The 72,089-nt window shown below is 40.6% G+C and overlaps 2 protein-coding genes and 1 pseudogene across 2 annotated transcripts; 1 reads left to right on the top strand and 2 right to left on the bottom strand.

Annotated features, from left to right (window-relative positions):
• Positions 1–38,678: 38,678 nt before the first annotated feature.
• Positions 38,679–39,044, bottom strand: LOC137298613 (caspase-2-like). Its single transcript, XM_067830906.1, has one exon. It carries the CDS (start codon positions 39,042–39,044, stop codon positions 38,679–38,681), a length of 366 nt encoding a protein of 121 aa, XP_067687007.1.
• Positions 39,045–39,135: 91 nt separating this feature from the next.
• On the top strand, positions 39,136–40,672 carry LOC137298612 (uncharacterized; annotated as a pseudogene).
• Positions 40,673–64,369: 23,697 nt separating this feature from the next.
• On the bottom strand, positions 64,370–70,051 carry LOC137298611 (uncharacterized). The gene is made up of 6 exons (XM_067830905.1): positions 69,833–70,051; positions 68,743–68,911; positions 68,334–68,480; positions 67,456–67,746; positions 65,753–65,839; positions 64,370–65,052 (listed from the first exon to the last, which is right to left on the bottom strand). The coding sequence occupies exons 1-6, from the start codon at positions 70,049–70,051 to the stop codon at positions 64,370–64,372; spliced, it is 1,596 nt and encodes a 531-aa protein (XP_067687006.1).
• Positions 70,052–72,089: the final 2,038 nt, after the last annotated feature.

Genomic DNA, 72,089 nt, shown 5'->3' with positions numbered 1-72,089 from the left:
TCGTATCTAGCGTACAGCTTATCGATTTCTTCGGCTGACATTTTGTGAATTTTATCCGGAGTGTAGTCTCCAAAGTAATGTTTGGCTTTGCCGCCAACAGCCAACGCCACCAGTTTCTCTCGCTTGTCATCAGTGGGGCCTGCCGGCGGCGTGGGGGAACCCTCCACAGACAATTGTTCGAGCAATTCCTCACACTCCATCTTATAATATAACAAGTAAGATTTAGTTTTAACTATATAATACCCGATGCAGACAAAACACAGAGAAATGAAGGTTAAGTTGCACACGACAAATACTTCAAATATCATAGCTATGCTTAGCATTTGCTTAGCTTTAGCTTAGCTTTGCTTAACTTTGCTTAGCTTTGCTTAGCTTTGCTTAGCATACTATATATGCTACTGGTTGGTCGGTCTTGAGCACGAGCTTAGCGTGTTTAGTTTCAGCGAGCTGTTTCTTCACCCGTTCCCGTTCTAATTTGCTCATCACATCGTTCTCTCTCAAACACTCCTCAAACGAATCCCTGTCCTTGCAGTGAAATAAGGCCACCCATCGCGTCTGCTCCCTGAGGTCTTTCAACACCGAGTTGAACTTCTGCGTTAGCACCCAGACGCTGTGATTTGCATGCCGGCCGGAGAAGGCCAGGTACGATAGCATGTCTCTCTTTTTTGTTATCTCGCGATTAGCGCTGCAGTCGTCCAGTATGAACAGCTTCGGTTCCCCCTTAAATTTCTCGTGGAGAGCTTTCAACCAGTCCTGCAGGCGTGTTCCAGGGTCGATTTTGTGTACGTCCGGGTCCGTCATCACCCAAGGTCGCGCGTACGTTTTATTCATGCTCAGAGTAGGGCACATGATAACGATGTTATCGAACACATCCTTGTAGTAACCCTCCAACATATCCAACACGAAAACGGTCTTCCCACAGCCAGTCTGCCCGCACACTATGGCGCAGTGTGGGTCAGTGGGTAGTTGTGGGTACCCCTGGGGGGTGTGGGGGTCTCCCCCACTAGTAGATGGCTTGCACGAATCTCCCATTGTCTATATTAAGTTGCGCGTCCATAATAACGTACAGATATAATTTCAACTTACCAGCGGATTGAGCCTTCTTAGTAATCTGGATGGTTATCCCTTCGCTGCCGTTATCTATACGGCGCCCGCTACCCCGTGCAGTTTATCATCATCCGTGGATCGCATGTCCAACCATAGGGCGTACTTGGTGGTTAGGTATTCACCGATCTGCACGGAGCCTAGGTCCAGGTCCTTTGTTATGTAGTCCCCCACTGGTAGCTTTTTTATCTCATCCCACTGCTGGTGTGGTCTCATACCATGACTGAACAGCTGGTTGGGCACGCCCTCGATGGTCACTTCCACCTTTTCAATCTCGGGGTTGAAAAACTTCTCGCTGTCCCTCCGGAATGGATCGTAATACTCCACGGGGACGACCAGGATACCTTTCATCGATCGCGCCGGCACGTTCAGGTTGATATTCCACACAGTGTCGCTCTTATCTCGCACGACTGATCTATGCCTCAGTACGCGATCGTACAGGATAGCCATCTTCCCAGAGTACTGGCTTCGAACCTGCCTGGCCAGCTCCGGGCTAGTGACCATGTCGAACTCCAGAGAGATGTTGTCTATGGCATAACTGGCCTCATCACCGTTCGGCGTACGCACTACTTTGCTATAGTCGTTAAACGTGAGCTCGTATTCGAGCCTATCACCCAGCGCGGCCTGGTAAAACGGCGCGTGTCCCGTGAGCAACTCGAAGTCGAGCGGCACGCAGAATCGATTCCCGTATGCTCGAGCGATGGCCTTTTCACCGTCCGATAGCTTGTCTTGCTGGTCTTGCGTGAAGACATACCCTATGCTCGCCCGGGTTGATTTGCTGATGCCCTGGTACACATCATTGACTCGTTCTCCCTCGCTTTTCCAGAGATCCCTGTAGCAGTGAAACACGTCGCTGTCGTCGATACTCAGCACCTCGTTACCGCTGATCTTGACGGTCGTTTTCTTAATGATAGCTCGACCCACGTTCCGCACTAGCTCGCGTTTGTCGTTGTTGGAGGTCAACGTGATATTGAACGCCAGTCGAACAGTGCCTGGTACAATGAGGTCATTCTCACCAAGGTTTGGAAATCTAACCAGCAGAGTTTGATTCTGGTCTATCTTGCTGGGATTGTTGGTGATGGTCACCGACTGGCGCACGGCTCTGGCTCCTAATGGCTCTCTCAATCTTCTGAAAGGATCTATTTTTCTGCCGTACATTGTTATATAAAAGAAATATATTTTTAATACTAATGGATGAAGACATAGATATGACGGAGATGCCGGGCGCTAGTGCCCAGGCATTCGATGATGAGCAGGAGACCTCATTTACTAGTTCACCATTGAACCAAGAACTCTTGGAAACAACGGTAAATGATTATTACGAAAGTTTAAGAAGAGATAAAAACTACGTTGAACCACAGGGTCGATACCATAAGAATTTTTTTATTGATACAAAGGGTGTTCTACGCCTTAAGTCTGACCCAGGGGTTGACCTCTTTAACAAGAGCAATAAAAAACCACTGGCCTTGTCAACTCTAGCCAGCCGCCATGGTGTCGAATTTATCCGTAAAAATCTAAACATGAATGATTACAGTGGTGCAATACCTAAGGCCGTTAAAGAAGATCTGCAAGCTACCAGATCCCACCTCACCATTAGAGATGAAATGACACCACAGCGTGCTACAGAAGCCTCGGACAGCATAGAAAAACTGTTGAGCACCTACTGGGACAAACCGTTACCGGGGTTTGACTTTCCGGTAAGGGAACTGCGCGGCTTAGACGAAGCCGTGAAACGCGTGCGTGGAGAACTCGTGAACAACATGGGGAAACTGAACGAAATCAACGAGCACATCGCTAGGGAAAAAACCAAACTCAACGAAACTGAAAACGATGATATGAAGCGTCGTATCAATGAACGACTATGTGATTTAGAAGACGAGAGACGTACACGATTGGAATCCGCTTCCTCGAATCGTGAACAGCTTCGATCCCAGATCAGTCGTATTCGGGAAACAATCGATAGAATACTGAACGAGGATACAACTTTAGCCAACAGGATTCGGATATTGTTCCGGGAGCAAGGGATCACCATCGCCAGCATTCTGACTGCATTGGGTTTCATTATATCAACCCTGGTGGTGTCACTGGTGGGGGGAACCCCCACACCTGCCGGCGGGGGAACTCCCACTCCCACAGGCGGTGGTGTTAAAGACTGGATAAAAAAACTCGGGGAAGGCCTAGCTAAACTGGCTGGTAAAGCCGCCGAAGCCCTTCCCGGCATCCTGGGTAGCATCGTCTCGTGGTTGTTGAGCACTCTGTCTAAAACTGCCATGTGGCTCAGTCAAAACCTGTGGGCAGCCATCGTCGCCGTGGCGGGTCTGGTGTACGTAGCGGCTAAGAAATCTTTAACCAAATAAGTCCCAAAGTTACCCCACCAACCACCAGGGCCGTTTTATTATCAATATGCTGCTGATAGGGGGGTACCCCCACATGTATATGGGTGTGTGTGGGGGGCACATGAATTTTAGGCTCCGGAGGTGGCGCCACTATACCCTTTTCACGTGGTGGGATGTGTGGGATACAGGGGGTGTTAATATCGGGGTTGATACCCAACTTTTGGTCCGCCGTGGCTATGACTATTTTGTTGTTATAACCCACCACTTTTTTTATTCTCAGTTGCATATCACTCGGAGCCATGTACAACCCCACGCCGAATACGTAATTGACTTTCGATCTGGCGTATTCTAACACGTTTTGGTAACGGTCGATGGCCCTCGGGAGATCAACTGGAGAATTGATAGCATCCTCAACGTTGGAAACGAACTGTTTCTGAGCGTCGTAAGCAGTTCCCTTACCGAGGATGTTGGAACGCGTCATAGACTGCGCACCCAACAGCGCCCACACGTACGTTCGAATCGAGTCGTTCAAGCGTATTGTACCAGCACGAGTGAATTCTTTCAATGTTTTTGAAATCATTTTAGTCCAGGCTGTGGCTGCATCAGGATTGGTTTGTTTTATACAGCTGACATGGATCTTTTCATTCGTTGTGGGACCTGTAAATGTATGACGGTTTGGGTTGTATGAACCATCTTTAGAACCGGCCTGATATGTTCCGGACCTGTAGAAGTACACGAGAACTATACCGAGACCATGGTTCACACCAGGAAGGCGAAAGTCTTTATTCGTTGGAATCTCAAACTCCCCACAAATACGTTCATAAGCGCGTCTATCATAGGGGTTATTCGTCATACTCCACGCTTTATCTTGGGGAAGAGGAGCACTTATTTCCTTCAATATTCGTCTCGTTTGATAATAAATATGAAACAAAATAACCGCCTTACTCAGTTCATCTATACCGTAGTCTGGTGTCACACCCGACCCTGTCGTCGCACACCACACAGCAAAGTTGAGTTGGTTCTGCCAAAACTGCATTGGGTTTTGATTCCAGTTTACCACCGCCTGCGCGTTATTAACGGACACGATATAGTTTTCAAAGATATTAATAAAGGTTGTTTTAAACCCCGTACCATCTGCATTCACCACGATTTTCAAGTGTGCTAAATCCATATTATAATATATAAATTATATATTATAATATGTACATAACACTTCCAGGGATAACGAGCGGTGAGGCCGTTCAGCTGACGCACGCGATCGATAACACGTCAGGTCAACTCGAAGTCGCACTCTGCGATATCACCTACCTACCGCAATGGACTAACATCAACGCCAGCAACAATAAGCTGTTCGTCAGTGGAACTCGCAGTCAGATAACTGACGGCTACTACAGCGTGTGCTCTCTAAACGACGAGGTCTTCAAACCCCTGGGAGCCGAACTCAAGATGAACGACTCAAACGGTACAGTGGTGTTAATCAACAACGGAAGAAACCCCTTGAGGCTCGGCCGACCATTAGCGAGGATACTCGGTATGTCTCCTGACGAGATAAAACCAACAACAACCGTCACAGGCACGAAGTTACCCGACCTAGTTACGTACCGAGAGCTGTACATTCATCTCGATCAGGTGAGCACAACGTATAACATTCAAGGAGGTCACCCTTCCACTATACTGAGAGCAGTGCCGGTAAAAACTGAGAAATACAACGACGGTAGAACCGAGTCGTTTTCACCACGGCAGTATAAGAGATTAACCCAGGGCAACATACCTGAGCTGACAATATCGGTGTTAGATATAAATCATAATCCTGTAAATATAGGATACCTCAGCTTAACGCTTCATGTAAAATGACCAGCGCACAAGGGCCCGGAGTGAAAAAATGCGTCAATATCGGGATCTCCGACCTCGGAGACACGCGCGGTTTCGACGCTCCCGGAGTAGATGGTAAATCGTACGCCTTGCAACTGAAAAACAACATTTACAAACGCGTTGAAATCCCCTCCGGTGGAACCCTAAGTGATATGATAGATACCACAAGAGCAACAGTCAACACTAAGTACGCCCTTGTCAACACCGGTGATAATAATTGGATAATATACCCATCGTTCGGGGGTAAACTGTTCGACTTAGACGATGTTGAGAGCACTACCGTCGTCCAAAACAAACCATATATGCTCGTCTTCACCGAAGATAACAAGTGGGTGTTGTTACCCGATAACGACGACTGGTTTCTCAATATTAGACTCGTCTCCCCTTACGTGTTTACGGATAACAAAGACAACCACCTAAACAAAGTCGTGAACAATGGAGCCCTGCTCGTGGCTTACGTCCCAACTCAGAGACATAGCGTAGTCGTCAGCCCAGTCAACACTATGGCAGCCCACATGCTATCGAGTAAACCAGCCATACAAAACGTGAAATTGCAGTTGGTGTCTGAATTCGAAGGTGTGGTCACTATACTAGAGAGTCTACCGGCAAACTCAACACTGATCATCAAAGTCTACCTACAGGAACCATCGGGGAATGATGTCGAGATCGTGAAGGGGATCAAACTCGGGTGGGTGAAACGACACCAGTATCAAGTTTGCAACGTTTACGTGCGGGTGGGTGTCGGCTCCAACACCAGTCTGCAGGGGGTCAACGTGATCGTGGAAAACAAGATATCACTAATCAATATCTTCCTGCCTGACAACATACACTTCATGGGTATGAAGTTAACCCCTGAATTATTATCAGAAAACCAGTTGGAAATTATATCGTAATAGTATAATAATGACCAGTCATCGTCCCAACACTACGCTTAACGACCTAGGAGATACGGAGGGATTCGATCAGCCTGGTGAGGAAGATGAATTATACATCCTGCACTTCAAAGACAACGTGTACAGACGGGTGTCGTTATCAGATTTAAAAGAGCCTAAATGGCTGATCAACTTAACAATCACCTCACCTTATATCACATTAAAAGAAGAAAAGGGGGGGTACATCTCTAAGATTAGGAATAACGGTATCTTGCCCGGGGATTTCATTACGGAGAATAACGCAACAGTCTCGATAGATTCTTATATTGGAGAAAAAAGTAGGTTAAGTTCTGACACAGAAAGTAAATTAACATTTAGCAGTAAGTTTTTTTTACCCAAGGAGCATCTTGATCAAATAAACTACCTCTACACAATCATCATAGAAGTCGTCTTTACGTATTTTAACCAGGAAAACTCCTCGAAAGGACGCCAAATTTTACCCGGGTTGACAATACACTGGTATAACGAACACGTAGGTCAATATTGCCGTATTGTTATACAACGGGATACCCCCATGGGTCCTATAAACCGCTTAATAAGCCTCCCTGGGGTTTTTATTACAACAGAAAAGTCTATTGGCTTCACACCTATTATCCTTAATTATGATCTATCCCTTGTAGGCTTCAAATTCATTCGTGAAATATTAACTGAAACCCAATTAAAATATTTTTCAAAATATATATTATAGATGGGTCTGTACCCAGTCGTAGAGGAAGTAGCGAAGACGCTGGAAACCGTAGATGGGTTCCGCTTGAGACAGTTATGTGATGTGAAACGTCAACTAGAACAAGACCGTGACACGCGGAAAGCATTATGTAAAAAGTACAATAGAGCTTTCAATATCGTGGACGGGGTTGACACTACCCTTATGGCAACCAGCATGGGACTAGGGGCGGCAGGCGTTGGGTTGTTGGCTACCATCGTGGCTGCACCTATAGTGCTAGGTATTGAAATAACGGCTGGGGTGGCAGGGTTGGCAGGGTTGGCGCTTAAGTTAGTATCACGCAGACTTAATCGTAAGGCATTGAAACACGACGAGATCAGGGTTCTGGCCGAAGCAAAGCTGAACACAGTGAGTGAGCGAACTTCCACGGCACTCTCTGACAGTAAGATCTCAGAAGAGGAGTTTCGTTCAATCCTATCTGAACTCAAAAAATATAACGGAATGAAACAAGATATTCGGTCCAAGTCTCGTAAGTCTGCTATCAGCGAGGACGAGAAAAAAAAGTACATAGAACAGGGGATACAAAAAGCCCAGCAAGCCTTTATTATGAACACCAAAGAGATCGTAGGCGGTTCACGTTAAACTGTTTCATCGATATAAACATAACATAGGGGAACACGAGGGCGATAGCCGTAAGCGGGCCACCGATCCTATATGGTCAGTCAAAACTTACAACATAGATAAAGTGGATATGAAAGCCGACGAACCTAACTTGTACTACTTGAGGGATGGGCCGGGTAGGGGTTTTGTAAGAGAAGAATTATTGATCGTACCGTACGGCACAGTGTTACCTCCTACCAACACACGGTAAACTGTTTCATAGACACCCAACCTTTTTGTAGTAGGGGTAATAGTAGCAAGAGCTAATGACCCAACCAAAGCCTTATTTAGTAAATAAGGCTTTGTAGAGACATTTCTTGAAAGTGGTCCAGAACTGTCATTCCCTATACTACTTTTAACATTGAACAGATGACATTCCGACTGGAAAACAAGACTGATCTGGAAATGTTTAGGCATATTCCGGAATATTCATGACTTGTATATTCTGACCTTGGTTCTGGAAGCTGTTTTCATATAATCAGGGGAGACAATCTCGCATTATATCTCACAGGACTATGTGAGCATGCCTTGCTGCATCATGCAAATACTAGATAAAGCAAATATATGTATTGCTTTTGAAGTGGTTTTTTTCAGTTTGTTTTTCTGCTTACTTATTGAACGAGCATCATGTGTGTGTGTGTGTGTGTGTGTGTGTGTGTGTGTGTGTGTGTGTGTGTGTGTGGTTTGCTATCAAATGACACTCGCTCCTGTGCAAACATTGCTGTTATTATTTAAAAAAAGGATTTTTCAACACATTTTTAAACATAATATTAGAAGAACCGTGAGAAGAATTATTCCCGTTGTTATTTCTGTGTTGATGTTAATGATGTAATACTTATTACTTAGAAGAGATTTGATGACATAGATGAATGAGTCAACGTCATGGAAAAATGATATTGGTTAAATCTCTCTCTCTTTCTTTCTTTCTTTCTTTCTTTCTTTCTCCCTCCCTCTTCAAGCGTCAAGCCGGAGACACTCGGGTTCGATTCTCCGTATGGGTACAATGTATACATCAGTATGGTATGGCCTGGTGTCCCAAGCCGTGATCTTGCTGGAATATTGGTAAAAGGGGTGTAAACCCCCTTAATCACTCATGTGGGAGGTAAACCCGAAATTATTGCTGCTAAAATGGGATACAATTCTTTTAAATATCCTGTCTGGTAACGGCATATAACCATCCGCAGGATTAATTTCAGCAATACGAGGCTGTGAATTAATTGAATGTAAACTATCCCATGGTTAATTTCAGCAATACGAGGCTGTGAACTGATTAAATGTAAACTATCCCAGGGTTAATTTCAGCAATATGAGGCTGTGAAACAGACTGAATGTAAACTATCCCAGAGTTCATTTCAGCAACATGAGGCAGTGAATTGATCGAATGTAAATTATCCCCGAGTTAATTTCAGCAATATGAGGCTGTGAATTGACTGAATATAAACTATCTGAGACTTAATTTCAGCAATATCAGGCAGTGAATTGATCGAATGTAAATTATTCCCGAGGTAATTTCAGCAATACGAGGCTGTGAATTGATTGAATGTAAACTATCCCCGAGTTAATTTCAGAAATATGAGGCAGTGACCTGATTCTAAGTAATCATCTGTAGGGTTTATTTCAGCAAAGCGTTCGCAGCCATCATCTTCTTCTCATTTATTTTCCTCAACCTCCTTGCGAAGTGTAATAGTTTTGTAAATGTATAAAGAGATATCGATTTGTAGTTGCCATTCTTTTCTGATTCTCTACACAGATTAGAGGTTCGCTTGACCAAATGACTTGGCAGCGCCGCTGTATTCCATTGTTTTGTTTCTTTCTTTTCAAACGCTTCACCTAGCAATACCCCAGCTATGTGACGACGGTTGGTACATAATCGAGTCTGGACCAGACAATCCAGTGACTGGCATCTGTAGACTTGATCTTCTCAATTGGGATACGACAAGGACACGATACGACAGTCACGTCAGCTTGCCTGACACCCCGATACCGTTTGTCGCCTCATATGACAAACATGGGTAGCTGAAGACCAGTTCTAACCCAGGTGATCACAGGTACTATAACCCTTGTGGCAAATGACGGATATTGCATTCAGTCATTACCACATAATCTGATTTGTATGTATAAAGTAAAACCATCCAGTTATCTCCCTTGTACTATTGTTTTCGATATTTCATCCAAAACATTTAATGACCTATTTTAAAAGCTCACGCATATAGGTATATAGCATAACACGGTATTTACTGAATTAACCAATGTTACAGCTATGTTTTTTGCTATTGGCAATAACGTTTTCAACACGTAACCGATTTCCTGGACATATCTATTTTCAAACACAAACACACAGAGGAATCAATCTATTTATTATTGAGGGTGATTTGTTCAGGAACAGCGAGTATAAAATCCAACAAATGTTAAAACTCAATGCAAAAGAATAACCCTTCTTGATTATCCTCAGAAAAAAGATTCCATTTTGTGAAAAATAATTTGCTTGGATCTCTAAAAGTTTGTGACGACACTGGGTGTTTATGAAATGGGTAAAACTAGTGAAGATCAGAGTTAAAATTGATCTTCAGTAAACTATGCTTTACGTAAGAGTCGACTAGCGGGATCAAGTGGTTAGACTCGCTGACACTATTAGAAACTGAAAATGATGTATGCCGTACAGGATAACATCGATTTTGATAACACACTAGTCCACTGAAATACTTTTTATGAACACAATACAAAAACTTCGAGATACTTCCTCTGTTTATAATTTCAACTTACTTCAGAAAGTTTTCGGCAGACATGTTTATCACTTCTATCACTGCCAGAAAGTTCAAAGCTGCCCCATAATAACTTGTATAGAAAGACATATTCTAAAATAAGAGGCAGCATTGCTATTTTTCACAATTTTGCCTTACGTTGAATGTTTATTACCTCTGACCAGTTTGTAGTAATAACAGATTTAGAAGGAGTCTAGTCTCCACCAGTAGGTGCTCACTGACCCTTTGAAAAAAATCAGAAAAAATCATGGAACAATTGTGCAGACAAAAAGTGAGAGACAATGAGAAAGAAAGAAATCCTCCTTGGATATAGGAAAGCTATTTCCAGCGTTCTGCCGTGTACCATCCTAAGTCTGTACAGACCTATCAGTTGCAAGAGTCCTCAGCCTCGACCACGACGTGGTTGTCGACATGGTCCTGGACATGGTCTTCGACATGGACCTCGACATGGTCCTGGACATGGTCTTCGACATGGACCTCGAAATGATCCTCTCTCTCACCATCACCAGGGTGATCTCCCTCCCGACGGATGATGTCTTCTGCAGGCACATGGCTAGGACGGGACCCGCGTCTTACCAACAACACCCATGCAATGATGGCTCCAACTCCGGCAACGATCAGGGACACTCCACCGAAATACATGCCACCACTTACTGACGATGTTTCCCTCAGGATTTTGTCTAAAATCACAATGACAGATGCTGTTGTAAGCATAAATCATTATGAGACAGTTACTATAATGATATCTCCATAGATAAGTATCTATAATCGATAATTATCAACAACGGAATGTATTAATTGCGTACTTGAAACTAAATACCGAAAAGCTTGGATTACTGATTATTATGTGTATCACCATGAAATAGTAACCTGTGATAATAACTTACTAAAGATAATAAGAAACTTAATGAAACAAACGCGTACAAAAAGACAACATGTTAAATAGATCATGTTATATGTTTTCTTGAATTGATATATCCTCCTCTTCAGCCACATGATTGTATGGTTGATCTTTACAGATTGCAGCCATATAGCCGGAATATTGCTGAGTGCGGCGTTATGCAACAGCACAAACAAAACTTCACTCAATCTAAAGAAACACCGGACCCTACTCACCCGCAATCTTAGCACCAATACTTCCTCCCGTTAACTGGCAACAGCACAAGAGAGGGAGGGCCAACACCAGGCTACTTCTTTCAGTAGTGCTGACCAGAGCTACTGGCAACATCAGATGGGAGAGCACTGGAACAAAAATTGAAGTATTTACAGGTTGTTCAGCTTGACCTGATCAAGTGAATACTAATGCATTGCGTGGTCGTGTCACAACGGATTTGGTCTATTATTGTGAAGGGGCGTGACTTTGTCAGGTGATTATCAACATGTCCTAAACAACCGAGACAAGGTCGGCGTTTGACATCTCAGTGTCGAGAAATCGTCAGTAAAGTGCTAACTTTCTTTAAACAGTTAGTCGCAGATGGTTTAATGTTTCCTGTTCGGGCTTTTCGACAGCGAGCTCCCCTATTTAACGAAGTTAACTCGACCAGTGCCGGTTGACCTCCCGGGTCATGCACATGTGGAGTAACTCAGGTGAAGCTGAACAACCTGTAAGCATTCAGTTGTCTCTATCGGACAAAACAGACAACCTCATAACATTCCCAGCACAGATCTATATAAACCTTCATTGCGAATGTATGTGTGTTTGGTGTTTAAGGCCACACTCAGCAATTTTCCTGCTGAAAATAATGTCTGGGCCAGACAATCCAATGATTGGCACTATGAGCGTCGATCAACGTTTAACATGTGTTCATTGAGAATGAGAAGTTAGGGTGTACAAAGCGTTGAGTGAGTGAGTGGTTTTACGCCGCTTTTAACAATTTTCCAGCACCAGAAAAGGGTTTGACACATAGTACCCATGTGGGGTATCTGGGTCTTCGGTGTGACGAGCTAACGCTTTAACCACCAGGCCACCATACGGTCCCATACAAAGCGTTGAGCAGAAGCATCTGCTCAATGTGGATGCAAACGAAGAAATGATGTGGGTTCCGACCCACAAAGCGTTCGTAAATTTACGACATGTCGTAACCAATAGCTACCACAGGCTTGGGAATGCCGTAGCACTGCGAACGCTGTGGGAATCGGACCCCAGTCTTTATTAGAAGTGTATTAGAAGCTGTTGAATGCTGCTAGCGAGGGCATAGTGTTGATAAAACTTGAAATCCAGCTTTTTCCAACCAAGTACGGCCGCGTTCACCATTTTAATATTATACAATTATTTTCATGTTTTATTCAAAACACTAAATGCGTCAGAGAACGTTACTGCTTTTCAACAGTCTGAGTCATAATATATATTGCAACTACCCTCCCACTCCAATGTGATCAAATAGTCAATCTCCAGATTTTCTATGGATGTGCAGTGGAGTGAGTAAAGTAGATTTAATTTACTCACGAAAGGCAAATCCAGTACTGAAAACCCCCAAATCATTAGGGATCACCTTGTGGGCAGTGACAACGACACCAGCACCTACGACCGATAGTCCCATGGATAAAAGGGCTGACCTTTTCAGCCATTCTGTCAGGAATCTGATTTTGTTTCGGATGACCAACAGAACAACCAGCACGATGATGGGGATGATGCAGACAGTGATCACCATAATAATCGTCCACGTTTTAGACGCCATGGCGAGGAATGGATTGCTTGCAAACCCTGTCAGACATTATTACATCTATGAGGCTTATAATCTGACATGGAAAACCACATACATTTAGCAAAAAACTGGGAAAACAAGACCAACACATGTATTGGCGAATACGACATTGGAATGGATTGCTTCTGACCAGTTTGTTGTGAGTGAGTGAGTAAGTATCACCCCTCCCTTTTAGCAATATCTCAGCATTATCACGGCGGGGGATACCAGAAATGGCCTTCACACATTTATCCCATGTGAGGAATCAAAAGTTTGGGGTGATGGGAGAACGCTTTATCCACTAGGCTACACCACCGCCCCTGACCTGTTTGTTTCAAAAGATTGGAAAGTGATCCCAAAGATCTCCTTTAAAAAGAATACAAAAACATTTTTTCTTGTATCAGTCATAGTTGTTTTCCAATGTCAAGAGCAGACCATTAGAAGATATGGGGCATAAACCTTCATGTCGAGTCAAGGTTCCCGAGACTGTTGGATCATCACAGACCTATGATTCACGCTCTCCATCATCTTCAATTAACAACATCTAAAATACCTACCCATAGAACAGACAGCTGCTATCGATACGAGGGCATAAAACGGTGGATGTTTGAAGAGCATGGTCACATTTTGATGGGTCTGTGAGTTCTTTTGTAGAAACAATGTCGCCCCCAATATTGCAAGTATCTCAAGCCCCATTTCGGAGCGAATGCGGGCGAATAGGGAACTAGCTGCTCCAATGATGAAGCTATGGTAGCTGATGATAACTGCGACAGCTGGGCGAGTCTTGAGGTGGTCCACTGTAGCTACCACTCCAGTAGAATGAAGAAGACCAACAGGAAAACCTAGCGAGGAAATCGAAAGGCGTTTATCAAGGTCGAGCCCTGGGTATACAGAGACTTAATATCAATATGTAACTCTTAATAATTGATTTGTTGGAGAAGGCTGGTGGGAATGGAAATGAATAGATGCATGCTGAGTACATCCTTTAGTCTCATTTAAAAGCTGCATAATGAAGAAGTTGGTTGGTTGGTTGGTTTCTTGTTTAACGCCATGCTCAGCAATATTCCTGCTGTATCTCGATGGTCTATAAATAATCGAGTCTGAACCATACAATCCAGTGATCATCAGCATGAACACCGTTCTATTCAATCGTGATACGATAACATGTGTCAACATTAGCCAAATGAGTGAGTCATGTAACTGTCCTTTTTCAATCTTGAAAAGGATCTTGTCTAGAAACTAACGCAATACCTCCTAGGTTTCACTGGAAAATCGATTAAAAACAGACCTTCCATGACGCTGAGTGTGATGAATATCTCCATTTCATCTATGGTTGCCAATGACGACGAGATACAGGAAAAGAGGAGTAAAACACTTCCGAAAAAAGCAACTTTGCGGAAACCGTATCTGATCATAAGCGGACCAGAAGAGGCAGCTGAAATCAACAACATATGAGAAACATGTTCCTCCTCGTAAGTGAATGCAAAATATGACAATATTTAGTTTCTGAGGGGAAACATTTTGACAATTAATGAAACAATAGACCGACAATTTATGACGTTTGTGGCCATGATGCCTTTAGGGTGGGCGGATCAATCCAGTTACAGACGCAGTGTTAAAGCGGTGACTTGTCTGTCCCATGTTTTATTCGCCCGCCGATCTGATGATGAACGATAGTTATTAATAAAGAAACACAAACTATAATTATGTGTCTTCAACATATCATACCTGCCACTGCGTTAACTACCAAGTATGTGACAAAAGTATCGAAGACCATCCGTCTAACTTCAACGATCTGCAGTAGAAAGGTCACAAAGAAGAAGCCAACCATGGTGTTCACTACCACGCCAGCAAATATGGGTGCGAGAAAAACAATACCCCTTCTCGAAAACTGAAACAAGGAAAAACAGTTTATATTTTTATATCGTCAGGACGTTATGATTCAGTTGCATTTCAGTTTTATAACTGGTATCATGAAAATTAGACTCCTTTTTAGCTATGCGTAACGTATTAGTACGTTAATTTTGGTTCAGAAAAGTGAACTTCAGAATGAAACACCTTTTACGATACTTCATAGAGAACCCGTTAGTATTGTAGCCCAAAATGGCTAGCGTGACTACTGATCTCGAGTGGTCGTTGTTTTAATACAAAGTGATGTTTTGTCAAAACTAATATTGTTATAAAACATGAATCTTTTCCTCAATAGTTTGATTTTGATTTCCGGGGCATGTAAATATGACCTTACAAAACTACGTTACATGTGTAGTCCACTGAATTATTCCGTGTTGATATACATGCTAACCCAGCCCTTGTGGAAATGTCCGTGGAAAGTCTTATCAGTACTTCCTTGAGTGTCAATGTATACTGGACAGACATATACTGGATAGAGAACTGTCATGATGTCTAATTTCCGCAATGTTGTGAACATAAATTTTGAGTAACTATTATAGCAATGCAGATGAGACTGTTGGAATAAATTAAAACATATATGTATTTAAAAATGTTCAAACATATATTTGTCATTCAAAACGATTATTTTAACTTTTGCAATATTGTTGTTCTACTGTTCCTGATTCTATCTGTCCGTCTTGTATAAAGAAAGGCAAACAATATTTATGTTAATACTACAGAGTGAGTGCTCCAAGTTGTATCCAATTACCCCGTCTGTTTCTTATAAATAAAATATTTTTTTTTTAAATTTAAGGATCTTAGTGGTTTGGTATTCATAATATTGCTGTGCATAAAGAGTAATGTTGAGACCTATTGACCTAGAAACAACACTTCAAATCTTACCGTACGAGGATCGTTTATTGGTTCAATGTAGTCATAACCAGGATTGGTTTCAGCAATGAATTCATAATCATTTTCGGCTTCCGGTTGGTTTTCCTCCGTTGCCTGTTGATAGACGGAGTCTTGGACGTTGTCAATGTAGTGGTATTCCGCCGACGCTGCAGTGTTGTAGTCAGTTCGGGCATGAGTATTAGACACGATTTCGACGTTGGGTGTTTTCATAGTGGACTTGTTTTCTTGCAGAGTCTTTCAAAATTAATTGAAAAAACGTGTTTTAGTCCGACGATTCCCTTTTTAAAAAGAAATTTGCATTCTCTAATTGACCAAGTAATCACCTGATCGTTTTCAGATCATGTTTTAGTTCACGTTTTGCAATCGGTAATTTAAGTATGACACTAGATGTCTGGATATCACACATTTAAAAGTGCAGTGTATTTCCGTTGTATGTGTACTCAGATCTCTTTCGTATTACAGCCGGTTAGGCTGTATTCATGTAATTCACTACGACGGTTAACTGATGCAGTGCGCGAAACGTGAAATTCTTCTTGTGTGAATTTCGCCGAGTTGTGCATTAAGGGATTGGGATTTGGAAAACGTAATTATTTAACGGGTACCGGAAGAAGTGAGAAACAATGACCAAGTAACTGTAAAATAACAGTACCGAATGAATTGTGTCAGTCATCACTTAGATGTAGCAACGTTCAAATACGATAAACATGGGCATGACTGAAATCAGGGAGACAAATACATCCCTGCTGAAATCTATTCTTTCTATGCCTGTAACAGATTGTGATGCATGAAATATAAATTCACTGAAAGGATAAATGGTGCATAAAAATATTGCAAATATTTACAATGACTGCATTTTAATTTCCTGAATTAAGGGTACACATTAAACAGTATATATATTCTCTATATTACATATATATATATATTCACTATAATATTTGAGACACAGAAAAAGCAACACTACTACATGTACTAAGATTAGTACATTTTCAAGGGCACATATTCGTATATGGTATGTGGTCTGTTATGGGAAATATTTCGTCAACATAATGCTACCTAAACAGGAAGCACATATGTACATGTAATTCTAACATACACATCTTCTTGGGACAAATATCTGTGAATGACTAATTGCTTGAAAGCTTTAGTGAGTGAGTAAGTTTAGTTTTACGCCGCTTTTAGCAATATTCCAGCAATATCACGGCGGGGGACACCAGAAAATGGGCTTCACACGCTGTAATTAAGAGCTTTAGTAAGAAATGAATCAATAAATTCACATATATAAAATGACTCACAACACTGACTGATGGGCATATTATATAATGGGTAAATATTTTATTTCAAGCTATGATGACTGGTATTTCTGCTGCAACCGACTACCTATCTACGATAATAGGTGCACTGATATGAGTGTACATAAAATATAGTGTCCATAGGATTTAATACCGAAATGGATTCAGATGCGTGAGAAACTGATGCTCAAAGCGTAATTTATATATTAATAACTAAATGCTACATTCTACATATATCTTTTTCAAATGTGATAATCACATATTGGCGATAAAGACCTCCTCGGCGATATTTAATGGTTAGATTATATATTATAGATTATATAAAGAATTTTCAAAGAAACCTTCAGTGGGATCATATGCTATTTCCAAAAAGGGGGTGGGGGTGGGGGTAGGTTAAGGGTCCATGCCCCCTGAACCCCACCTCTGCATCCGCCAATGCTAGGACACTTGCACTTGTCTCGTGTTCTGACGTAGGAAATGCCATGACGATATACCGACTTTTCATGGCGTTTTCCCCGTTATCTTTTATCGTGTCAGTTTGTACTACACTTGAAAATTAAACAAACGATGCTTTTCTAAACTGAAAATCAGAGCAAAACATGTCTCAGTTAGTCAGCTAAAAACTTTTCGTCATAAACGATTTTCGTTCGTCAAGACAAAAGAAAATGAGGTGGAATAAGAAAAGCGATAGGCCTCACGATGAGGCGAGGAAGAAATGACGAAACCATACTTCACGAAACCTCCGTCTGCTCGAGAGTGAGAATTTCCAAAACTTTCATACATCTGCAAAATCAGTTATGGCCTGGGAACGCGAAATTTGAGATAATTATCCCTAAAATCAGTATCGCGATCCCGGTACTTTGTGGAGTCACTTGCACTCTTACTGCACTCATCACAGAAAATCATACAAAGACACAAGAAAACAAAACTCGGATAAGCCTAATTTTAATGTAATGATATATCTATGTTCACTCAATGTTACTGATTATAATCCACTGTAGGGTTTCATTGCCTCAATCTTTACTCCAAATGCCGCAGATCAGACTCAGAGTCAGTATACTGCAGGACACCCAACCTGCTGTTGCGAAGATCCTCCTTCAAACTTCGAATTCTGTTGTCCACCTTTCTGCACTTCTCCTTCTTGGCTGGATCCTTTCAGTGATGCTCTAGGCCGAGAATGTTGACTTCTGTGTTGAGTTGTTCCCTCCGAGATAGCTGGACGACCTCATGAATGTTCGAATGGCACTTCCTCGCAAGCTTGTTTAGTTTGGAATTCCAACCCTCGACGTTGTTGTTAGGTGACGTGCCGTCTCACAATGGTTCCAAACTGCTGTCGGGAACTGGGTCCCTTCCACCCAGGTAGTTGTGATGTAATCCATGAAGGCTGCTACCTAAAACAAATTCAGCATTGATCGGTTATAAAACTTATTACTACACATTACAAAAAGTTGTATTTACAAAAAGAAATACTTGTAGATTCCATGATGCATGCTTACCTTAGCACCCTCTGGACTCTTAGCTATGGTGTTCAGCCTTAAATTTTCCATCTGGTGTCTGGGTACCAGGGGCAGAGCAGCAGCTCGTCGAACAACCCTCCGTCTTTGTATTCTTGCGACAGACCTTCTTTCTGAGTCCTTCTCCAGATGCTCTTGGTGTCATAAAAAAAGCACCCACAAATTCCTGTTGCCGGAAAGACACGTCGCACTGCGTTGTGGGCTGCCAATTCAAAGTCTATCTGCACTGTGGTCGGGTTCAGGTCAATGTTCCCCCCTGTGCTTTGTCTTTCAGGTACAGGAACATCCGCGCGTATGTTTCCTCTCTCATGTCCGGAAGCAGGCACTACACGAACTTGAACTTCGGCATGAACTGTGTATATCTGATGAAAGAGCTTGTGTCATTTCTTGTTTTCCTACATCTGAATCGAAATCCGTCGTAAAATAAATGTTTCTCTCCTCTGTGTGTGTCAACCAAGGTAACTCGAACCTGTACATTTGCCCTGTCGATAATGAACATGAGCCAAGTGGATCAGTCGCTACGGGGTGCGGTAATGTCGGATTACGGTAATGACTTCTTGTTATCCAATAACAAATGTCCCGGTCCCTGGACTTTGGATTTCATGTACTCCCGGGGATATTAAAATTCCAAATTTCGCGCTCCCGGGCCGACAACGCAAAAGCATTACCAATGAGTGAGTGAGTTTTGTTTTACGCCGCACTCAGCAATATTGCAGCCATATAGCGTCGGTCTGTAAATAATCGAATCTGGAACAGACAGTCCAGTGATCAACAACATAAGCATCGATCTGCGCAATTGGGAACCGACGACGTGTGTCAACAAAGTCAGTGAGCCTGACCACCCGATCCGGTTAGTCGCCTCTTACGACAAGCATAGTCGCCTTTTATGACATGCATGGGTTGCTGAAATCCTATTCTACCCCGGACCTTTACGGGTCATTGCCAATGAGATGACAAACAGGCAATGTAATAAACACTTATAATTCTTGTAACTGCAATACTGATTTTGCTTAACGGTTTTAATCAACTTAGGCATAAAGCTGAGATGAGACGGGCGAAAAAGCAGTTACACATTGACGGCGATCTGATTTCAGTTACTGTCTGCCAAAATAGCTAAACGTGTTACATTAGGGGAAAATGACGTGGATATTGTTGCCTTCGCTCGTAGATATTCGTAAAGTTGTCACTTGTTTCAGAACGTTTTCACGTTTAGAAAGCTCAATCTGAAGGCCTACTCTGCTGTACAGTATCTGTGATTTAGTGCAAAATATTTGAGGAGTAACAATACCTTTTTATTCAAAGGAAAGTGTCAGCAGATGCCAATATCCAAAATGTCGAAATTATTTCAAACGAGTGTTTATAAAACCATGACTTAAATATTTCTGAATTTCTTTGAAGACTTGGGACCTTGTTGAACTGAATTACCGTGCTCTGTATGGATCGAGACGAAAACTATGCGACAACAATATTGACTCTCTGGAATATTGGATGGAATGACATAAGATTGGTTTTCTTAACTAAAAGAACATTATTTGTTTTGAACTTTTGTTATAACATATTTTTTACAAGAATGGGAGGTAGACTAGTGTATTATAACAGTATTACAGTATTTAAAACTGCCATTATAATTTATTCATTGGGAATTATAGCAAGGTATGTGTTTTCTAAGAATCTTGCCTTCTTGCATTCTTTGGTAAACGTAGAAAGGTTATACAATGAATAATAAACTTATCAGTTATAAATAATTATGCTCACTTGACTGACATAATAGAATCGTGTGGTTTTAAAGCTAGACATTCAAATACTATAATACATATCACAGCAGAGTAATCACTCGGTACTGACTTAGATTCTTGGCTCCCGCTTTCCTGCTGTGAGATATCTGTGATTTACTAAAACTCATTCTGAAATTGAGCATTACTAGTATCATAACGCATAAGTTATTTCAACATCCAGAGAATTCGAAAAAAACAAATGGTGCCCTGGTCACACCCTGGTACGGCATTATTCAGTCTTGGAACATAATAATTTACAAACTTCTCAGTTGACTATTCATCTCACTGGGATGAATATTGAAACATATAGTTAACCCATATTTGATGTAATACTTCTTAGAAATCACCACCACTTGGGTAGGTGACCAATGTTTGAGGACTGCGCCAAAGTAGTGTTTATCAAGATGTTGGTTTTGAGACAAATTGTTTAAGGTTTGTTGATTATTAGTTGATTATTATTATGTTTTACAGATTAGAATTGAAATGCAGCAGAGAGGGTTTGGATTTACTGAAAATCCTTTTTATATACAAGTAACTGAAAATGCTTCCTCAAATGACGTCATACTAGCGACAGATACGTAACCTGACTATGATTTCGTTGTCGGTATTAACGCTCGGTATTAATTAATCACGCGTTAAGATTTGATGTTTCGCTTAAGACTAACCATAATTCTTTTATATGTAATGGTTGAAAGAGTACAAAAATGTGAGTGTATTTGTTCTTTAACGCGTTTATTAGAAATGATATTACACGGTATTAATATCCTCTATGCAAAGCTCTGCCACAATTATCACAATGCAATGAGAAGCAGCATACTTCACAATTGTATGAATCCTAACATCATAATCAGTTATGGCATTAAAGATTTATATTCATGTCACCAATCGTTATAGGATATCATGATAGGAGATCCTTGCAACTTGCATTTGGCATGTTGATATATTACACTTGACTACCGTATCAAGGTCACTGGACCGAGCTAGGTAAAACGGAATAGATACCAGGTCAGTTGTGTGAAAGGCACGTAGTCATTTCAAAAAGATGTGATTATTTATGGTATGTAGTACTATACAGAATCGAAAAGGACGAAATGTTTCCAAATGTATTGTTATTTCTTTATGGGAAATGTTAAGATTTCCCTTTACAAAAGAATCACTCTAAGATTATGAATCGGTGTTTTTCGGTTATTTCTCAACAAACTGAACCGAAACTCCCGCAGAAGATTGTCATCTTTCGCCAAAGTGTGATTGGCGGCGTTAGTACTATCAAACATTCAAACAAAACACTTGAACGATCTGAATGATCTCTTTCCGCAGCCTAAAGCACAAAGATCACTCACCGATGTTTTCTCTTCTGCGTCTATCTCTTTGATGGAGTAAGTTTCAGCACTTGTTTCATCTTCACCTGACTGGCCAGACGTGGTAACACAGAGTTCATTTACAGAATCATGAGTTGGGGCAGCAGATGGTTCCCCATCAGATTCAACTGGATTGGTTTCTTCTACGGATGTGCGGCAAGGCGGATAAGGCATGTCCCCATCTTGGGGTTCACGGTGGCTCGAACCTGTGACGAAGCCTTCCATGGATTTATCATGAGAAGTACCAGAGCTTTCCTCTTCGAGACACAAGAGCTCAACACCAGACTCAAGAAGTGAAGATTGTAGGATGATGTCCGCAGACATGTCAACTTCTGTCAAATTTGTCGAAAACACAGACGCAATGACCACACGGTATTGTGTGCACACTTAATGACGCTGGTGATGTATAAACGTAAACGATTTTGTCCAAGAAAAATAATTCCGTCTGAAAAGGAAGTATTGCTATTCTGTTTTCAGGTAATTTGCATATGAAAGCAATGCCGGTTTCATAACAGTGCATGCAAATGTCAGAAAATTATACTGGAAGGCAAGAAAACCGCTGTAGTATTTTAAATGACATTTAAGTATTAATTGAGTATTTGAACCTGTTATTTATATATACACATGAATCATAGTCGTGTAGTCTGATTTGTCCAACAAAAGTTTGTTTAAGATCAAGGTTCGAGATGGAAATGTTTTTGCTTGAGGAAAGTGAAGAGTGCCACAAACACAACATTGAAATCGATATGTACGCCCATTATACATGCTTTCAAGCATAAACTGCCGGGTTAGACGGCAATCGTTCTCTTGTTATCTGAATACAGCAGCTATGGCTACTCACTGACATTTTCACATCTCAACCGTTGTGACTGGGTTTACAGGGTTGAAAGGGTTGAGTGGGTTGAGTGGATGGATTGAGTCATACTCTCCTGCTGACATGTTGCTGTCCTATGCAAGACATACTGTTGGTGACCAATGCTTTCGTTACTCATTTTCGGTGTCATTCAATCCATACAAACTCCCTTAGCACTGTCGCTATGTCACATTGTATCACATTGAGCAATAGTTTCTCAGTCAGTCAAAAAGCGACAATATAAGTTGTTCACTAGTCCCTCGGGGTTCACGGACTTATGTTCCTTCGATGTTTGTTTGTTCCCTGTCTCCTCGTGACCAGTGAACAACATAACATACACCCAAATACACTCATTCATCGTCAGAGCCGTAACCATCACAATCAACGCCATCATAATACTCTCAACATCACTATTACTGTCATAGATTTATCATCATCATCATCATCATCATCATCATCACCGTCATCTGTACTAAATACTCTTGAAACTATCTTCAAAAGACATTCGTCATTTAGCAGTTTATCATAGATGCCCGACATAGATATTCAAGCACTCTATATATGCTCTTAAAATGTAAGGAATAGTTGGGATAGGAAGTATAAAAACTGTTCAAGGATAGAAATCGCATGAAAACTCCACGATTTACACTAAGCATGGGATGCATGTGCACAACGCCGTAGCCTCATACACGTGCATGGGGTGTCATTCTTGATTTTGTCGGTTTTCAAGAAGGTCGATCAATCACTTAGACCATTAATTTTGACATTCATCTTGCATCACACAGTTTTAGTGTTTGTTTCCAGCATTTCTGGTTTGAAACTGAAAATCATACACATGCAATGCAAATTTGACCTCATACATCAATCATCTTTCAAGATCGATTACTGTACAATGAAGTGCAGGTGGTGATGCACTCTCAAAAATTATCATCATATCAAAATTGACCATGATATACGTCCCAATTTCTAAATCGTAAGTTAAAAAATGGAGTTCCCCTATTTATCTAATATATCAATCGACTCATGCAACAAATGATTATTGGACCCCAGTTGTGTCTCCACTGCCGAGGTCGTCGTCAAGGGCTTCACCGGTGTTGTCGGCGTTGTCCTCCCCGCCCATCACAAAAGCCTGGGCTACGTATACAGGTTCATCACTGAGAGGTGGCCAACGTTTTATTAACACTCATGCAATGATGGCTCCAACTCCTGCAACAATCAGGGACACGCCAGCAAAATACAAGGCTCCATTCACTGAGGACGTTTCTTTCAAGATTTTAGATTTCAGAATGAAATGGCAACAACAAACAATGCATTATGGACATGACAGTGAAATTATATGGCATTACTTTAATATTTAAAACCTGTGTGATCATGGGTAACTGAAACTGAAACTGATTACCGAACATTACCGAATTACTCTCAAAACGTAGGGGACCTGAACTTTCAATTTGAATAGGAAGTACAAGTGTTAAAAACTTTTTAAGATAGAAATGTTATAAACACACCACCATTTCTCTTTTTTACAACTATTAAATATATCGCATAAGATGCATGTGCATGCCATTCTTGATTTTGACGGTTTTCACAATTTTCACTTTTGACAATCACCTTGTATCAGTCACTTGTTAGTGGTTTTTATTTGTTTGTTATTTTTTGTTATTTTGTTTTTGTTTTTGTTTCTGTTATTTTTTGAAAATGAAAATTGAACACACGCAACATTAATCTACTTGGAAAAAATGAAGTTCCCCATTTTGTAAAGAGTATATCTATCACAGGTTGTTCTTAACAGTCTGGAGCTCACACCAGTGATTGACGTTAGGCGCATGTTAAACCCCTTAAGTAGATAGTAGCCTCTTACGACAAGCATAGGTTGGCAGAATGAATTCAAAAGTCCGCTTTCAGTTGGTGATAGTATTTTGTCACCAGAACGAAATACCATACAGTGTTGTTGTGTGTTTGCTGTCTAACTCTACAATTACCACACAATCAAGTCGGCAATCCAGTGATCTACGCATTTACGAGATGACATGTGTCAACCATGACAGCAAGTTTGACCCCGCGATCTTACTACAAGCATGGGCAGTTGAAGACCAATTCTTACCCTGATCAACAGTGAGTGAGGTAGGTTTACATCGCACTCAGCAATATTCCAGATATATGGTGGCGGTCTGTAAATAATCGAGTCTCGACCAGACAATCCAGTGGTCAACAACATGAGCATCGATCTGTGCAACTGGGAACCAGTGACATGTGTCAACCAAGTCAGCGAGCCTGACCACCCGATCCCGTTAGTCGCCTCTTACCACAAGCATAGTCACCTTTTATGGCAAGCATGGGTTGCTGGACGACGACTTTACCCGGGGACCTTCTCGGGTCCTGTCATTCCAAGAACTCCAGCTACCAGGAATCTTGTTTCCTGCACAAGATGTGGGTTCCTCAGTTACCCTGCACTACAGGTTTCATGCAGTGGCATCTTAAATTATCAGAATATCCTTATTGTATAGATAGACAAGCAGCATTATTATGGCTGTGCTAAACTGGCATGTGATGTATATATCCATAGTCATAACGTTATTCGAAATTCATCGTCCACGAAATCCATTCGGACTTCGGATTTGTGAAAACGAGTTTACGCACAGGTGGAAAAATATGCAGCAAAGTGAAAAAATAGAACTATGTCAGCCACGTGCGACTTACAACAATCGAAATTCAACGCATCAGTACAAACATGATAAATATAATAATTGTAACAACGACTTTTAACTGTACGCAATCAGACCATTAGTCAATTCCAGGAAAAAAATGTTGAACATATGGAAAAGGACTGCAGTAGTATTTTTCTTAATCACGATTCATGTGAAACGTTTTACCGCCGTTGCCATGATCATTCCTCTTCATCCAATCGGGATTGTTTTGGTTTACAAATTCTTAAACCCAAAAGTGTTAATTTTCAGAAAAGAGAACAAAGGTATCAATATTTTTCAAAGTATAAATAATGGTTACATTAAGGAGAAAGTATGTAAATGAGTTGGCTACCACGCGACGTGAAGGGGTTGAGGCCAGCGGTGGCCGTTGATAAAGTTTATATATTTAGGAAGCTGTGCATTTATGCATTCATCCATAATTAAAATGGCACGGAAATCCTACTGGGTAAATGGTTTTTGTCCGTTTTATAAGAATTGGTCATTTTGTTATTCTTCTGTCGAAATGGTGGATCAATGGAGAGAATGCACAGTTATAACCGTTCTTATTAATACATGATAACTAGTAGTTCTGGAACTATTCGAAATATCTGCTAGTCAGGTTTTAGTTGCTATAACATTTAACCTTGGGGAGGCACCCAACATTTGATGTAAAGCCCGCGATTGGCATACCTGGCTACCACGTGCCCCAAAAAGTTAGTAAGTATGGCTTTACGCCGTTTTGATACACTCCCAGAAGTATCAAGGTAGGCTCATTAGGTAGTAGAACCCGTGACCCGTGAACCTTGACCTGTGACGAGCGACGGCTGCATCTTCCACGTTACCTCACCGTCCCTAATGAAATAATGAGTGAGTGAGTGAGTGAGTGAGTGAGTTTAGGTTTACGCCGCACTCAGCAATATTCCAGATATATGGTGGCGGTCTGTAAATAATCGAGTCTGGACCAGACCGTGCAATGATCAACAACATGAACATCGATCTGCGCATTGGAAACTGATGTCAAGTGTCAACCAAGTCAGCGAGCCTGACCACCCGCCCCCGTTAGTCGCCTCTTACGACAAGCATAGTCACCTTTAATGGCAAACATGGGATTGCACATGACATGTGTTTTCGATTCTTTACATGAACAAAATGCTTTTGATTTTCTGGAATGTTATTTTATGCCATTGTACGCAATACTTCAGGTAAATATGGGCGATCGGTATACCATCGAGTCCCGCAAACCTTAGACAAAATTGACACAATCATTGCAAAAAGATTTATTGTCCGCTGTTAGTAGTATAGGGGCCTATATACTCCCACATTTGACCTAGTTTTTTTAGAGTCAACATCTATTTTTAGACCATGAGTCACTCCTCTCTATTGTATATGGAGATCCATTGTGTCAACACCTGGTGAGTCTATTTTTAGAGTATGAGTCACTCCTCTCTATTGTATATGGAAATCTATTATGTGAACACCTGGTGTGTCTATATTTAGGGTATGACTCATGTTGTACATGGGATTCCCCACATCTTATTTTTAGACCCTAGGGGATTATATAAAGCCCCCAAGACAGTCCCTGACAGTCTCAGAAGTCACTAGTGGCTATACCTTCAAGTGATTTCACACATTGTGGATACCAAAATATCCTTGGATTATACTGTGTACAATTCACTGGATCTAACCTTCTCTGGATTATACTGTGTACAATTCACTGGATCTAACCTTCTCTGGATTATACTGTGTACAATTCACTGGATCTAACCTTCTCTGGATTATACTGTGTACAATTCACTGGATCTAACCTTCTCTGGATTATACTGTGTACAATTCACTGGATCTAACCTTCTCTGGATTATACTGTGTACAATTCACTGGATCTAACCTTCTCTGGATTATACTGTGTGCAATTCACTGGATCTAACCTTCTCTGGATTATACTGTGTACAATTCACTGGATCTAACCTTCTCTGGATTATACTGTGTACAATTCACTGGATCTAACCTTCTCTGGATTATACTGTGTACAATTCACTGGATCTAACCTTCTCTGGATTATACTGTGTGCAATTCACTGGATCTAACCTTCTCTGGATTATACTGTGTGCAATTCACTGGATCTAACCTTCTCTGGATTATACTGTGTACAATTCACTGGATCTAACCTTCTCTGGATTATACTGTGTACAATTCACTGGATCTAACCTTCTCTGGATTATACTGTGTGCAATTCACTGGATCTAACCTTCTCTGGATTATACTGTGTGCAATTCACTGGATCTAACCTTCTCTGGATTATACTGTGTACAATTCACTGGATCTAACCTTCTCTGGATTATACTGTGTGCAATTCACTGGATTACATACTGTGTGGATACATATTTTCAACTGTACATCAACAGAACATCAAGGTAAGTTACCCTTCATACATTGGTACAAACATCTAAGGGAGAACAACTTACCTCGTGGCATCCATAAGAAATTCCTCAACACAGATATGTCCATGATAGATCCATACATACATCCATTGTACCCACACGTTTCCATGAATACATATATGCATTGTATCCAGCAGCACAGTGTCACTGAGAATAGTTCCATGAAATATCCAGGTATGTCCATGAATGGATAGATCCAATATTGAGAATATATCCAGCATGTCTAGATGTTTGGAGGGGTTGGGACAAGTAACCCATTCATGTGAAGAAACAGGATGGGTATGACTGTACTCCAACAATGAATGACTCATTTACCCACCCGTAAGTCCGATCGACAGCCATGTAAAGCTATGTTTACGATCCACTGACGGGAATCCCCTCTCCCGCCCAAGCATGTAGATTAAGAAAACATGAAAACATTAACTTGTAAATAACATCACATACATGTTCCCGAGTGTCCGTGTTAATCTTTCTTTTCATGTGCGATAGCCTCCGCGTGAGGTGCATTCGCCCATAACATTGAAGTACCTATGCTCAATGAACCGTGAAGGATGACGGCCCTCGTGCCCAACGTGGAACCAGGTCATAGATCGCGTCCACCAGCCGCCATGTTGAAACCCAATGACACTTTTCATATTATACAAATGAAAATTTTAAAAATCATAGTTATTATCGTTATGAATGCAGAATACTGTTTATTAGAATCCCTGTAGAATCACTATGCATACAGAATATTAGAATCCCTGTAGAATGAGCCACATGTGTTATATCAATGCAACACAATGATGTGAATACACTTCGGTGTGTCATACAAATGTATATGATATACACTATTCATGCTGAAATTATGCTCTAAACGAATACTTTTCCCTAATAACTTAACAAAGGAAACAACCATAAAAAATATACAATCATATGCGGTGAAGAGATTTCAAAATATTGATTTTATTTCTTGTTATTTCACTTTCAATAAAACAGTTGCTGATATTTCTTGTTATTTCAGTTACAATAAAATTAGTTGTTGAAAACAAATAAATAAGAATTGTTAACCTTGCCTGAATCCTAATAAAAACTAATACTGCAAAAACAAACACTATGTATTGCATGTTTATATAGCGTGTATGGTAAAATCACTGTGTATAAATACACAGTTCATAAACTCCATTAACGTCTACACATCTTGTACCATGTGTGGTGATATTAAACATTTCAATGTAAAATATAGATGGCGGTCCTGTCTCTGAATCATAATCATATGTTCATACATACCATGAATCATGATGCGTGGTGCCATTAAAACAATGTAAAGATACATGCCTGATCAGTATGAAAAGCATGAAGGGTATACTCACAAACAAGGTCCTCTCCCATCAAAATAAAGAATAATCCATCGGAAGAAAGAATATCCCGTCTAAATATTGCATATCACACAAATTCCATACACTTGTATAATCCATGAAGCCGCAGAGTAACCCGTCGCACATTTCTGCCCTCTCACTCTCAGGGTAGGTAGACAGTCAAACAAAGACATTTTCGCGCGGTTTTAGGTACACGCGTGTCTCAGCCTAAAAACCGGTTCTGTGTCAAACCCGCTCTGTCAAACCTGTGCACAAACGCCCCTCAATGAAAACGGACACATAACCAAAACGGCTACCTATCCCAAACAGTTGCCCACACGTGACCGTTTCTAAATGATGATAAGTGTATATATGGATATAATAATGACAGACTATTTTATTGTCATGTTGACACAATAACGATAAAATGGCACAATACTGTAAAGTATGGTTCAGGGTGAATGTTTGTTTTATTTCAGATGGACCTCCAGACCAAAATAGATACGTTTGACAATTATGACAAGTTGATCAAGTGGGCAGAAGAAAATGGGTTGTCCAATGATGAGCGAGTAGACATGAGGGCTATATGCTTGCTATGTAGACAGACAGAAGATCAGTCAGTAACAACACCTGAAGATCAGCTAGTAAAAGATCTTCAATTTACCCATGGGGAAATGGAGGAAATGACGTCTTTATATGGCCCCAGCTCTAACGACATTCCCCACTTGGACAGTATTGATCCAACATTAAACCAGGTCCAGAGACAGAAGGGTTTACCATGTTCCTTCTGTGGAGCCACATTCAGAAAAATGTATGTATTGCGACAACATAAGAAGACCTGCCCCAAGCGTCCTGCAGATCTGTCAACTGACCCTACTCCTCCAAAAAGACAACGTACAATTTACCAGTATGGTGGTGTAGGGTCACCCCTCCCTGATGCTGAGTCTCCTAAAACTCAACCCTATACTATAGAGAAGAACACCAAGACTTTTGCCAGGACTGGGGCCATAAGTACAACGTATGAAATCAAATTTAATGACGAATGGCAGGGTCAGAGTCTCAGAACTTTGTATACCAAGCTTCAGGACATGTTTGAAGCGATTTTACAGCAAACCACCCCTGATGATGTTCAGGAAGGAGATTTGGGGCGGGTCATTATCCACCATCAAGCTTTAAATAAGGCTATTGTCATACCACTACAGCCTCTGTCGCATCTAAATGCAGAACTGATCATGCAACACATCGAGAAAGTGTTAAACAGTCGTGAAGAACTGGCCTTGGATGTCTCCTTTCATGTGGATATAGGAATCATACGTATACCTCGAGGTGGACGATCCAATAAGACCATAACACAACTCGCAGGTTCAAGCAACTCTATTCATCTGAAACGGTCTATAGTACAGATTGTCAACGAGGATGACCTATGTATGGTCAGAGCCATTATTGTGTGCTGGGCGAAAGCTAATCAAATCGGTCAAGATGAATGGAAGAAACTCACTGGTCATACTGAAACACCCCTGATAGACTTGGTCCTACAGTATCGAAAATGTCCCAAACACTTTTATAATAAATTAATAGACAAGTCACGCCATGAGCAAGGAAAGTTAGCCCTGAAGTTATGTAGATTGGCCGGTATCCCTCCAGATCGTCCTTGTCATGACAGATTCTAGTGGTCAGCGCTGAAAGAGGGAACAAGTTTATCAGGGTTGGTGTTCAAGAGTCAGAACAGCCCAAACTCTTTCTCTACCTGGTCGAAAACCCACAAGCTCACTTCCATGCTATTGTCAACAGTACTGGATTTTTCTCAGCCTCCTATTTTTGTGAGCGGTGTTTAAAACCTTACAATGACAAATTGCATCATTCCTGCTCCGAGACCTGCATTGTATGCCATAGCCAAAAGTGTCCTGAAATAGATAAACCACTGACTTGTCGTCATTGCCATATGACTTGTAGGTCACCCGAATGTTTCCAGCGACACCAAGCTGGAAAAAGAAATGTAAAGAAAGGCACATACATACCCTCTAAATGTGAGTGGTTCTGGAAATGTACCATGTGTAAGAAAGTATTGTGCCGAAGAGAAAGGGATCCCAAACTACACCAATGCGGAGAATGGAAATGCCCTGGATGTCAAGAAGTGGTGGAGCAAGATCATCTCTGTTACCAGAAACCTAGTGACGTGGACCAGACCAAGAGTAAATTTATCTTTTATGACTTTGAATGCAGACAGGATGAACAGTTGATGTGTGAAGAAGGTTATTCACCGCAAGGACCGTGTCAAGAAAGATTGTCCTGTGCCTGGATGTACTGCAAAACAACTTTCAAAACTATCCAATCATTTATCTCAAGTTCACAAATTAGATTCTGAGAATAAGAGGTACTGGTTAATGAAGAGGGAGGACATGGCTGAAGTTCAACCCACTACACCCAAGGCAGCCATTACTTGGAGTCCTCACGCTGTGATTGATCCGACTAAACCTTGGTGGGAGACACAAAGTTTAACACCTTTTGAACCTTGCTCCAGCATTTGTGTGTCTGGACCTACAGGAACAGGAAAGACTCGGTGGGTGTACAGACTGTTGCAACATGTGAATGGCATGTATGTGAAGGACCCACCCCAGAAAATACTATACTGTTATGGTGTTTATCAATCTCTGTTTGACGATGTGGAAAGAACAGTGCCAAGCATTGTGTTCCAACAGGGATTACCTACGGAAGCAGACATTGAACAGTTTTCCTCCGATGGGCAGCATGGACTCATTATTCTGGATGATCTGTTACATCACGTGTTAAGTTCTAAAGACATGGAACTGTTGTTTACACAAGGCTGTCATCATCGACGTCTGAGTGTGATATTTATAACTCAGAACTTGTATGGACAAGGCAAATCTGCACGAACCATAGCCCTGAACACGTGGTACCTGGTCTTGTTCAAGAATGTGCGTGATACATCACAAATGATGACCCTTGGAAAACAGTTATTTCCTGGACGTGCAGGGATTCTCGTGGAAGCATACACAGATGCTATGAAACAGCCCTATGGCTACCTGGTGTTGGACATGTCTCCACGTGCAGAAGATAAACTGAGACTCAGAACCAACATTTTTCCAGGGGAAGATCCCATTGTGTAAGTGCCAAGAGTTTAAACAGTCGACATTAGGAGAGACCTTGTCATTTGTAGACATGGAGTCTCAAGCTGAGGACTGTCATGTGTCTCTGAATATTCCTGCAACAACCAAAGTGGAACTACCCCCTGTACTGAAACGTATTATTATCTGTCTATGGTGTATACTTGTGTTGTTAATAACTGTAGGATACACACTGACCCTCATATGGAGAGGTAGGAGTATGGTACCCATGGACTATATTGTGAATGGCAGTCACTACACACATGAGTCAGTTGGAGGAGCCTATAAATATCAGTGACATTGGTTGTCATGTGCATTCAGTGAGCCACCAGTGATCCAAACTGTTGTGCTTATAAATTGTGCTGAACACTGAATGAAACGTCATTATATCTAAGACACTCAGACAGAACGGATATTTCTTACGGTTTTCGCAAGCGAGTACATCTCCTGTACAAAAGAAGTTGCTGTTGCAAAGCGTGACTGATGACCAATTAAAAGTCTTGGTGGAGATTATTTATAATCTGTCAAATACTGATGTTCGTCTGTCGAAGAAACAGTGGACTGTACTGAGAAAACACAGAAAAGTGCTTCGTTTTCTCGATGATAAAACCGTATCTAAGACAAAGAAAAAACAATTATTGCCAAAACGTGTGGCTGTCATTAGTTTAGTGTTGAAGGTTGTTGGGCCTTTATTGAAGACTTTGTAATGGAGCATATCCAAAAACAGGTGTTCATTCCAATGGATAAATATAAACGGCTCTTGAAATATCACATGAATCCAATGAGTGGTGGGACAATGAATGCGCCCTCCTCCTCAGATGTGAATCATCATACCACCATTGATGAGTCAGAACCCATGGATACCAGTTTGATTCTGAGTGTGCTCCCCAAACCTTACAGACAGAGAGGTGCTGCTTTATTGAGACATATTCAGAGTGACCCTGAACATAGACTATCATGGGATGAGAAAGGTGTCCTCATCTACAAGGGTCAAGTCATTGCAGGGAGTCATATTGCAGACTTACTCAAGGACTCCCAGTATCTGTATAAACGTTTTCAACCCAAGGGCCTGACTGAATTCTATCAGGCCTTAAAAGAGATACATGTGCCTCAAGGTCTTGTAGGCAACAGACAACGACTGGAAGTGGACATGAAATCCAAAACACCAGAAATGACATCAAAACCTCCTGGGATACCAGCTCATACTCGACAGAAGAAAAAGAAGAAACCTTTCAAATGGATTACATTGTAAAATATCGTTGTAAAGTAGACTATGGGTTGACCCCTAACCTGTAGTGCTACTTCTGTGTGAAACGGGGTCATTAAACAATGAAAATGTATACCTTGTTTGTTTGTTTGTTGATATCAATAATAACAGAACACAGTGCCATACCTCCCAACCGTCCTTCTCCGATTGGGGACTTCTGTGGGCTAGCGGAATTACAGTGTTTTTTTATGTTTATTTCCAGGTACATTGTCTCATCACTATAAACACGTGCTAAATCTAGATAGTATGGACAGTTTTACATACATGCATTAAAATACTGAGAGGCATAGTCATACATCATTTCATCATTGACCTTTGCATTTATAGCGAAACTACTTTGAATGTCATGCAACACATATCCTCTACATTTCATGATAATGTAGTAAACACAATAGAGTCCACAGGTAGAGCTGTCACTGCTTTGAAGTACTTTGGTATTGTACTGATAACGTGATACATTTTTACATAAAAAGTCTTGAAATTCTCTTCGATAGTAACTGGGTCTTTTTCCAAAGCTGTCAAAGAATTCTCCATAATTTGGTGAATGTAACCAAATAGCGATCCAATGCTGGCCTCCTTGTGTTGAATCTTGGGTATTGATGATAAAACCATGGAGGTACGAGATGATTCTCTTAGGAAGTTGGTCTGCTGCACCTATTGTCACATGAAACTGTTTTGTGATTCCATCCGTATTGAGGGCACACATCAGCTGTAGTGTATTCATGGTGTAGAGTACAATATATTCCTCGCGTTATCAACAGTCAGCATGAGATTGTCCTCGGAATAGAGAATCAGATTTGTTGTCTCAGGTAATGCCTTGCTAAACTGGAGGTTGAGCCTTAGGTTTCCTCTTTTTATCAGATCCAAGTAGTCGTCTTTCAAATGATAGGGTTCAAGACAAAACTGGTACAGAGCATATCCGCCCTTAAAGTCGTCACCTTTCAATACCCAACCCTATGGATGCTCTTCCTTCGAACAAAGCATTATAAGCTGTGATGTACTGTTTCTTTGTTACCCGTAGGGCTTCCCCCGGCAGTGATTCTCCATCCACATAAAGAACAATAGAACTGAGATCATACATTTGAAAATTAAAGGGTGACTTGGTGTAACTGCCATTGACGGCTTCAGAAGATGCCAATGCTACTACAATTTTGTTGGGGACCTTGTTTTGAAACAAATTATCCACTGTGTAGTTCAGCTGTCCTTTGGGTAACGATACAGTTTTGATGTCACTCTTGGTGAAAGGATACTTTGCTGTGTGATGAGCGAGAACTTTGGCATGACTGGTGGTGATGGCTGAGCTGGGTCGAATCGTACACATTCGCAAATAGATATCTTGTATTTTCACCCTGTAACTGGGTGAGTCTTCTGCACACATGAGATTAAATGCAGGAGGGGTGCGGAACATTCGTATTTGTAAATCCACGCCATTAATCAAGTAACGTTTTGAATCCATCAGATCTTCATAGAGAGGCCCACACATATCCACGGTTCCATTACGAGTGTATTCATATCTTAGAAAAAGACCCCCGTTGGTTGAATTAGGATCAGATTCATCCATAGAATCCGCACTGTCTTTGTAATAGAGCTGAGATTGTAGTAGAGATTGTTTCGATGCTGTGGTTTCGTTGAGAAGAACCTTGATATAACTCTTGTAGGGATATAGATTGGTCGAACTCGTAATGCGTTTTCCATTGAGAGACAAATCCACTTGAGAGAACAGGCTTTGAAGCCATAAATTGACTGGTCCTACTTTTTCGTCTGTTGTAATGTCTGTTCCATCTGCTTTGAGTATCTTGGCCTGTACATGTAATTGAGTTCTCCTCAAGTCAATGTAATCTACCCCTTGTCCTGAGATGTTAAATTCAATGGGACTGGAATCGGTTGTAATTTGAGACGTCGGTCTGTAGGTCATATAATACTGTTTATTCACTGACGCATAGGTAGGAGGTATAGTAAAGAGGTTAAATTCATCAGCGTTAGCCTCAACGGATACACTCTCTGTATATGAAGCCATTATTTCTTCCTGCTTTTGGTGGGTATATCGAAGTTATCACCAGAGCCACTTCGTTTAGATGTACACAGCTTGCGCTTCTGTGAGGAACTGATTTTTCCACCTTTAGTTTGCCTTTTTATAGACTTCTTCTGCATCTGTATACGAGCCTCAGCCTGTTCCACTGCTTGTTGAGTCGGGGTGACGAAATTAATTTTAGGTTGTTGTTCTGAGGTTGTTTCTTTTGGTTTCTCCTTCTTCCACTCTGGATCGTACAGTTCTAAAAAACGATCCACTGACATCATGGCAGATTTTTCTCCTCCACGCATAATGGAGTGATAAGGATCTCCTTTCCCTTCAGCCTGTAGCATGTAAAATCGGGTCCATTTTTCGGCATCGGGTACGAAGAGTTTGTATCGTGGATTATTCATGATGAATACCAAAACGGGAGCGGCTTGAGGTGAAATGTCACTGTCACTGGACCGCGGATAAATGAAGCTGGATTACCCTCGTGGTCATTTATATAGACATCCACAGTCTGCACATCTCTCAATTTCATGGGGACATACTGGCATTGAGAAAATGAAAATGAACGTTCTTTTCGGTTTCCCATGAGACATAAACGTCTCAGTAAGGGTTGTTTAGTTTCCCCCACATAGGATGAATCACACATGGAGGAATAGATATAAATGTCTCGACATTCCGACTTTTTATCTATGTCCCAGGACAATATAGATATTTCTGTCAGTCCTATTCTCCATCTCTGGTCAAGATGTAAAGGATAATTCAAATCTACTCTGAAGTTATAAGGTTTGTTATTGGGATATAGGCGTTCACTGTCTGTACTTCTGATGGTAATGTATTTATCCATGTTGAGATTTAATCTTGGGATTTGGTAACAGGTATCCTAGACTGGAACTGAGGAGAGCTGTCCACAAATTGGAGTTTCCTTTGTCTAGGGACAAATTGACAATACACGTAATCACCACAATGTAAATTATGATGATTTGAGAGAAAAACACTGTTTCTGTTTTGGCCACTTTTCGACCTAGCAAAGTCCAACTTTCACCAGACCTGCTGCGTGAGAGAGGTTGTGTCTCTACTGTCTCTTCCATGATAAATGACGTTGAAAAGAGTTTACATTGTGCTTTTATACTGTTTCACATCTGCTTCTGGGATCCAAGAATTGTATTTTTTCGACCAATGAAGCCATTTCACTAAGACTTCTTTCCGTTTATTTCTGGTCCGTGTTTTGACAATGTCTTGAATTCTATACTCCTGATCTGGGTTCTCTATTACGGCTTGTAGCTCTGATGAATAAAACGCACCTTCAATAGGATCACCACCCCAGTCTTTCAACTTGTACATGTCATTGTCTTGTGACCAACATCTCCTGATGACTGTAAAGATTTCACCAGACCATTTCTCCTGGTATTCTCTGTCAAATGGTCTCCTAAGATGACTCACTCTGACCTTATCCCCCACCTTGAAGGTGAAGTTCTTTTTACTGAGTTTAAATGTCCGGGGTTGAATTAAATATTGAGAGAGTCGCACTTCATCTTCATTTTTATGAGTTACACTAGCAGGCGACTGTCCTAACATTCTGTGTTTGGTGTGGTTGTAACTCTTGACTACATCTTGTAAGATATCCACATACGTGTTTTTAAAGTGTTTCAACATGTAACGATACAGTCTCATTTTAATGGTTTTAATCACTCTCTCAGCATAAGGGGCTTTGGTTTCATTCAGTGTAAACAGCTGACTTACATTATGCTTTTTCAAAAAAGCTTTTACCCACTGATTCTTAAATTCTGAACCCATGTCGGTTTCCGTGTTTCGGTTTTCCATAAGTTGGTGAGGGCTTTCACCACTTCTTGACCTTTTGAAGACAGGAGTGGGAATTACCCACAAATAACGTGAAAATAGATCTATGATGACCAAGAGGTATTTGACCCCATCATTGTACTTTGCCAGTGATACCATGTCCATGAGATCAGACTGCCAGTGACTGTCTACACCTTCCACTATATACTTATTTCGTGGAAACTTTCTTCTGACTTGATGAGTCATCGTATAGTTCTCCTGACCTTTCAACCATTTCTGGATTCGATGTAGACCAATTTTAAACTGACCCTCAGCTTTGACAGCGTCGTATAACTTCTGGGGTCCAGCATAACTACCAGGATGTTCTGGATCATAATAGATCCTGTTCAAGTAGTCTTCCCAAGGTGCCATCTCAAACTCAACTAAACATGACTCACATGCATCATGCTATATATATATTTAAGCAAAACCCAAGACAAACATACAATACAATACTTTATTTACAGCAAGGACAATATTTACAACACCTTTTTACGGATGTACATTAACATTTTTCCCAACAAGTTTTCCCCTGGCCATTTCCAGGGTTTGTCAATATCTGGATGGGATGCATCAATTCCTATTCCCCATCCTTTATCAAAGGGGCTAGCTTCAGCTAAGGGCTTAGGATAGGATCGAATCAATATATGTTTCAAGTCACTGTTCTGGGAGAATTTAGCCATGACAGCCTTTGTCATAACATCAAGACTGACAGTGTCCCACGCTTTCTGAGTAAAACCTTTCACACATCGCCCAAGACGTTTTTGCTTTGCTGGTGAAGTTTCCTGTAGTATAGACTTTGCACTGTCCAAATCTCCAAAGTGCATTGCTTTAGAGTACATGTAACACTGCTCAACACAATTAAATGTCATACCATTCAAGGTAAACACCGATGGATGAAAGTTGCTGAAGGGTGATTTCCATCCGTAGAAAAATAGTCAGTTACTCCACATGTCATATCCAGAAGGGTTGCAAAAAGAACACATAAGATATCCCATCTGGTTCTGATGATCCTCTTGTGCCATACAGGGAACCATGTTCTTCAGTTCGGGTACAAAGTCTGCCATCACTTCCACACAGTAACCTAGTTTCTTCCACTGATCCATGGACAGCAGAATACCTTTGGCACGAGGAACCATAGACTGCATAGAGTTATCCCAACAACACTGTCGAATCTCTATCCCCGTACTATCCATGGTAACAAACACATTAGCTCCCAAATGCCATTGGGAGTTAGGTTTCCCTTCCTTGACAGCCTCTTCAATGGATCGAATAGCTCCAGGGAGTTCCATCCAGTGTTTCAAACTCAATACAATACCCCTCTTCGTTGGGTAGGCCATGCCACTCGGGTACACTTCATACTTTCTCACATGTATGCCCATGTCTTGGCTGTCACATACACATTGTCACCTAGATGTAAATGGCATCTGGGATCCTGTAGTTCAGTCATCTCCTGATCTGTCTCATGTCCCAGTAATGTTAGGGCCTGTATCTCCCCGCATTCCTCTAGGGCTTTGCAAAACAGGGTGTATGCTTGAGGCCCTCGTCTACGTAACATGTTGAGTAACTCTCTGGCCCGGTCAAAGGACAGTTTCTCCATAATCTCCGCTTTCATGAGGCAGGTAAGGACGTTAAACTGCACGAGTTTGTCGACCACCTCTTCTACACGCTGTATGGCCTGCACGAGTTCAGAATAATTCTTCCTTAGGATCTCCCGGTGAACCGTTTCCATTTTCTGTCTTCAAAGTAAACAGCTACCAGAATCAGTAGAGTCAAGAACATAGACTGGAGAGGTTACGTTCTCTTTGGCAAGTGAAGTCGGAATGATCTGGAGGGCTGTTTGGGGGACCTTATATCACCCAACTGAATCTAAAAATAAGTTGTGGGGAATTCTATGTGACTCATACTCTAAATATAGACACACCAGGTGTTCACATAATAGATTTCCATATACAATAGAGAGGAGTGACTCATACTCTAAAAATAGACTCACCAGGTGTTGACACAATGGATCTCCATATACAATAGAGAGGAGTGACTCATGGTCTAAAACTAGATTTTGACTCTAAAAAACTAGGTCAAATGTGGGAGCATATAGGCCCCTATACTACTGCTGTTCATGGTTTCGGAAATCCAAGTCATCAGCTCTGTTCTTAGCTATCCCGGTTGCCGTTTCAGTTACCTATATTGTTATCGCCGCCAACTACTTTAAGAGTTACCCATGGTCCTCTGCAAAGATGGTCCCAAATACACTTGACGTTACAAACAGTTTGGCCACCTCCGGAGAAGAAGTTCGATCTGAGAATGGTGTAAGAATATCCGAAGGTTCAAATCGAGACTTGACCTTGACCCCAATGTTGGATGGGAGACAATCCAAGATGGACACTCACCGTATGTCAAACACTAAGTATCTTATATACAGGTGTGCTAAATCTGATCTCTGTGGTGGATGGTCCGATAGACTAAAGGGCATATTAATGGGTTTCTACATCTCATAGCAACTCGGAGAAAGTTTGGTATCGACATTACATCCATACTGTGTAACCTGACGTCATTCCTAATTCTGTTTCCTGGAATGAAGCCAGGTGTGAAGTGATAGGAGATGGCAGGTCAGCAGTTGTGTACAATGAGATGGGCAAAGTCAGTTTGATTAGCAAATCGAAAACTCTGAATTTTACCGCCTGGTTGAAACATGACATTGCATATTTTCTTGTCAATTTGGATTATGTTGAATCCCTCAAGGTCAACAGAGTTCATTGGAAAGAATTCTCATGGATGGAAAATAAGACAAGGGACCAAGTCTTTGCCACAGCGTACAAGACTTTATTTTCTTTATCAGCATCTTTGAAAGAAGCCTTATCACGGTTTCTATCAAGAGCTAAACCAAGGGGATCATCGAAGCTCGTTTGTGCACAGATTCGACTTTTTAAAAATCCTTCAAATCCAAATGACAATAAAAATCCTAGAGGAGCTACGATGCAAGATGTGCAAAAGATTTGGAACTTCTTTAGAAAGTTTAGTGATCCGTCAACATACAAAATATTTGTCACTTCCGACTCCGAAACTGTCATGCAACAAGCCTGGAAGTTATTTCCAAGCCAAATTATGGAAAGCGAAGGAAAGGTGTTTCATATGGAACTGGGCACTGATAGAAGATCACGTTGCGATGGATGGAAGAATGTTATTCTGGACCAGCACGTGCTGATGTCGTGTGACGTTCTGGTGTTGACATTTAGTGGCGTAGGTCGGGTAGCCGCGTACGTCAGAGGGACGCCGAAAGGCCTTTACTGTATGGTCGAACATAAACTGGTCAAGTGTTCGCTCAGCGAACTCCGTCCGCTGTTCAATGTGTACGGATAACTTTGTTATGTTCACCAGTCTGTTCAGTACATATACTCATGGACAAAATAAGGGAACACATAAAAGCAAGGATATTCTTTTTCTAGGTTTCGTCGAATGCTTTGTTTTCAACGAGTATATTTGTAATCGATCTTCCACATGTATGTCATGTTCTTTAGGTATGAAAAGGTTCCTTTAACACAACAATACTGTATTTCCAAAGCGACGGTATGGAAGCCGTGGCAGGATCACTGAGTCTGTGAGCCACGCTTTGGTGCTAGACTGGGTATACTGTGTATGATATGCCTCATTTATGATATGCCTCATTTATAATATTTATATATGTCAATTACATAAATATTGGTAAGGCTATACGTGTTCAGTGGGTGAGAAAGTGAGTTGGAGTGAGCAATTACCCCGCTTTTAGCACTATTCTAGTCATATTAGAACATTGTACCAATGTGGGGAATCGAACCTGGGCCTTTGCCGTAACAACTTATACTGAAGCTTTTATCAGTAACAAGGCGTAGAGTGAAGAACTCCTCAAATGCTGTCTCGCAGTATGGACCCGCGAAGGTCCGAGGTAGAACTGATCTTCCGTAACCCATGCTTCTCATGACTACTATGCTTGTCGTAAGGGGCGACTAATGGGATAAGGTGGTCAGACTCGCTAACTTGGTTGACACGTCATCGGTTCCCAATTGCGTAGATCGATGCTCATGTTGTTGATGACTGTAGTGTCTGGTCCAGGCTTGATTATTTACAGACCATTGCAATACTGCTGGAATATTGCTGAGTGCGTCGTAAAACTAAACTCACTCACTCTCTTATAGTATGACGTAAACGTGCAACACAACACACCAATAGCTGTCAGTAACGGTATAGCCTTGGGATACACTAAAGGATTAATTTTGTAGCTCCAGTGACGTATCGGATGGAGCTGACGAAGATTCAAATGACAAATTCTGCTGTACTCCCACAGCACTGTAATTTTTTCATACAAATATTGATGAAATGATGAAATGATCAAATAATTAGGTTACTATGTGTGGAAATATCACGTGTATCGGTATCCTTTAACATTGAACAGATGACATTCCGACTGGAAAACAAGACTGATCTGGAAATGTTTAGGCATATTCCGGAATATTCATGACTTGTATATTCTGACCTTGGTTCTGAAAGCTGTTTTGATATAATCAGGGGAGACAATCTCGCATTATATCTCACAGGACTATGTGAGCATGCCTTGCTGCATCAGGCAAATACTAGATAAAGCAAATATATGTATTGCTTTTGAAGTGGGTTTTTTTCAGTTTGTTTTTCTGCTTACTCATTGAACGAGCATCATGTGTGTGTGTGTGTGTGTGTGTGTGTGTGTGTGTGTGTGTGTGTGTGTGTGTGTGTGTGTGTGTGTGTGTGTGGTTTGCTATCAAATGACACTCGCTCCTGTGCATACATTGCTGTTATTATTTAAAAAAAGGATTTTTCAACACATTTTTAAACATAATAATAGAAGAACCGTGAGAAGAATTATTCCCGTTGTTATTTCTGTGTTGATGTTAATGATGTAATACTTATTACTTAGAAGAGATTTGATGACATAGATGAATGAGTCAACGTCATGGAAAAATGATATTGGTTAAATCTCTCTCTCTCTCTCTCTTTCTTTCTTTCTTTCTTTCTTTCTTTCTTTCTCCCTCCCTCTTCAAGCGTCAAGCCGGAGACACCCGGGTTCGATTCTCCGTATGGGTACAATGTATACATCAGTATGGTATGGCCTGGTGTCCCAAGTCGTGATCTTGCTGGAATATTGGTAAAAGGGGTGTAAACCCCCTCAATCACTCATGTGGGAGGTAAACCCGAAATTATTGCTGCTAAAATGGGACACAATTCTTTTAAATATCCTGTCTGGTAACGGCATATAACCATCCGCAGGATTAATTTCAGCAATACGAAGCTGTGAATTAATTGAATGTAAACTATCCCATGGTTAATTTCAGCAATACGGGGCTGTGAACTGATTAAATGTAAACTATCCCAGGGTTAATTTCAGCAACATGAGGCAGTGAATTGATCGAATGTAAATTATCCCCGAGTTAATTTCAGCAATATGAGGCTGTGAATTGACTGAATATAAACTATCTGAGACTTAATTTCAGCAATATCAGGCAGTGAATTGATCGAATGTAAATTATTCCCGAGGTAATTTCAGCAATACGAGGCTGTGAATTGATTGAATGTAAACTATCCCCGAGTTAATTTCAGAAATATGAGGCAGTGACCTGATTCTAAGTAATCATCTGTAGGATTTACTTCAGCAAAGCGTTCGCAGCCATCATCTTCTTCTCATTTATTTTCCTCAACCTCCTTGCGAAGTGTAATAGTTTTGTAAATGTATAAAGAGATATCGATTTGTAGTTGCCATTCTTTTCTGATTCTCTACACAGATTAGAGGTTCGCTTGACCAAATGACTTGGCAGCGCCGCTGTATTCCATTGTTTTGTTTCTTTCTTTTTAAACGCTTCACCTAGCAATACCCCAGCTATGTGACGACGGTTGGTACATAATCGAGTCTGGACCAGACAATCCAGTGACTGGCATCTGTAGACTTGATCTTCTCAATTGGGATACGACAACGACACGATACGACAGTCACGTCAGCTTGCCTGACACCCCGATACCGTTTGTCGCCTCATATGACAAACATGGGTAGCTGAAGACCAGTTCTAACCCAGGTGATCACAGGTACTATAACCATTGTGGCAAATGACGGATATTGCATTCAGTCATTACCACATAATCTGATTTGTATGTATAAAGTAAAACCATCCAGTTATCTCCCTTGTACTATTGTTTTCGATATTTCATCCAAAACATTTAATGACCTATTTTAAAATCTTACGCATATAGGTATATAGCATAACACGGTATTTACTGAATTAACCAATGTTAAAGCTATGTTCTTTGCTATTGGCAATAACGTTTTCAACACGTAACCGATTTCCTGGACATATCTATTTTCAAGCCCAAACACACAGAGGAATCAATCTATTTATTATTGAAGGTGATTTATCCAGTACAAAATGCTGTTCAGGAACAGCGAGTATAAAATCCAACAAATGTTAAAACTCAATGCAAAAGAATAACCCTTCTTGATTATCCTCAGAAAAAAGATTCCATTTTGTGAAACATAATTTGCTTGGATCTCTAAAAGTTTGTGACGACACTGGGTGTTTATGAAATGGGTAAAACTAGTGAAGATCAGAGTTAAAATTGATCTTCAGTAAACTATGCTTTACGTAAGAGTCGACTAACGGGATCAAGTGGTTAGGCTCGCTGACACTATTAGAAACTGAAAATGAGGATAACATCGATTTTGATAACACACTAGTCCACTGAAATACTTTTTATGAACACAATACAAAAACTTCGAGATACTTCCTCTGTTTACAATTTCAACTTACTTCAGAAAGTTTTCGGCAGACATGTTTATCACTTCTATCACTGCCAGAAAGTTCAAAGCTGCCCCATAATAACTTGTATAAAAAGACATATTCTAAAATAAGAGGCAGCATTGCTATTTTTCACAATTTTGCCTTACGTTGAATGTTTATTACCTCTGACCAGTTTGTAGTAATAACAGATTTAGAAGGAGTCTAGTCTCCACCAGTAGGTGCTCACTGACCCTTTGAAAAAAATCAGAAAAAATCATGGAACAATTGTGCAGACAAAAAGTGAGAGACAATGAGAAAGAAAGAAATCCTCCTTGGATACAGGAAAGCTATTTCCAACGTTCTGCCGTGTACCATCCTAAGTCTGTCGCACCAGCTTGGTTGTGTACAGACCTATCAGTTGCAAGAGTCCTCAGCCTCGACCACGACGTGGTTGTCGACATGGTCCTCGACTTGACTCTCAACATGGTCCTGGAGATGGTCCTCGACTTGACCCTCGACATGGTCCTGGACATGGTCCTGGACGTGGCCCTCGACATGATCTTCGACATGGTCCTGGACATGGTCTTCGACATGGACCTCGACATGGTCCTCTCTCTCACCATCACCAGGGTGATCTCCCTCCCGACGGATGATGTCTTCTGCAGGCACATGGCTAGGACGGGACCTGCGTCTTACCAACAACACCCATGCAATGATGGCTCCAACTCCGGCAACGATCAGGGACACTCCACCGAAATACATGCCACCACTTACTGACGATGTTTCCCTCAGGATTTTGTCTAAAATCACAATGACAGATGCTGTTGTAAGCATAAATCATTATGAGACAGTTACTATAATGATATCTCCATAGATAAGTATCTATAATCGATAATTATCAACAACGGAATGTATTAATTGCGTACTTGAAACTAAATACCGAAAAGCTTGGATTACTGATTATTATGTGTATCACCATGAAATAGTAATCTGTGATAATAACTTACTAAAGATAATAAGAAACTTAATGAAACAAACGCGTACAAAAAGACAACATGTTAAATAGATCATGTTATATGTTTTCTTGAATTGATATATCCTCCTCTTCAGCCACATGATTGTATGGTTGATCTTTACAGATTGCAGCCATATAGCTGGAATATTGCTGAGTGCGGCGTTATGCAACAGCACAAACAAAACTTCACTCAATCTACAGAAACACCGGACCCTACTCACCCGCAATCTTAGCACCAATAATTCCTCCCGTTAACTGGCAACAGCACAAGAGAGGGAGGGCCAACACCAGGCTACTTCTTTCAGTAGTGCTGACCAGAGCTACTGGCAACATCAGATGGGAGAGCACTGGAACAAAAATTGAAGTATTTACAGGTTGTTCAGCTTGACCTGATCAAGTGAATACTAATGCATTGCGTGGTCGTGTCACAACGGATTTGGTCTATTATTGTGAAGGGGCGTGACTTTGTCAGGTGATTATCAACATGTCCTAAACAACCGAGACAAGGTCGGCGTTTGACATATCAGTGTCGAGAAATCGTCAGTAAAGTGCTAACTTTCTTTAAACAGTTAGTCGCAGATGGTTTAATGTTTCCTGTTCGGGCTTTTCGACAGCGAGCTCCCCTATTTAACGAAGTTAACTCGACCAGTGCCGGTTGACCTCCCGGGTCATGCACATGTGGAGTAACTCAGGTGAAGCTGAACAACCTGTAAGCATTCAGTTGTCTCTATCGGACAAAACAGACAACCTCATAACATTCCCAGCACAGATCTATATAAACCTTCATTGCGATTGTGTGTGTGTTTGGTGTTTAACGCCACACTCAGCAATTTTCCTGCTGAAAATAATGTCTGGGCCAGACAATCCAATGATTGGCACTATGAGCGTCGATCAAAGTTTAACATGTGTTCATTGAGAATGAGAAGTTAGGGTGTACAAAGCGTTGAGTGAGTGAGTGGTTTTACGCCGCTTTTAACAATTTTCCAGCAATATCACGGCGGAGGACACCAGAAAAGGGTTTGACACATAGTACCCATGTGGGGTATCTGGGTCTTCGGTGTGACGAGCTAACGCTTTAACCACCAGGCCACCATACGGTCTCGTACAAAGCGTTGAGTAGAAGCATCTGCTCAATGTGGATGCAAACGAAGAAATGATGTGGGTTCCGACCCACAAAGCGTTCGTAAATTTACGACATGCCGTAACCAATAGCTACCACAGGCTTGCGAATGCCGTAGCACTGCGAAGGCTGTGTGAATCGGACCCCAGTCTTTATTAGAAGTGTATTAGAAGCTGTTGAATGCTGCTAGCGAGGGCATAGTGTTGATAAAACTTGAAATCCAGCTTTTTCCAACCAAGTACGGCCGCGTTCACCATTTTAATATTATACAATTATTTTCATGTTTTATTCAAAACATTGACACTAAATGCGTCAGAGAACGTTACTGGTTTTCAACAGTCTGAGTCATAATATATATTGCAACTACCCTCCCACTCCAATGTGATCAAATAGTCAATCTCCAGATTTTCTATGGATGTGCAGTGGAGTGCGTAAAGTAGATTTAATTTACTCACGAAAGGCAAATCCAGTACTGAAAACCCCCAAATCAGGAGGGATCACCTTGTGGGCAGTGACAACGACACCAGCACCTACGACCGATAGTCCCATGGATAAAAGGGCTGACCTTTTCAGCCATTCTGTCAGGAATCTGATTTTGTTTCGGATGACCAACAGAACAACCAGCACGATGATAGGGATGATGCAGACAGCAATCACCATAATAATCGTCCACGTTTTAGACGCCATGGCGAAGACTGGATTGCTTGCAAACCCTGTCAGACATTATTACATCTATGAGGCTTATAATTTGACATGGAAAACCACATACATTTAGCACACAACTGTGACAACAAGACCAACACATGTATTGGCGAATATGACATTCGAATGGATTGCTTCTGACCAGTTTGTTGTGAGTGAGTAAGTATCTCCCCTTCCTTTTAGGATTATCAGCGTTATCAGGGCGGGGGATACCAGATATGAGCTTCACACATTTAACCCATGTGGGAATCAGAAGTTTGGGGTGATGGGAGAACACTTTACCCACTAGGCTACACCACCGGCCCTGACCTGTTTGTAAGACTGACGGCATACAATGTTTTCAAAAGGTTGAAAAGTGATACCAAACATCACCTTTAAAAAGAATACAAAAACATTTTTCTTGTATCAGTCATAGTTGTTTTCCAATGTCAAGATCAGACCATTAACAGATACGGGGCATAAACCTTCATATCGAGTCAAGGTTCCCGTGACTGCTGGATCATCACAGAACTTTGATTCATGCTCTGCATTATCTTCAAGTAACAACATCTAAAATACCTACCCATAGAACAGACAGCTGCTAGCAATACGAGGGCATAAAACGGTGGGTGTTTGAAGAGCATGGTCACATTTTGATGGGTCTGTGAGTTCTTTTGTAGAAACAATGCCGCCACAAGTCCCAATAAAGCAGGTGTCTCAAGCCCTATTTCGGAGCGAATGAGCGTGAATAGGGAACTAACTTCGCCAATGATGAAGCTATTGTAGCTGATGATAACTGCGACAGCTGGGCGAGTCTTGAGGTGGTCTACAGTAGCTACCACTCCAGTAGATCGAAGAAGACCAACAGAAAAACCTAGTAAGGAAATCGAAAGGCGTTTATCAAGGTCGAGCCCTGGGTATACAGAGGCTTCATATCAATATGTAACTCTTACGAATTTATTTGTTGGAGGAGGCTAGTGGGAATGGAAATGAATGGATGCATGTTGAGTACACCTTGTAGTCTCATTCAGAAGTTGCATAATGAAGAAGTTGGTTGGTTGGTTTCTTGTTTAACGCCATACTCAGCAATATTCCTGCTGTATGGCGATGGTCCATAAACAAGTAAAACACTTCCGAAAAAAGCGAGCTTGCGGAAGCCGTATCTGATCATAAGCGGACCAGAAGAGGCAGCTGAAATTAACAACATATGAGAAACATGTTCCTCCTCGTAAGTGAATGCAAAATATGACAATATTTAGTTTCTGTGTGAATATATTTTTTCCTTGACAATTACTGACACAACAGACCGAAAATTTATGACGTTTGTGGCCATGATGCTTTAAGCGTTGGTGGATCAGTGTTAAAGCGGTGACTTGTCTAGCCTATGTTTTATTCGCTCGCCGATCTGATGATGAACAATAGTTATTAAAAAGAAACACAAACTATAATCAGGTGTCTCCAACACATCATACCTGCCACTGCGTTAACTACCATGAACATGGTAGAAGTTTCCCTGCTAAAGACCATCTGTCCAACTCTAGGGATCGGCAGTAGAAAGGCCACAAAGAAGAAGCCAGCCATGGTGTTCACTACCACGCCAGCAAATATGGGTACGGGAAAAACAATACCCCTTCTCGAAAACTGAAACCAGGAAAATAGTTTAAAGTTTTATATCACCAGGACGTTATGATTCAGTTGCATTTCAGTTTTATAAGTTATATTGGTATCATGAAAATTAGGCTCCTTTTTAACGTGTTAGTATTAATGTTAATTTTGGTTCAGAAAAGTGAATTTCCGAATGAAACACGTTTTACGATACTTCTTCGCAGTTCATAGAGAACCCGTTAGCACTGTAACCAAAATGGCGATCGTGACTACTGGTCTCGAGTGGTCGTTGTTTTAATGCAATGTGACGTTCATTACGTAGAAGTTTCTAACTAATATTGTTCTAAAACATGAATCTGTTCCTCAATAGTTTGATTTTGAATCGGGGCATGTAAATATGATCCTTACAAAACTACGTTACATGTGTAGTCCACTGATCTATTCCGTGTTGATATACATGATAACCCAGCCCTTGTGGAAATGTCCGTGGAAATTCTTATCATTACTTATTTGAGTGTCAATTATATACTGGACAGACATATACTGGATAGAGAACTGCCATGATGTCTAATTTGCGCAATGTTGTGAACATAAATTTTGAGTAACTATTATAGCAATGCAGATCAGACTGTTGGAATAAATTATAACATATATGTATTTAAAATTGTTCAAACATATAGTTGTCATTCAAAAAGATTATTTTAACTTTTCCAATTGTTGTTCTACTGTTCCTGATTCTATCTGTCCGTCTTGTATAAAGAAAGGCAAACAATATTTATGTTAATACTACAGAGTGAGTGCTCCAAGTTGCATCCAAATACCCCGTCCGTTTCTCATAAATACAATATGCTTTTTTTTTAAATTTAAGGATTTTAGTATTTTGGTATTCATGATATTGCTGAGCATAAAGAGTAATGCTGAGACCTACTGACCTAGAAACAACACTTACCGTACGAGGGTCGTTTATTGGTTCAATGTAGTCATAACCAGGATTGGTTTCAGCAATGAATTCATAATCATTTTCGGCTTCCGGTTGGTTTTCCTCCGTCGCCTGTAGATAGACGGAGTCTTGGACGTTGTCAATGTAGTGGTATTCCGCCGACGCTGCATTGTTGTAGTCAGTTCGGCCATGAGTATTAGACACGATTTCGACGTTGGGTGTTTTCATAGTGGACTTGTTTTCTTGTAGAGTCTTTCAAAATTAATTGGAAAAACGTGTGTTAGTGCGACGATTCCCTTGTTAATAAGAAATTTGCATTGTCTAATTGACCAAGTAATAGATCAGAGAGGCCGTATGAGTGGTGTAGTTTTTGAGATACCCAATCCAGTATACAAACGTTATGCTGTGTGGTCAGGAATGATGATCTACCATTACTGTTAATGAAAACTCATTTCGACATATATATTGAAGAAGAAAAGAAACTCCACATTTGAATTATAATGACAATGGGTAGAACAAGGTATTTTATAGAATGATCTAGCGCATCCTCTCATTTTAACCGTGGTGAACGACGCGGGGTGCATGCAGTGCTCTCCTTGTGAAAACGCCTCACGTGACCACAATTTCACCAACGGGTCTACAGAATGGGCGATCTTTATGAATTTATCTTTTCTTCACTAATCCGCTAGGTGCCCTGATCCGGACGGCCTAACCTTGAAATGACAGCGCAAGTTGCATGCGCAGTGTGTGCTGTACGTATTGCTATTACGCATAGAGACAGTTAACCAGTGCAGTCTTCACCTTCATCGGTAACGTTAACGCTGGTGCATGAACAGTATATCTTTACCCGTTTATGATGATATATCAAGTGATATGTTCAGAAATATTTATTCCGTGAGAAATGGCATTTCGAAGCGAGGCGGTAGAATCACCTGATCGTTTTCAGATCATGTTTTTTCGTTTTGTTGACGTTTTGCAATCGGTAATTTAAGTATGACACTAGATGTCTGGATATCACACATTTAAACGTGCAGTGTATTTCCGTTGTATGAGTACTCAGATCTCTTTCGTATTACAGCCGATTAGGCTGTATTCATGTAATTCACTACGACGGGGAACTGATGCAGTGCGCGATATGTGAAATTCGTGTGTGAATTTCGCAATTATTTAACGGGTATGGGGATAAGTGAGAAACAATGGCCAAGTAACTGTAAAATAACAGTAACGGACGAATTGTGACAATCATCACTTACATGTAGCAACGTTCAAATACGATAAACATGGGCATGACTGAAATCAGGGAGACAAATACATCCCTGCTGAAATCTACTCTTTTTATGCCTGTAACAGTTTGTGATGCTTGAAATATAAAATCACTGAATGGATAAATGGTGCATAAAAATATTGCAAATTTCTACAGTGACTGCATTTTAATTTCCTGAATTAAGGGTATATATTAAAATGTTCTGATTTTCTTAATATTCAATAAAAGGAAATGATATCATACTATTCATTTACGCACTATAATATTTGAGACACAGAAGAAGCAATACTACTACTAGGATAAGTACATTGTCAAGTGACGCATATTCGGATATGGTATATGGTCTGTCATGGCAAATATTTCGTCAACATAATGCTACCTAAACAAGAAGCACATATGTACATGTAATTCTATCATACACATCTTCTTGGGACAAATATCTGTGAATGAGTAACTGTTTAAGAGCTTTAGTGAGAGAATGAGTTTAGTTTTACGCCGCTTTAGCACTGTAGTTAAGAGCTTTAAGCGGTGTTAAATTTTAGTAACAAATCAATAAATTCATATATATAAAATGACTCACAACACTGACTGATGGACATATTTTAGAAAGGGTAAATATCTTATTTCAAGCTATGATGACTGGTGTTTCTGCTGCAACCGACTACCTACCTACGATAATAGGTGCACTGATATGAGTGTACATAAAATATAGTGACCCAGAATTTCATACCGAAATGGATTCAGATGCGTGAGAAACTGATGCTCAAAGCGTAATGTATATATTATTAACTAAATGTTACATTCTACACATATTTTTTTCAATGTTCGGGAACGTGTGATAATCACAAATTGGCGATAAAGATCTCCTGGGCGATACTTGATGGTTAGATTACATATTATAGATTATATAAAGAATTTCCAAAAATTCCCTGCTGTAAGATATCTCTTTTTTGAAAATAACATATTTACTAAAATGATTCTGAAAGCGAGCATTACTAGTATCATAACGCATAAGTTATTTCAACATCCAGAGAATTTGAAAAAATAAATGGTGCCCTGGTCACACCCTGGTACGGCATTAATAAGTCTTGGAACGTAATCATTTACAAAATTCTCAGTTGACTATTCATCTCACTGGAATGAATATAACCCAAATATATTTAACCCAAATTTGATGTAATACATCTTAGAAATCACCACCACTTTAGAAGGTGACCAATGTTTGAAGAATGTGCCAAAGTAGTGTTTATCAAGATGTTGGTTTTTGGACACATTGTTTCAGGGTTTTTGTTATCATTAACTGGAAAATTACCTCCATATTGAATTGTCAAAGCTCTAGGTCATTTTCATGTGTGGTTCCTAAACTTTTGTTATGACTTTTAGCACATTTTGAAACAACTTGTATATATTTTTGGATGACACTAGTAGGTATCTCAGTAAAGGAAATCCTCCAGGGACATGGTCTCAAATCTAATAAAACAAAGATTGTCATTGTTAAAGAGACGATAATGTCCATATGAAATTTTATTGACAAAATGTTTTGAGCTTATGATATATTCTTTGCACCGTAGGTACATTAGTAATTAGCAGTGAAATATCTCTGAAGAAAAAGAAGAAATTTCATTTAGTGTATTTCTATTGCAATCCCATTAATTGGTTGGATAACTGTGCATCCTCCGTTCAAAGAATTTCAATCACAGGTTTCCTGTTTCTGGAAGATGGGTTAGTGTACAGGTGCAGACTGCATCTTGGGTATTCTTTGTGGTATGGTGGTGTGACATGCCTGTACATAGATGCTGGTAGTTTATGAAGTCCAGAATTGTGGATGTTTGTAAATTAGGATTTCACAAAATAAGATCAAGTATAGGTTATAATGCTGTGGTTGTTTTGTGACTTTGTTTACATTAATATATATACATTACTGATTTGAACATCCCATTATGAAATAAAGGCGCCACAAGCTGTTTTATAGATATCGAAACGATCAACAACGTGAACACGTGACAGTGTTCATGGTTTTTTTTGTGTAAAACGTTAAGAGGAACAACATAATTATTAACAAGTTATCCTTCCCCTGTAAGTATCTTAGACGGACGTGAATTGTCAGATAGATCATTTGGTTCGAGAGAAAATACGCGTACGTTTCCCACTCTCATGCAGCAGCTGGCCGGGACGAGTTTTTTCATCTGCCATGTAACTCCATTTCACTCGTCAGTTACAATCTGTCAAGTAAGTTTTACCAAAAATAAAATACGAAGAGGTTTCCTATTTAAATATCACTCAGAAACGACGAATACCAAAGGGTAACAAGCAGAATTCATCAATACCGTTCTCAGTAACGAAGGTTTTGCCGGCGGTGACGCCATTGTGATTCGTCAGTTCTTATTGCCTGCAACACAACGATTCGGCATGTCCTTGCTGACACCGGGAAATCAGTAAATCGACAAGTTTGTTACATATTTTATATACAGCTAATTGAAAATCCTTTTTATATACAACTAACTGAAAATTCCTCCTCAAATGACGTCATACTAGCGACAGTTACATAATCTGGCTATGATTTCGTTGTCGGTATTAACGCTCGGTATTAATGAATCTCGCGTAAAGAAGGGATTTGATGTTTCGCTTAAGACTAACCATAATTCTTTTATATGTAATGGTTAAAAGAGTACAAATATGTGAGTGTATTCGTTCTTTATCGCGTTTAATAGAAATGGTATTAGACGGTATTAATCTTAATATACAAAAGAATCATTCTAAGATTATGAATCGGTGTTTTCGGTTATTTCTCAACGAACTTAACCGAAACTCCCGCAGAAGATTGTCATCTTTCGCCAAAGTGTGTTTGGCGGCGTTAGTACTATCAAATATTCAAACAAAGATCACTCACCGATGTTTTCTCTTCTGCGTCTTTCTCTTTAATGGAGTAAGTTTCAGCACTTGTTTCATCTTCACCTGACTGGCCAGACTGGTAACAAAGAGTTCATTTACAGAATCATGAGTTGGGGCAGCAGAAGGTTCCCCATCAGATTCAACTGGATTGGTTTCTTCTACGGATGTGCGGCAAGGCGGATAAGGCATGTCCCCATCTTGGGGCTCACGGTGGCTCGAACCTGTGACGAAGCCTTCCTTGGATTTATCATGAGAAGTACCAAGGGTTTCCTCTTCGAGACACCAAGAGCTCAACACCAGGTTCAAGAAGTGAAGATTGTAGGATGATGTCCGCAGACATGTCACATTCTGTTCAATGTGTCGAAAACACAGACGCAATGATCACACGGTATTGTGTGACACACTTAACGACGCTGGTGATGTATAAACGTCAACGATTTTGTCCCAGAAAATTAATTCCGTATGAAAAGGAAGTATTGCTATTTTGTTTTCAGGTAAATTGCATATGAAAGCAATGCCGGTTTCATAGCAGTACATGCAAATGTCAGACTTTGAAAATTATACTGAAAGGCAAGAGAACCGTAGTAGTATTTTAAATGACAATTACGTATTAATTGAGTATTTGAACGTGTTATTTACATATACACATGAATCATAGTCGTGTAGTCTGATTTGTCCAACAAAAGTTCGTTTAAGATCAAGGTTCGAGATGGAAATGTTTTTGCTTGAGGAAAGTGAAGAGTGCCACAAACACAACATTGAAATCGATATGGACGCCCATTATGCACGCTTTCAAGCATAAACTACCGGGTAAGACGGCAATTGTTCTCTTGTTATCTGAATACAGCAGATATGGCTATTCACTGACGTTTTCACATCTCCGCCGTTGTGACTGGGGTGACTGGGTTTACAGGGTTGACAGGGTTGAGTGGGTCGACTTAGTCATTCTCTTCTGCTGACATGTAGCTGTCCTATGCAAGACATACTGTTGGTGACTGTTGGTACTGTTTCCGATAATTCAACCCATGTAAACTCCATTGGCCCTGTTGCTATGTCACATTGTATCGCATTGAGCAATAGTTTCTCAGTTAGTCAAAAAGCGACAATATAAGTTGTTCACTGGTCTCGCGGGGTTCATGGACTGATGTTCCTTCGATGTTTGTTTGTTCCCTGTTTCCTCGTGACCAGTGAACAACATAACATACATCCAAATACACTCATTCATCGTCAGAGCCGTGATCATCACAATCAACGCCATCATAATACCCTCAACATCACTATTACTATCATAGATTTATCATCATCATCATCATCATCATCTATACTAAATACTCTTGTAACTATCTTCAAAAGGCATTTGTAACGTCATCATTTAGCAGTTTATCATAGATGTCCGACATAGATATTCAAGCAGTCTATATATACTCTTAAAATGTAAGGAATAGTTGGGATAAGAAGAATAAGCGTTAAAAAGACTGTTCAAGGATAGAAATCGCATGAAAGCTCCACCATTTACACAAAGCATGGGATGCATTTACACAGCGCCGTAGCCTCATACACGTGCATGGGGTGTCATTCTTGATTTTGTCGGTTTTCAAGAAGGTCGACCTGTAGCAGGGCAGTGAATGCACAAACGACAAACACACGCTACGGGTGTGAGCTATTGCCCGAGGAATCTTTATTTTTTTGTGGTCGATAAGTCACCCTGAAATATTTACAGAAATTGTGATACAATGAATAGTACATAAAATCATCAATGTGCAATACTTATTACTAGTAGCTATAAACAGACTAGCTAACATGAAATACACGATAAGGTTACGACTTATCATATCGAGTGCATAACAAGACATATATGAATAAACATTCTAAGTTAAACAAGGTCATGAACTTGTTTACAAATTGTTGTTTACACAATACATGAGTTGGATGGTAACTGATCTATATTACAATTGTTAATGTAATGGATATAGTTAATGGAATACATGGATATTAATACAAATTTGAAGTGAATGATTCAAACAATAAGCCTACCCTGTGGGTGAGACTGGGGTGACGACAGAGCACAGCAACAGTCTGTATCCCGAATATATCTGAATAAAAGGTAATTACTATGATAACTAAGAGTAAGACGCTTATAAAAGCCGATGTGCTGTGTGAAATGCTAAATGCGCATATTGTATACACATACCTAAACGACAGAATTAAAATAGGGCTATTCTACAACACATTTGGACTTAAATTTCTCATGCACGCAAGAGCAAAGAAATAGAAAAGTTGCTAGTAATTACAAAAGAAACCTTACAACTGCTAAGCCTGGTTTAGCATATTTATGTTTATAGATAATGGATGACATTTTGGCAATATCAGACGCCTAGTTTACTTTAATAGAACATATTTAACGTATCACAACATATAAGTGCAATGATATATATATATATATATATATATACAGAGATATATTAAACCCATCTGATTTGTCAAATGTCTGTCAACTCGTCTGTGTGGTGACTTTTTGCAGAGTGCAGGCTATTAGACAAAAAGATTTAACTTTGAGGTTTAGCTTGGCCAATCAGTTGATCAGGTCATGGCTTGGGTTTGTTCAGGGCTTGAGGGACATATGACCTATTAAGTAGCCTACAGATATACATAATACAGAACAGAAAACATTAAAATAATAAAATCCCAATGTACATAGATGTGTCTGCCACAGATCAATCACTTAGACCATTAATTTTGACATTCAGCTTGCATCACACAGTTTTAGTGTTTGTTTCCAGCATTTTTGGCTTAAAACTGAAAATCATACACATGCACATTTGACCACATACATCAATCATCTTTCAAGATTGATTACTGTACAATGAAGTGCAGGTGGTGATGCACTCACAAGACATTCTCATCATATCAACATTGACTCCGATACACATCCCAATTATCTAAATTGTAAGTTAAAAAATGGAGTTCCCCTATTTAATTAATATATCAATCGACGCATGCAACAAATGATTATTGGACCCCAGTTGTGTGTCCACTGCCGAGGTCGTCGCCAAGGTCGTCACCGGTGTTGTCGGCAATGTCCTCCCTGCCCATCAAAAAAGCCTGGGCTACAGGTTCATCACTGAGAGGTGGCCAACGTTTTATTAACACCCATGCAATGATGGCTCCGACTCCGGCAATGATCAGAGACACGCCAGCAAAATACAAGGCTCCATTCACTGAGGACGTTTCTTTAAAGATTTTAGCTGAAATGGCAACAACAAACAATGCATTATGGACATGACAGTGAAATTAAATGGCATTACCTTATTTAAGACCTGTATGATCATGGGTAACTGAAAATCAGTATGTGTGCGTTTTTTATTGAACGCGGCCCTATTACCGAACATATACTCTCAAAACGTAGGGGACCTGAACTTTCAATTTGAATAGGAAGTACAAGCGTTAAAAACTTTTTAAGGTAGAAATGTTCTCTTCTTGTTCCCATTTCTCTTTTTTACAAATATCAAACATAACGCATAAGATGCACGTGCATGCCATTCTTGATTTTGACGGTTTTCAAGGTTTAAATCACTTTTGACAATCACCTTGTATCAGTCACTTGTTAGTGGTTTTTATTTGTTTGTTATTTTTTGTTTGTTTTTTGTTTGGTTTTGTTTTGTTATTTTTTTTAAAATAAAAATTGAACACACGCAACATTAATCTACTTGGAAAAAATGAAGTTCCCCATTTTGTAAAGAGTATATCAATCACAGGTTGTTCTTAACACCAGTGATTGACGTGTGGCGCATGTTAAACCCTTTAAGTATATAGTAGCCTCTTACGACAAGCATAGGTTGCCGGGAGGACCTGGACATGCATCACAGAATAAATTCAAAAGTCCGCTTTCAGTTGGTGATAGTATTTTGTCACCAGAACGAAATACCATACAGCGTTGTTGTGTGTTTGCTGTCTAACTCCACAATCAGCACACAATCGAGTCGGCAATCCTGTGATCTACGCATTTACGAGATGACATGCGTCAACCATGACAGCGAGTTTGACCCCGCGATCTTACTACAAGCATGGGCAGTTGAAGACCAATTCGATTTGAACGGGTAAAAATCCTTACAACACCTATATCTGTGCTCCATTTCCTTTAACAGTGAGTGAGGTAGGTTTACGTCGCACTCAGCAATATTCCAGATATATGGCAGCGGTCTGTAAATAATCGAGTCTGGACCAGACAATCCAGTGGTCAACAACATGAGCATCGATCTGTGCAATTGGGAACCAATGACATGTGTCAACCAAGTGAGTGAACCTGACCACCCGATCCGGTTAGTCGCCTCTTACCACAAGCATAGTCGCCTTTTATGGCAAGCATGGGTTGCTGGACGCCGACTCTACCCAGGGACCTTCTCGGGTCCTGTCATTCCAAGAACTCCAGCTACCAGGAATGTTGTTTCCTAAACAAGATGTGGGTCCCTCAGTTACCCAGCACTACAGGTTTCATGCAGTGGCATCTTAAATTATCAGAATATCCTTATTGTATAGATAGACAAGCAGCATTATTATGGCTTTGCTAAATTGACATGTGATGTATATATCCGTAGTCATAACGTTATTCGAAATTCATCGTCCACGAAATCCATTACGACTTTGGATTTGTGATTACGTACAGGTGAAAAAATGTGCAGAGAAGTGAAAAATAAAACTATGTCAACCACGTGCGGCTTACAACAATCGAAATCCAACGCATCAGTACAAACATGATAGATATAATAATTTTAACAACGACTTTTAACGGTCGTTAAAAGTTATCAAGCCAGAAATCAAGCAGTTATCAAGCCAGAAATCAAGAAACCAGTTCTTGATGCTCAAACCTTGAGCAACTACCGCCCGGTATCCAACTTGACATTCATGCCAAACATTCTAGAAAAAGTTGTTAAAGCACAGCTCGTCGAACACCTTCAAAAGTCTAACTTGATGGACAACTATCAGTCCGCATATAGAGTGGCACACAGCACTGAGACGGCTCTAAACTGTGTTTTGAATAACATAAAGATGTCTGTTGATTCTGGAGACATCGCCATGTTAGTCCTGTTAGACCTATCAGCCGCTTTCGACACCATCGACCACGCAATGTTTCTGAGACGTTTGGATAATGACTATGGCTTGAACGACACTGTCCTGGAGTGGTGTTCATCATACCTTACAGATAGGAAACAGTTTGTCCAAATAAATAAAGCTATGTCCCGTAGTGAAGTCCTGGCCTGTGGTGTCCCTCAAGGGTCCGTGCTAGGTCCGATCCTGTTCACTATCTACACAAGACCTCTGGGACACTTGATATCAGAGAAGCACGTGGCTCATCATTTCTATGCCCATGACAGACAGTTAAGATGGTAGACAGTTTCAGACCCCCCTTAGTAAGTCAGATGGAATCTTTGCATAGCATGGAAAGTTGTCTTAACAATGTCAAATCCTGGATGTCAACCAACATGCTTAAATTGAATGAGGAAACGACAGAGGCCATCATCATCGCTCCACCTTCCAGACAGCAAAAATCCCGGCCAACCCACCTGCAAATGGGACAGTCTCTCATACCTTTCTCGCCTCATGTAAAAAATCTTGGTGTTTTTATTGACTCTTCTCTTACTATGGATAAGCAAGTGGACCATCTCTGCAAAGTATGTCACTTTCATTCGAGAAACATAGGATCAATCCGTCATCTTCTTACAGGCGAAACGACAGCCACTCTGGTTAGATCGCTCATACCTTCTCGTCTGTATTACTGTAACAGCTTACTCGTGGGAATATCAGGAGATCAGCTGAACAGACTGCAGAGGATACAGAACAGGGCTGCCCGTATCATAACCAGGACTAAGCTCCATTCTCACATCTCCCCAGCTCTACAGTCACTGCACTGGCTCAGGATCCGTGAAAGGATTGACTGTCTATCTTCAGGAGATGTTTGCCCACTACAAGCCCTCTAGAAAACTCCGATCAGTTGACCAACTGCTCTTGACTGTACCAGTATATAAACTGAAATCTTTTGGGGCTCGATCCTTCTCACATGGAGCTGCCTCACTATGGAACTCTCTCCCATTTAACCTCAAGAGTGCACCTACGCTGTCTGTCTTTAAATCTGGACTAAAAACGTATCTCTTCCAACGCTACTACTAACTGTATCCACTGTTGTCTGCCCTGTGCATTTGCATAGATGTCACACGCGCTTTGAGCATGTCAATCAGTGATGTGGAACTAGCGCTTTATAAATACCCTTATTATTATTATAATTAGAATGACACGGAAATCCTACTGGGTAAATGGTTATTGTCTGTTTTATAAGGATTTGTCATTTCTTCATTCTTCTGTTGAAATGGTGGATTAATGGAGAGATTGTACAGCTATAACCGTCCTTATTAATACGTGATAACTAGTAGTTTTGGAACTATTCGAAATATCCGCTAGTCAGGTTTTAGTTGCTATAACATTTAACCTTGGGGAGGCACCCAATATTTGATGTAAAGCCCGCGATTGGCATACCTGGCTCCCACATGCCCCCAAAAGTTAGTGAGTATGGCTTTACGCCGTTTTGATACACTCCCAGAAGTATCAAGGTAGGCTCACTAGATAGTAGAACCCGTGACCCGTGAACCTTGACCTGTGACGAGTGACGGCTGCATCTTCCACGTTATGCCGCACTCAGCAATGTTCCAGATATATGGTGGCGGTCTTTAAATAATCGAGTCTGGACCAGACCGTTCAATGATCAACAACATGAGGATCGATCTGCGCCATTGGAAACTGATGTCATGTGTGAAACACGTCAGCGAGCCTGACCACCCGACCCCGTTAGTCGCCTCTTACGACAAGCATAGTCACCTTTAATTGCAAACATGGGATTGCACATGACATGTGTTTTCGATTCTTTACATGAACAAAATGCTTTTGATTTTCTGGAATGCTATTTTATGCCATTGTACGCAATACTTCAGCTAAATATGGACGATCGGTATACCATCGAGTCCCGCAAACCTTAGACAAAATTGACACAATCATTGCAAAAAGATTTATTCTCCGCTGTTTATGGTTTCAGAAATCCAAGTCATCAGCTCTGTTCTTAACTATCTCGGGTTGCCGTTTCAGTTACCTATATTGTTATCGCCGCCAACTACTTTAAGAGTTACCCATGGTCTTCTATAAATACTTCCCAAATACACTTGTCGTTACAAACAGGTTGGCCACCTCCGGAGAAGAAATTCGATCTTAGAATGGCGTAAGAATATCAAAAGGTTCAAATCGAGACTAGACCTTGATCCCATTGTTGGATGGGAGACAATCCAAAATGGACACTCACCATATGTCAAACACTAAGTATCTTATATACAGGTGTGCTAAATCTGATCTCTGTGGTGGATGGTCCGGTAGACTGAAGGGCATTTTAATGGGTTTCTACATCTCCATAGCAACTCGGAGAACCAAGTCTTTGCCACAACGTACAAGAATCTAGTTTCTTTATCAGCATCTTTGAAAGAAGCCTTATCACGGTTTCTATCAAGAGCTAAACCAAGGGGATCATCGAAGTTCGTTTGTGCACAGATTCGACTTTTTAAAAATCCTTCAAATCCAAATGACAATCAGCACGTGCTGATGTCGTGTGGCGTTCTGGTGTTGACGTTTAGTGGAGTAGGGCGGGTAGCCGCGTACGTCAGAGGGACGCCGAAAGGCCTTTACTGTAAGGTGGAACGTAAACTGGTCAAGTGTTTGCTCAGCGAACTCCGTCCGCTGTTCAATGTGTACGGATAACTTTGTTATGTTCACCAGTCTGTTCAGTACATATACTCATGGACAAAATATGGGAACACATAAAAGCAAAGATATTATTTTCTAGGATTCGTCGAATGCTTTGTTTTTCAACGAGTATATTTGTAATCGATCTTCCACATGTATGTCATGTTCTTTAGGTATGAAAAGGTTCCTTTAACACAACAATACTGTATTTCCAAAGCGGCGTTGTGGAAGCTTTGGACAACACACGTCGTGGCAGGATGACTGAGTCTGTGAGCCACGCTTTGGTGCTTGACTGGGTATACTGTGTTTGATATGCTTCATTTATAAAATATTTATATATCAGTCAATTAAATAAATCTTTGGTAAGGCTATACGTGTTCAGTGGGTGAGAAAATGAGTTGGAGTGAGCAATTACCCCGCTTTTAGTACTATTCTAGTCATATTAGAACATTGTACCAATGTGGGGAATCGAACCTTTGCCGTAACAACTAATACTGACGCTTTTATTAGTAACAAGGCGTAGAGTGAAGAACTCCTCAAATGCTGTCTCGCAGTATGGACCAGCGAAGGTCCGAGGTAGAACTGATCTTCCGTAACCCATGCTTCTCATGACTACTATGCTTGTCGTAAGAGGCGACTAATGGGATAAGGTGGTCGGGCTCGCTAACATGGTTGACACGTCATCGGTTCCCAGTTGCTTAAATCGATGCACATGTTGTTGATCACTGTATTGTCTGGTCCAGACTCAATTATTTACAGACCATCGCAATACAGCCGGTATATTGCTGAGTGTGGCGTAAAACTAAACTCACTCACTCTCTCATAGTATGACGTAAACGTGCAACACAACACACCAATAGCTGTCAGTAACCGTATAGCCTAGGGATACTCTAAAGGATTAACTTTGTAGCTCCAATGACATATCCGATGGAGCTGACGAAGATTCAAATAACAAATTCAGCTGTCTCGCAGTATGCACCCGAGAAGGTCCGAGTTAAAACTGGTCTTCCGTAACCCATGCTTGTCGTAAGAGGCGACTAATGGGATCTGTATTGCCTGGTCCAGACTTATTTACAGAACATCGCAATACAGCTGGAATATTGATGAGTGCGGCGTAAAACTAAACTCACTCACTCTCTCATAGTATGAGGTAAACAACACACCAGTAGCTGTCAGTAACCGTATAGCATAGGGATACTCTAAAGGATTAATTTTGTAGGTGACAGTGATGTCGAAGATGGCCACAAATTCAGCTGTACACCCATAGCATTGTGTAACTTTTTTCATCCATGTGCTGGATGAAATTATCATATAATTAGGTAACTACGAATGAAGTGGTTCAAGGATATATTTGGAAATGTAGATTTTAATGAAAATGTAGAATACCTGAAAAAAATAAGGATTATGTATGTTTCGTGAATGAATAAACATTTCCAATTTTCCCTGAAAATGTCAGTGATTATTCATAATCTTCATTCCGGATATTTCTTATAATGTATCTACTGGTTTCTTTAGTGAATAAATGGGTTTAACGATGTTTGCTATTGCAGCTATACTATAGCGTCTCGGCTTCATGTGGGGGAAGGGCGGTAGGGTAGCCTGGTTAAAGCGTCAAGCCGGAGACCCGGGTTCGATTCCCCGTATGGGTACAATGTGTGAAGCAGACGCCTGGTGTCCCAAGCTGTGATCTTGCTGGGATATTGCTAAAAGCGGCGTAAACGCTTTCACCATTCAATCAATTCACCCTCACCAGGCAGTGAATTGATTGAATGTATCCTTCCGCAGGGTTAATTTCAGCAATACGAGGCTGTAAAATCACTGAACGTAAACTATCCCAAAATTAATTTCAGTAAATATGAGGCAGTGATCTGATTCTAAGTAATCATCTGTAGGGTTTATTTCAGCAAAGCGTTCGCAGCCATCATCTTCTTCTCATTTATTTTCCTCGCGAAGTGTAATAGTTTTGTAAACTAATAAAGAGTTATCGATTTGTAGTTGCCGTAACTTTAACGTTGCTTATTGTCTACACAGATTAGAGGTTCGCCTACTTCTGTATTCCATTGTTTGTTTTGTTTCTTTCTAAACGCCTCACCCAGCAATACTCCAGATTAGAGGTTCGCCTACTTCTGTATTCCATTGTTTGTTTTGTTTCTTTCTAAACGCCTCACCCAGCAATACTCCAGCTATGTGGCGACGGTAAGCACAGAATAGTCTGGACCAGACAATCCAGTGACTGGCATGTTTAGACTCGATCTACTCAACTGGGCTACGACAACATGTGACCGCCACGTCAGCTTGCCTGACACCCCGATACCCCGTTTGTCGCCTCTTATGACAAGCATGGGTAGCTGGATCACTAAAAAATTGTGACGACACTGGGTGTTTGTGAAAAGAGTAAAACTAGTGAAGATCAGAGTTAAAATTGATCTTCAGTAAACTATGCTTGACGTAAGAGGCGTCTAACGGGATCAAGTGGTCAGGCTTCCTGACACTATTAGAAACTGGAAATGATGTATGCCGTACAGGATAACATCAATTTTGATAACACACTTGTCCACTGAAATACTTTTTATGAACACAATACAAAAAGGTCGAGAATCAATACAAAAAGTTCGAGAGATGCCCCACAATAACTTGTATGAAAAGACAAATTCTAATGGAATAATAACTCCAGCAAAAATAAGAGGTAGTATTGCTATTTTTCACAGTTTTGCCTGTGTTGAATGTTTATTACCTCTGACCAGTTTGTAGGAATAATAGATTTAGAAAGCGTCTAGTCTCCACCAATAGGTGCTCACTGACCCTTTGACAATATCAGAAAAAAAAATCACGGAACAACTGTGCAGACACAAAGTGAGAGACAATGAGAAAGAGGTGAGTTTTGAGGAGGCACTTGAAATCCTTCTTGGATATAGGAAAGTTATTTACAGCGTTTCTGTCGTGTACCATCCTACGTCTGTCACACCAGTTTGGTTGTGTACGGATCTATCAATTCCAAGTGTCCTCAGCCTCGACCACGACGTGGTTGTCGACGTGGTCCTGGACTTGACCTTCCACATGGTCCTCGACTTGACTCTCGACATGGTCCTCGACATGGTCCTCGACTTGAACCTCGACTTGGTCCTCGACATGGTCCTCGACTTGACCCTCCACATGGTCCTCGACATGGTCCTCGACTTGACCCTCGACATGGTCCTCGACATGGTCCTCGACTTGACCCTCAACATGGTCCTGGACATGGTCCTCGACTTGAATCTCGACATTGTCCTCGAGATGGTCCTCGACTTGACCCTCGACTTGAATCTTGACATGGTCCTCGACATGGTCCTCGACTTGACCCTCAACATGGTCCTCGACATGGTCCTCGACTTGAATCTCGACTTGACTCTCGACATGGTCCTGGAAATGGTCCTCGGTTTGACCCTCGACATGGTCCTCGGTTTGACCCACGGCATGGTCGTCTCTCTCACCATCACCAGTGTGATCTCCCTCCTCATGGTTGATGTGTTCGGCAGGCACATGGCTAGGACGAGACCCGCGTCTTACCAATAACACCCATGCAATGATGGCTCCAATTCCGGCAACGATCAGGGATACTCCACCGAAATACATGGCACCACTTACTGACGATGTTTCCCACAGGATTTTGTCTAAAATCACAATGACAGATGCTGTTGCAAGCATAAATCATTTATGAGACAGTTACTATAAGGATATTTTCTTTATTACAACTAAAATCCCTTAGAAGCATAGATAAGTATCTATAATCGATAATTATCAACAACGGAATGTATTAATTGTGCACTTGAAACTAAATACGGAAAAGCTTGGGTTGCTGATTATTATGTGTATCATAAAGATAATAAGAAATTTAATGAAACATTGACGCGTATGAAACAAAACATGTTAAATACATCATGTTATAAGTTTACTTGAATTCATATGCCCTCCTCTTCAGCCACTTGACTGTATGGTTGATACTTTTCATCGTATTCAAATTACTTGAATTGATGCTCGTGATATCAGTGACCGGATGGTGGGCAATGACCTCGACTATTTACAGAAGGACATCACATGGCTGGAGACCCGTGTGTATCTGGTTTACAACAGGTCTTCAGAACCCCATGCTTGCCGTAAGAGGCGACTTGGTTAACAGATGTCATCATCCTAATTGCGTACATCGATGTTCATGCTATTGATGACTGAACTGTCTGGTCCAGATTCGATCTTTACAGATTGCAGCCATATAGCTGGAATATTGCTGAGTGCGGCGTTATACAACAACACAAACAAAACTTCAATCAATCTACAGAAATACCGGACACTACCCACGCGTAATCTCAGCACCAATAATTCCTCCCGTTAACTGACAACAGCACAAGAGAGGGAGGGCCAGCTTCAGGCTGCTTCTTTCAGTACTGCTGACCAGAGCTACTGGCAACATTACCTGGGAGAGCACTGGAACAAAAATTGAAGTATTTACAGGCTGTTCAGCTTGACCTGATCAAGTGAATACTAATGCATTGCGTGGTCGTGTCACAACTGATTTGGTGTATTATTGTGAAGGGGCGTGACTTTGTCAGGTGATTATCAACATGTCCCGAACAACAGAGACAAGGTCGGCGTTTGACATCTCAGTGTCGAGAAATCGTCAGCAAAGTGCTAACTTTCTTTAAACAGTTAGCCGCAGATGGTTTAATGTTTCCTGTTCGGGCTTTTCGACAGCGAGCTCCCCTATTTAAAGAAGTTAACTGGACCAGTGCCGGTTGACCTCCCGGGTCATGCACATGTGGAGTAACTCGATCAGGTCAAGCTGAACAACCTGTAAGCATTCAGTTGTCTCTATCGGACAAAACAGAAAACCGCATAACATTCCCAGCACAAATCTATATAAATCTTCAATGCTATTGTGCGTGTCTGTTTGGTGTTTAACGCCACACTCCGCAGTTTTCCAGCTGAAAGTAATGTCTGGGCCCCGGTCCCAGAAGTTTATTCGAAGCTGTTGAATGCTGCTAGCGAGGGCATAGTGTTGATAAAACATGAAATCCGAAGCACGGCCGCGTCCACCATTTTAATGTTATACATTAAACATTTTTTTGTTTTATTCAAGAGATTGACGCTAAATGCGTCAGAGAACGTTACGGGTTTTCAACAGTTTGAGTCATAATATATATTGCAACTACCCTCCCACTCCAATGTGATCAAATAGCCAATCTCCAGATTTTTTATGGATGTGCAGTGGAGTGCGTAAAGTAGATTTAATTTACTCACGAAAGGCAAATCCAGTACTGACAATCACCAAATCAGGAGAGGTCACCTTGTGGGCAGTGACAACGACACCAGCACCTACGACCGATAGTCCTACGGGTAAAAGGGCTGACCTTTTCAGACATTCTGTCAGGAATTGGAATTTGTTTCGGATGACCAAGAGAACAACCAGCACGATGATAGGGATGATGCAGACAGCGATCACCATAATAATCGTCCACGTTTTAGACTCCATGACGAAGACTTGCCTGCTTGCAAACCCTGTTAGACATTATTACATCTATGATCCTTATAATCTGACATGGAAAACCACTTACATTTAGCACACAACTTGGAAAACAAGACCATCACATGTATTGGCGAATACGACATTGGAATGGATTCCTTCTGACCAGTTTGTTGTGAGTGAGTGAGTAAGTATCTCCCCTCCCTTTTAGCAATATCCAGCATTATCACGGCCAGATATGGGCTTCGCACATTTAACCCATGTGGGGAATCAAAAGTTTGGGGTGATGGGAGAACGCTTTACCCACTAGGCTACACCACAGCCCCTGACCTGTTTGTAAGACCGACGGCTTACAATGTTTTCAAAAGGTTGAAAAGTGATACCAAACATCACCTTTAAAAAGAATACAAAAACATTTTTCTTGTATCAATCATAGTTGTTTTCAACAAAGATCAGACCATTAACAGATACGGGGCATCAACCTTCATATCGAGTGATGGTTCCCGTGACTGCTGAATCATCACAGAACTTTGATTCACGCTCTGCATTATCTTCAAGTAACAACATCCAAAATACCTACCCATAGAACAGACAGCTGCTAGCAATACGAGGGCATAAAACGGTGGATGTTTGAAGAGCATGGTCACATTTTGATGGGTGTGTGAGTTCTTTTGTAGAAACAATACCGCCACAAGTCCCAATAAAGCAGGTATCTCAAGCCCTATTCCGGAGCGAATGAGGGTGAATAGGGAACTAAATTCTCCAGTGATGAAGCTATTGTAGCTGATGATAACTGCGACAGCTGGGCGAGTCTTGAGGTGGTCTACTGTAGCTACCACTCCAGTAGATCGAAGAAGACCAACAGAAAAACCTAGCAAGGAAATCGAATGGCGTTTATCAAGGTCGAGCCCTGGGTATACAGAGGCTTCATATCAATATGTAACTCTTAAGAATTGATTTGTGGGAGGAGGCTGGTGGGAATGGAAATAAATGGATGCATGTTGAGTACACCTTTTAGTCTCATTTAGAAGCTGCATAATGAAGAAGTTGGTTGGTTGGTTGTTTGTTTAACGCGACATTCGGCATTATTCCTGCTGTATGGCGATGGTCCATAAATAATCGAGTCTGAACCATACAATCCAGTGATCATCAGCATGAACACCGTTCTATTCATTTGTGATACGGTATTATGTGTCAACCAAATCAGCTAGCCTTAGCCAAGTGAGTGAGTCCTGAAACTGTCCTTTTTAAATACACTGCACAAATGCACACTTAGCTGCGTCATCATTTCCAAATTTCCTTTCACAACACTCATATTCATCAGCTTTCAGTAGACCTTCAATATGCCTCTCAATATGCTAATGACTCATTACATTATGTATTCGTCACACGAGGATCGTGTCTAGAAACTAACACTATACCTCCAAGGTTTCACTTGAATATCGATTCGAAACAGACCTTTCATGACGCTGAGTGTGATGAATGGCTTAAGGTCATCTATGGTTGCCAATGACGACGAGATACAGGAAAAGATGAGTAAAACACTTCCGAAAAAAGCGACCTTGCGGAAGCCGTATCTGATCATAAGCGGACCAGAAGAGGCAGCTGAAATTAACAACATATGAGAAACATGTTCCTCCTCGTGACTGAATGCAAAATATGACAATATTTAGTTTCTGTGTGGAAACATATTTTTCCTTGACAATTACTGACACAATAGACGGAAAATTTATGACGTTTGTTGCCATGATGCTTTAAGCTTTGGTGAATCATTCCAGTTACAGATCATTGTTAAAGCGGTGACTTGTCAATAGTTTTTTAAAAAAAGAAACACAAACTATAATCACGTGTCGCCAACACATCATACCTGCCACTGCGTTAACTACCATGAATATGGTAGAAGTTTCCCTGCTAGAGACCATCTGTACAACTGTAGGGATCGGCAGTAGAAAGGCCCCAAAGAAGAAGCCAGCCATGGTGTTCACTACCACGCCAGCAAATATAGGTACGAGACAAACAATACCCCTTCTCGAAAACTGAAACCAGGAAAAACAGTTTATATTTTTATGTCGCCAGGACGTTATGATTCAGTTGCATTTCAGTTTTGTAAGTTATATTGGTATCATGAAAATTAGGCTCCCTTTTAACGTATTAGTATTAGTATGTTAATTTTGGTTCAGAAAAGTGAACTTCCGAATGAAACACCTTTCACGATACTTATTCGCAGTTCATAGAGAACCCGTTAGCACTGTAACCAAAATGGCGATCGTGACTACTGGTCTCGAGTGGTCGTTGTTTTAATGCAATGTGATGCTCATTATGCAGAAGTTTCTAACTAATATTGTTCTAAAACATGAATCTGTTCCTCAATAGTTTGATTGTGAATCGGGGCATGTAAATATGATCCTTACAAAACTACGTTACATGTGTAGTCCACTGATCTATTCCGTGTTGATATACATGATAACCCAACCCTTGTGGAAATGTCCGTGGAAATTCTTACCATTACTTATTTGAGTGTCAATTATAAACTGCACAGTCATATACTGGATAGAGAACTGTCATGATGTCTAATTTGCACAATGTTGTGAACATAAACTTTGAGTAACTATTATTGCAATGCAGATCAGACTGTTGGAATAAATTATAACATATATGTATTTAAAATTGTTCAAACATGTATTTGTCATTCAAAAAGATTATTTTAACGTTTGCAATTGTTCTACTGTTCCCAATTCTATCTGTCCGTCTTGTATAAAGAAAGGGAAACAATATTTATGTTAATACTACAGAGTGAGTGCTCCAAGTTGTATCCAAATACCCCGTCCGTTTCTCATAAATACAATATGCTTTTTTATAAAATTTAAGGATTTTAGTATTTTGGCATTCATAATATTGCTGAGCATAAAGAGTAATGTTGAGACCTATTGACCTAGAAACAACACTTCAAATCTTACCGTACGAGGGTCGTTTACTGGTTCAATGTAGTCATAACCAGGATTGGTTTCAGCAATGAATTCATAATCATTTTCGGCTTCCGGTTGGTTTTCCTCCGTCGCCTGTTGATAGACGGAGTCTTGGACGTTGTCAATGTAGTGGTATTCCACCGACGCTGCAGTGTTGTAGTCAGTTCGGGCATGAGTATTAGACACGATTTCGACGTTGGATGTTTTCATAGTGGGCTTGTTTTCTTGTAGAGTCTTTCAAAATTAATTGAAAAAAAACGTGTTTTAGTCCGACGATTCCCTTGTTAAAAATACATTTGCATTGTCTAATTGACCAAGTAATGGATCAAAGAGGCCGTATGAGTGGTGTAGTTTTTGAGATACCCAATCCATTAAGCAAACATTATGCTGTGTGGTCAGGAATGATGATCTACCATTACTGTTAATGAAAACCCATTTCGGCATATATATTGAAGAAGAAAAGAAACTCCACATTTGAATTATTTTGACAATGGGTAGTACAAGGTAGTTTATAGAATAATCTGACGCATCCTCTCATTTCAACTGTGATGAACGACGCGGGGTGCATGCAGTGCTCTCCTTTGTGAAAACGCCTCACGTGACCACCATTTCACCAACGTGTGTGCAGAATGGGCGAACTTTTTGAATTTATCTTTTCTTCACTAATCCGCTAGGTGCGCTGATCCGGACGGTCCAACCTTGAACTGACAGCGCATGTCGTATGCGCAATGTGAGCTGTACGTATTGCTATTACGCTTAGAGACAGTTAACCAGTGTACTCTTCACCTTCATCGGTAACGTTACAGCATATGCATGAACAGTAACAGTATATCTTTACCCTTTTATGATGATATACCAATTGATATGTTCTGAAATATTGAATCGCGAAATGGCATTTCGAAGCGAGGCGGTAGAATCACCTGATCGTTTTCAGATCATGTTTTTGTTGACGTTTTGCAATCGGTAATTTAAGTATGACACTAGATGTCTGGATATCACACATTTAAAAGTGCAGTGTATTTCCGTTGTATGTGCACTCAAATCTCTTTCGTATTACAGCCGATTAGGCTCCATTCATGTAATTCACTACGACGGTTAACTGATGCAGTGCGCGAAACGTGAAATTCTTCTTGTGTGAATTTCGCCGGGTTGTGTATTAAGGGATTGGGATTTGGAAAACGTAATTATTTAACGGGTACCGGAAGAAGTGAGAAACAATGGCCAAGTAACTGTAAAATAATAGTAACGAATGAATTGTGTCAATCATCACTTACATGTAGCAACGTTCAAACACGATAAACATGGGCATGACTGAAATCAGGGAGACAAATACATCCCTGCTGAAACCTATTCTTTCTATGCCTGTAACAGATTGTGATGCATGAAATATAAATTCACTGAATGGATAAATGGTGCATAAAAATATTGCAAATTCTTACAATGACTGCATTTTAATTTCCTGAATTAAGGGTACACATTAAACTGTTTTGATTTTCTTAATATTCAGTAAAATAAAAGGAAATGATATTATAATATTCATTTAATATTCACTATATTATATATTTATATTTAAGACACAGAAGAAGCAATACTACTGCTACTAAGATAAGGGCACATATTCGTATATGGTATATGGCACATATTCGTATATGGTATACGGTCTGTCATGGGAAATATTTTGTCAACATAATGCTACCCAAACAGGAAGCACATATGTACATGTAATTCTAAAATACACATCTTCTTGGGACAAATATCTGTGAAAGACTAATTGTTTGAAAGCTTTAGTGAGTGAGTAAGTTTAGTTTTACGCTGCTTTTAGCAATATTCCAGCGGGGGACACCAGAAAATGGGCTTCACACACTGTAGTTAAGAGCTTTAGTAAGAAATGAATCAATAAATTCACATATATAAAATGACTCACAACACTGACTGATGGGCATATTATATGATAGGTAAATATTTTATTTCAAGCTATGATGACTGGCATTTCTGCTGCAACCGACTACCTACCTACGATAATAGGTGCACTGATATGAGTGTACATAAAATATAGTGTCCCAGGATTTACTACCGAAATGGATTCAGATGCGTGAGAAACTGATGCTCAAAGCGTAATTTATATATTAATAACTAAATGCTACATTCTACATATTTTTTTTTCAATTGTCGAAAACGTGTGATAATCACAAATTGGCGATAAAGACCTCCTCGGCGATACTTAATGGTTAGATTATATATTATAGAT

The sequence above is a fragment of the Haliotis asinina genome, chromosome 10, assembly GCF_037392515.1.
Source record: "Haliotis asinina isolate JCU_RB_2024 chromosome 10, JCU_Hal_asi_v2, whole genome shotgun sequence".
NCBI classification, from domain to species: domain Eukaryota; kingdom Metazoa; phylum Mollusca; class Gastropoda; order Lepetellida; family Haliotidae; genus Haliotis; species Haliotis asinina.
This window is presented reverse-complemented; position numbering and strand designations above follow the sequence as displayed.

Bases quoted from the DNA above. Each gene is read 5' to 3' on its own strand.
- LOC137298611 (XM_067830905.1), bottom strand. From the start codon at position 70,051: ATGAAAACATCCAACGTCGAAATCGTGTCTAATACTCATGCCCGAACT. The intron at 68,912-69,832 runs GTAAGATTTGAA...TCCTGGTTTCAG, and splicing joins CAGTAAACGACCCTCGTACG to TTTTCGAGAAGGGGTATTGT. The intron at 65,053-65,752 runs GTCAGTTAACGG...TGCTTGCAACAG, and splicing joins CCTCCCTCTCTTGTGCTGTT to CATCTGTCATTGTGATTTTA.
- LOC137298613 (XM_067830906.1), bottom strand. From the start codon at position 39,044: ATGGAAACGGTTCACCGGGAGATCCTAAGGAAGAATTATTCTGAACTC.